Source organism: Chelonia mydas, chromosome 1, assembly GCF_015237465.2.
Source record: "Chelonia mydas isolate rCheMyd1 chromosome 1, rCheMyd1.pri.v2, whole genome shotgun sequence".
Classification (NCBI taxonomy): Eukaryota; Metazoa; Chordata; order Testudines; family Cheloniidae; genus Chelonia; species Chelonia mydas.
Genome location: NC_057849.1, coordinates 139,727,344 through 139,778,525, shown reverse-complemented (window position 1 = coordinate 139,778,525; position 51,182 = coordinate 139,727,344). Strand labels below are relative to the sequence as shown.

The 51,182-nt window shown below is 42.5% G+C and overlaps 1 long non-coding RNA gene across 1 annotated transcript; it reads left to right on the top strand.

Annotated features, from left to right (window-relative positions):
* The first annotated feature begins 29,605 nt into the window (after positions 1 to 29,605).
* LOC122464035 lies at positions 29,606 to 40,620 on the top strand. The gene is made up of 4 exons (XR_006287875.1): positions 29,606 to 29,615; positions 36,088 to 36,094; positions 39,852 to 39,855; positions 40,445 to 40,620. It is a non-coding gene; the product is annotated as an uncharacterized LOC122464035 (long non-coding RNA).
* The last annotated feature ends 10,562 nt before the right edge of the window (positions 40,621 to 51,182 follow it).

Here is a 51,182-nt window from a genome sequence, read left to right as displayed (position 1 = left end):
GGTGTGGCCTTAAGTTTCTTCACTTACCATCATTTTGCACATTTCTACAGTACTGAAAGAATCAGTTCTTCAGTGGCATGGGATTTTTTTTGTTCTTTGCAATCCAAAGCACCATTAAGAAAGATACTCTCAGAGCCTTTTCTGGAACTGATATGTCATTTGAGTTTTCTGTCGATTTGTATTCTTTCTTTCAATGAAAAATCTCTAGATTTATCTTTATACTGCAGGTGCCTAGTTGTGAGGAGTCATCATTTCTACTTTGCAGGTTTCATTGCTTTGTTGGATAGGATCCGTAAGCACACTACGTATTGCAGTCATCCATCACTACATTCCATAAAACCAACATCAATATAACTTTTGTCAAACTTTGTTTTTCATTTTTCTTACTGCCCAATTCTGCGTTGTCCGTGGCTTCAGCACAACTAGCAGTACTAGTATGAGGACACTTTAAAAAGTATCCATTTTCAATGTAATTTGCTCACTCTGTACAAATATATTCCACTTTCACCCGCCAAAGATGTCTGTCTTCAAAAAAGGATGTCATTTCTTATTTGCTGTTGCAAAGCAGTGAGATTTTTTTTCAGCTTGACACTTATGCAGTGTCAGTATTACTGTGTTGTTCATGCACCATGGAATATGTTGTGTAAACAGAAATCGATTTTGTTTTTAATCGTTAAGCAATGCAGACATGCAGTGAGTTTTTTTTTTTTTTTTTTGGGTAATATTTTGCAGACTGCCTGTGAGGACCCCAGTTTAAGAACCACTGCCCTGCTGGACAGAGGAATCCCTCTCTCATGGGAACCACCTCCCCTCTCCTGACACTATCATGGTTTTAAGGTTTCAAGTGAGAGAATTGGAAGCGAATGGCAAAGTTGTACCCCCCCCGTAAAGTAGGAACTTTACTGAAAAATGAATAACAAGAAGTCTGGTGGCACCTTAAAGACTAACCAATTTATTTGGACATAAGCTTTGTGGGTAACACCACCACTTCTTCAGATGCATGGAGTGGAAAATTACAGATGCAGGCATTATATAATGACGCATGAAGGGAAGGGAGTTACCTCCCAAGTGGAGAACCAGTGTTGACAGGGCCAATTCGATCAGGGTGGATGTAGTCCACTCCCAATAATATAGATGAGGAGGTATCCATTCCAGGAGAGGCAAAGCTGCTTTTGTAATGAGTCAGCCAGTCCCTATTCAGGCCCAAATTAAGGGTGTTAAATTTGCAAATGAATTTTAGTAGTATAGCTACTTTTGACATTCTACTAAAATTAATTTGCAAATTTAACACCCTTAATTTGGGCCTGAATAGGGACTGGGAGTGACTGGCTCATTCCAAAAGCAGCTTTGCCTCTCCTGGAATGGACAGCTCCTCATCTATATTATTGGGAGTGGACTACATCCACCCTGATTGAATTGGCCTTTATGTAATTTAAGGTTTTTGCCTAGAGGGATTCGCTGTGGTTTTTAAATCTGATTACCCTGTAAGGTATTTACCATCCTGATTTTACAGAGGTGATTCTTTTATCTTTTCTTTAATTAAAATTCTTCTTCTAAGAACCTGATTTTTTTTTTAATTGTTCCTAAGATCCAAGGGCTTGGGTTTGTGTTCACCTGTACCAATTGGTGAGGATTCTTATCGAGCCTTCCCCAGGAAAGGGGCTGTAGGGATTGGGGGGGATATTTTGGGGGAAGACGTCTCCATGTGGTCTCTTTCCCTGTTCTTTGTTTAAAATGCTTGGCGGTGGCAGCATACGGTTCAAGGACATGGCAAAGTTTGTACCTTGGGGAAGTTTTTAACCTAAGCTGGTAAGAATAAGCTTAGGGGGTCTTTCATGCAGGTCCCCACATCTGTACCCTAGAGTTCAGAGTGGAGAAGGAACCTTGACAAATGCCCACATCAGAATAGTGGATGTTTGAAGGAATACACACCATGAACAGTTTGTCAAAAGTCCCTAGCCTCAATATGTTAAAACAATTTGTCAAACAGTTATAAATAAGGAACAACTTCAGGAAAACCGTATTAGTATGCAGATGCTTCACAGACGGTAAAAAAGGACAAATCCACTGAATAAATTGTTTGCAATGAATAATTTAACCAATTCTAGGCAATATACTGCTGTGACCTTCTCTTATGAAGAGAGATAAACCTCTTTTATTTTGAACAAGAATAGCATATTTTTCGTGTCTGTAAAGTAATTTGACATACAATTTTTCTGTCTCTTTGCTGTGTGAATTTATGACTAAATTTCCTGACTTTTTTCCCCCCAGTCTTCCATATGGGTATGTAGATGTAATATCTAGCTTGTAATATCAATTTCTAATATTAACATAGGCTTTCAGACTCTTTGAAAATATTCTTTCCACTCTTTTTTTAAAACTGCTTTTTTCCTCACCTACTAAAATGAAGAACAATTTGAGATTGTCTAGTTCCATTTAGCATAGCAAATCGTTTTCATTTCTCATTATCGGTAGGCAGTTTAAGAAACCTTATTTTGCTATGCCTCTCTCCTCAGTATTAATTTATTTTTATATGGAAGAGGGGGAACACCAGAGCTATTTTCAGTCATAATGGATTGCTAAATCTACACTGCATCTGGAACATTGGATAGTCTCTAATTGCCATGTATTTTTTTTTTAAATTAAAGGAAGGAGATCGAATTGTTTTTTTGTGTTACAATCACAGTGAAATGCATCCACTTTCCCAGAAACGTTATGCTAATATTGGATTAATCCCTTCTAAAATTTAAGCAACATTAATCCCATTTTGTATTTATATGGCCCCTTAGAATCCTTCAAGATAAAAATATACTTCAGAAACTTCTACAGGTCCAGACATCACTTCAGACAGCCCCTGCAAGCCCAGTTGGGGCATAAGAGGAAAGATTTGCCAAAACAAAGTAAAATAAATTTATTGAAAAATAGCATATCCTACTGCAACTACAAGGAGAATTTAGGGTGGCAGAATGTAATTGCTCAAAGTGGGATTTCATGGGACATTTTTGAGTCCCCTTTCTTTAGAGTAAGGGGAAACATGCCAACAAAGGATCTCCAAAATGACTAGGAATGTCAGGACCTCCATTTTACAACTTAAGGTATGTCCTCACTTCAGAGTTAACTTGGGTGATCAGCATTGAAGTTGGCCTCGCTCTGGTGAGAATAATACCTGAAGACACCAAAACAATATCTGTTTGTTAGGTAACTGCACCTGTATCCTTTTTCTCTGTGGTCTACTTCAGGAGTTCCCAGTTAGATGCCAGGTCTCTAGCTCTCACCTGTGCCTGGTCAGGACCCTTGCCCTACTTCCTTCTGACAAGAGGGTTTTAAGGCTGTTTAGATCCCTGCCTTTCACTGTGATATCCCCAGCAAGCAGGCTGTCTAACAGCCAGTGCCTATGGATTGCTGTCTCTCCATGGACTATGAATAGTGTATTGCCAGCAGTTACCAATTACTATGTAGCTCCTTCTAAACAAGCACATTTTTCTTAAGGGAGAAGCATTGGAGAAAACACTAAACGTAGCAGGAGTCATCCTCCAATGGTATGGGGGCCGTAGTAGTGCAAAGTCTTTCCAAACCTTCCACTAGGTAGGGGCCCCCATTTGACAGAAGGTCCTTCTGTATACTGGATCAGAAATAATCATGGATCATAAGTCAGTTCAGGCTTATCCTTTAATACCAAAAGCCCTTTCGTTTTTTCCTTGTCTCTGAAAAATTCAGCCTGAACCAGTGTATATACAAACTACTCCAGCGGTTGGGCCTCTTTAGAGTTGTTTAAATTCAGTGGGTATGTCTACGCTGCAATAAAAGAATGGCAACACTGGTCAGGTCAGCTGACTTGGGCTGGCAGGGCTCAGGCTGAGGGGGCTATAAAGTTTCAGTGTAGATGTTCAGGCTCAGGCTGGAGCCTGGGCTTTGAGATCCCCTCCCACTGCCGGGTGGGGGGGTCTCAAAGTCCATACTCCAGCCTGAATGTCTACACTGAAATTTTATAGTCCCCTAGGCCTGAGTCAGGTGACCTGAGCTCTGAAAACCAATGCTACGGGTTTTTCATAGTAGCATGGACATATCCAGTGACTCACCTTAATCACCCCCTCTACCCTCCCCCCCATCTTCACACAGTTTTTTAGTTCCTGGAGAAACTGTGGTCACTTCCTTTTATGGAGTAGAAAACAATAAGCCATTCATAAATTTAATACAGTGGCCCACAAAGATATTGCATGAGGTTGCAAAATGTGTCTCAGTGGCTGCTATCCTCCCACTGCTCCTGCTCTTGCTGTTACCAAATGGAAGGCAGGAAGAACAGATTTACCGAAGAACTTTCAGTGGTACTACCTGAGGCCGTGGTCCTTCTGTACAGGAGTAGTTCACTTTGGGGACTATCTGATGAGATGCCAAGAACTACCCACTCACCTAGCCAGCACAATAACTCCATTGTGAAAAAATCAGGAAATGAACTCAGACCTCCTGAGTGCCGGTCATCCTTCCTTGGAGGCCTCCTATCCAAGTACTGACCAGTTCTGACTTTGCTTAGGTATAGTGCAGGGTTCTCAAACTCAACCTATGAAGAGTTCCAAATTATGTGGAAAGGGAAGGAGGTGGATAAATACTTCAAATGGGCTGAGTCCAGCTTGCAGGCTAAATGTTTGACACTTGTGATGTGGCATGATAACTAATGCATGCACACACCAAGGTACAGCATGGTTGTAGATTTTTAGATTACTCAGGAGCTGTTTCCAGCTATGGAACTGTAACCACAGTGTTAAGAAGTGGAATTTTTCGGAGGCTAGTATGTAAGCTCCTGGGCTAGAGATTACTTCATATGCTGAAGTGTATGAGATATGTTTAAAATGTTCTATGTGGAATTTGTCAGTCAGCCAACAAGCAAAGTGTCACTGTGTGGCCCTCTCTGAATTGTTTTATGCTTCCCTACCAGCATTCATTTACTCCAGTTGATTTTTCTATTTGTTCAATAAAGTCACTATACTTTCACAGAGGTTGCAAACTAATTCCCTTTGGGTTCCTGTGCCTTAATGAGAACTTCAAGTTCAATATCAGTGGCTTGCAGTAGTTTGCTCATCCTGTTAAATCTTTCTAACATCCAATTCCATATGTCAGCAAGTGGGAGTTATGAGGTTTCCATCAGATCCATATAGAAAGAATTAGTCATAGTCTCCAGATTAACTTTATCTAACTGATCTGGATTACTTGCAGGTAACTTGAGCGTTCTCTTGTATATGACTGTAGTCACCTTACAATACTGTGTTAATATAGTACAGCAGACATCCTGGAACTGAATAATTGTTTCTCACATTCAAGCATGCTGGAAGTATTTCAGAACTCTGTGTGTGCACATATAGAGCAATCAGCACTTCTTCAGGTGGGAATGAAAAATCATTATTAAGGCAAGCTATCCCTGTGTACATTTTTACAGGTCATTCATAGTATCACTGGGACAGACATGAGTTACTGGCCTTCAACTGGGTATTAAACCTCTTTAACAATAGAATATGATTTTGTTGGGGGGTTGTTACTTTTATTGTAATCTTTTATTTAGTATGAAATGGAGAACAGGACAACAGGATTGGGACTGAAAGAGTTAATCTTTTACTGTTCTGTATACAGGCTGGGCCAACTATTGATTTGTGCTGAGTGACTTGGTTTGAAGTGAAGTGATAAGTCATTCATTATTCCAGAGCCCAAATCAATTGTGAACCAAAGAAGGTGCCATTTAAGACTTAAAAGATGAAAAATTGCTGATAAATCTAATAAAACTGCACATGGATTGAGGAGTTGAAACCAGCTTACAGTTATGATTAAAATAGGTGAGGTAACTAAAGGCAGATTTCGTTGGCTCTTACTAACTGGGACAAACACTTAGGTTTAGATTATAGCCTCTGAGAAAAGAAAACCCTTGTCATAATGCCAAAGCAAGTCAGGGGATTTGGTTGCTTGTTTTATTTGGGGGGGCTTGCTGAAAGTTTCAGGCAGCATTCTGAGGGGCGTTAGTCCCTGTGCCAAAAAGCCCACAATCTATCTGTATTTATGCACCACCTAGCATAACTAGCCCTGACTGGTGCCTCCAAAGTGCTACCATAGTATTACTTCTGCTGCTAGTTATTGAATGAACACCGTGCTGACATTCCCCAGAGAATTGCTCCATATTTTATTTTCTCTTATTTTGCTGAATTCTAAAACATTCAGGCCAGGTGACTTTGGGGCTCTTTGGTTTTAAGACTGTTCTCAAGTTCATGGCAAACCTGGCACAGAAGGGGGAAACTTCTGAGGCTACAAGGAGAAAAGTGACGAGGCCCAGTCATACCATCCACTTCTATAAGTAGAGGAAACTAAGACTAAGCACACTGCAGGGCACAGAACGCTAGCTTTGAGGCAACATTCCCTTCATAACATGAAACTTTCCACACAGGGCTGGCTCTAGGTTTTTTGCCACCCCAAGCAAAAATTTTTTGGCTGCGCCCCCGCCCCCGCCACACACACACTTTTTTTTTGGCTTTTACACAAGTACCTGAATCGGGGTCCTGCTGAAGGAATTAACAGTATTGGGATTCACCCCGGCTTCCAGCAGCAGCCGCACCCGCTGCATGTCCCCCTGAGTGGTGGTGTTAGCTAGCAGGTCCCTTTTGCTGCCTGCAGCTACAGCCCTCCTGCATCCCTGAGGGTGCCAAGAGCTAGCTCGCCCCGAGCTCCCCAACTCCACCGCGTTAACTAGCGGCACTGCTGGTGCCACCCAGCATAATAGATTTGCACCGTCACCTTTTTCCTTAGTCCCGCCCCGCCCCGATCCTTCATGGGTACGTGCGTGCAGGGCTCCCCCCCACCCGCCAGCCATAGGTGACACTGCAGCCCCCAGCCACAGGAACGATCCCAGGAGTAACTGGGCTGTCGTCTCCCTTCTCTCTCCCACCCTACTTGCCTGCTGCACATGCGCTCCCCATGCAGAGAGAGGCCACAGGGCAGCCCTGCCATGGCGCTGGGAGGCAGCGGGGACGGCTGCAGCTGCCGGGATTGGAAAGCAATCCCTGCCCATCACCGGTGCCCTGCCGAGAGCTGTCCCCTCCCCTGCTAGCGCTGCGCACCCTCGTAGCTTTCCTCTGCCCTGATGCTTCACCCCTTGCACAGCCACACTTCTCTCCTCCCAGCTGCGGTGTGTCCCCCCCTGCCTCGCTCAGTCACCCCTGCACACGTGCATCCCCCCACACGACCCCCTCCACACTGAGCCTTGAGTGCTCACTCTCTTCCTACGAGGGGCGCCCAGTGGCTCTGCTCACTGCCAGCTAAGCGCTGTCTCCTCTACCTTGACCGTGACTTTGCTGCTTGACAGCGAATCTGGACCCAAGGTGCTCTCAGCTGGTCAAAATCTCTCTCCTGATCTCAATAGAGTGACCCACGTGGTGGATTTTTCCGGGGGTGGGGTGGGGGGAAGAATAGCCAGAATACTGCCCCTGGAAATGTGCTTGCTTTGCTGGTGCCTAGAGCCGGTTCTGCTTCCACAGGAGTGCTCTATAGGGAATGCTGTCTGTGCTTTGGGGTGTGGTAAAAGGGAATGGGGCTTGGAGGGTGACTGATCTCCACAACATTCCAATGCCTGGAAACGCATGAGATTTCCTAGCATAAGATAACACTGAAATCATTAGCATTGTCAATCAAAGAACCTGCATATGGTGAATACATTCACCATTTATGCAGAAGCTGATGGCACTAAGGTATTGGCAGCAGGGGTCAGTTGGGATTTCAAGCCGTGAGGATAGCTTGGCCCTTCAGAGTGTGACCCAAGACATTTGGAATCTTGGACGTCTACGGGTTTTGGGAGTGAAACCTGTTACCTGTTGCACTGCCCTTTCCCCACCATCAGAAAAATGAGGAAACTCAACAGCTTTTGTGTTCTAAGCAAGATGTTCCTGTCTAGGAAATGATATGGCCCATAGTTTATTTCTTAATTGTGTGTTACTGTGACACTCTGTACATCAGAATAGCACCCTGGAACCCGATATTCATCACTGCGATATCATTATGGTGCGTTTTGTACAACGTATGCTTTGTCAGTACCATTTAAGAAGTCTTGATCTGTTGAACTTTACTGTCCTGTTGAATTGTGTGTACTATCATTGTATGTGAAGTTATGAAGTATTGCTATGTGTTTGTTTCTGAAAACTGTGGTTAGTGGGAAATGCCCTCAGCTAGCCTTTCAGTCGCAACAAAGGAGCAACACACTGACCAGATTGATTTACATCTAGATTGGGCCAGCAATGCCTGTCTGGCCATCAAGATGAATCCACTCTCCCAGAGACTTCTCAGAGAGGACATGTACACAATGGGGACTACCTAACCCCCACATCATAGCAAGGACATTTCTAGCACCTGGAGAGAAAGTCTGAATAAGGGTTGATATCACCACTTGGCCTCTCTCCTTCCCCATCTCAACCCCTGGAAGATCATCTGGAAGACAAAGACTTTGAACTGGGGAGATTGGTCCCAGGCTGAAAGGAAATACAGCCTGTGTATTAAGAAGTGTGAGCTGCGTGTAATATCTGTTAGGGTGAGAAGAGCTGTTTGATTCAAATCTTGCTTAATCTGTTAAAGTTAGAATTTAGACTGTGATTCTATTTTTATTTCTTATGTAACCAACTTAGGTGTAGAGATCAAACACTTATAGTCACTTAAAATCTATCTTTCTGTAGTTAATAAATCTGTTTTATATTTTTACCTAAAACAGTGCGTTTTTGGTTGAAGTGCTTAGAGAATCTCAACTCAGGTTAACAAGGACTGCTGCATGTCCACTACCCTTTGTCGGAGTGGCGAACTAATTAACAAGCTTGCACTATTCAAGGGAGTCTTGAACAGTGTAAGACGGTATATTTCTGGGATGCAAGGCTGGGGTGATTTGCTGGTGCCTCTCTCTGTATAATTCAAGAGTAGTTTAGAGAGCATCCGTATAATTTAGTGGGGTGAGTCTCCACATGCTCATGGCTCAGCGATAACTGCGCATGGAGGGGTGTCATGGCATAGCATTGTGAGAGACAGCCCGGGCTGGAGAGTAAAGGGGGCAGAGTGGTCCCACAGTTCCAAGTATCTCAAGGATCCTGTCACAATTATGAAAGGGCATGCCAGTACAAACATAGCTTAAAGAAATCAGGAGGCCTGTAAAACTATTGTAATGGTAATTTATCATATACTTATTGTGAGTAGTTTACCTTAAGGAATTTTGCATTTTTTCTACTCAAATTATTTTCAGATTGTTTTGCATTATTCAACCATCTATGCAGATAGGTGAAAAATATTTGAATAATTTTTTGTTTTTTTTTCCAGTTGAATAACAGATTTATGGAAAAAGCTCCCTTTAGATTCAGAAAGAGCTGGTTGATGAAACTTGTCTTCAAAAGTTCATATTTGCTTTGTTGCATCATTTTTACAAGTGAGTTTATGCTCCTTTTGGGAAGAGCACAGTTTGTTTTTAACAGTTGTGGTGTTTCCTAAAGAGCTCTAGGGAACGTGCTTCCATGTTGAAATCACTTGAATAATTCAAACCTATGCAGAGTGCAATCCCTGCACACACAATAATGCCCACCTTTCTCTGGCTCTCGTGAACTACAAGAACATAGATAAGTAAATTCAATAAAATGAACCTCTCAGAATAGCCTCCTTCAGGTAATGGAATCACTACCTAATGTCCTGAGTGTGACACGTCCAATTTTTCAAGACTCTGGTGAATCATACCCTACATTACAGTGCAACAAGAATCTTTTATGAGCAAAACCCCATGCTATTTCCAAATTTGATGTGCACTTCTCTTGTGCCTAAACACTACCAGACAGCTGGTATATTTTTAGTAACATTTTTAAGAAGAGCAGGAGTTATAGGGAATAGCAACAATGCCAAGAGAGCTGAAGGGACTGTAAATCCAAGATTTACTTTTATAAATGTGGATAAGCTTATCTGCAGCTGCTTGGTTTTGCTCCTTCATGATAAAAAGACACAGAGATCAGTCATTTTGGCTTTAGTGTTGTAAGCTGGGATGGATGGGGGAAAAAGAGAGGGAAAGTGTTTGAAGTGCTGTATTCAAGAGGTAGATTGAAATTTGTGTACTGTATCTTATAACTTTTAAAAAAAGAGGAATTTTATATGTCCTGTAATATTATTATAATTGCTTTTTATTTTAGCATAAAGCTTTCAAGTGTTCTTCTGTGATTTTTTTTCCCCATTGCTGTCACATACCTGTAATGCTGGAGTTTGCTTTGACTCTTTACACCATTGCCATTGTTTCCACACTCCTGCAGCATTACTAAACTTGGAAGTGCAATTCACCTTATCATGTTTCTTGTGTTTCTGGGAGTTCACTTGGCAAGGAATGGATAAGCTAATGGTGCCTAAAGCATTCTAAAGTCATTTAAGAATTCTCCTTGTTTCAGGATAATAATTGGCCTTTAACCATTTACCAATATAAAAGTTTCAGAGTAGCAGCCGTGTTAGTCTGTATTCGCGAAAAGAAAAGGAGTGCTCAAATAAATTTGTTAGTCTCTAAGGTGCCAGAAGTACTCAATATAAAAGTGTATCCATTGTACAGTCCCGTTTTCTTTCATCAAAAACAAAACCCCCCGTTCCTTCAAAAACAAAATATATGTAATCTCCAAGACAACTGCTATGATGCTTCTTGGGGCACCCAGGGCTGAGAGTCGCCTTGTTATCACCTGCTTCCAGAGCGAGGGAGTCTTGCCTGCACTGAGCAGGTGTTAGCTCCCTAACAAAATCAGCCTGTCAGCCCCTTAAGCACTCTCTGCTGGGCTACACCAGCCCTATCTTTGCTTTGCAGGTTCACAATAGATGCACCCAAGTCCCTTCAAAGCAGTGGTGGGAAATCTGTGGCCTGCAGGCCACATGCGGCCCATCAAGGTAATCTGATTGCGGGCCATGAGACATTTTGCTGACGTTGACCATCCGGAGGCATGGCCCCGTGCAGCTCCCAGTGGCCGCGGTTCACCGTTCCCGGACAATGGGAGATGCAGGAAGCGGCGGGCCTCAGGGACAGGCTGGTTGCTGCTTCCCGCAGCTCCCGTTGGCCGGGAACGGCGAACCATGGCCACTGGGAGCTGCAGGCAGCCGTGCCTGTGGATGGTCAATGTAAACGCTGTCTCGCAGCCCATCAGCGGATTATCCTGATGGCCACGTGCAGCCCGCAGGCTGCCCACCACTGGCCCAAAGCATTCTAAAGTCATTTAATAATTCTCCTTATTTCAGTATAATAATGGGCCTTTAAACATTTACCAGTATAAAAGTGTCCACCCGTGGTATCCAGTCTCAGATTACCTACAGAAATCTGATTCTCTGATCCCGAAGGAGCATTGTACCACAGTGCCAGTTTTACCTGAGTTCACAGCTCCTGAGTTGCACACAGCAGAAGATCAATTATAAAACAAAAACATTTACTTAAAGAACAGAGATTCAAATAAAAATCAGTGTGAGATGAAAACAAGTGGTTACATATAAAACACCATTACATCCTTTCTAGAGGCTAAACTTCTGCTTGTTCTTTTACCTCTTCCTGTTAGTTTTCTCCCCAGCTCTTCATTAGCATTTGACTTCCAGTCGGAGTCTGTTAGCATTCTATTACCTGCAACACACAGTGGTGCCCCTTAGAAACAAGTGTCTCCCATCCCTGTTCTGGAGGAGTTTGTCTGAAGCTGCTCGATCTTTAAGTGACCTGTTTTTAATTACAGACATTGAGAACATAATTTTCAGCATCTATACTTAACTCCTCACATTTTCCACACACACATCTCGCAGTCGTTGATGCCTAGAGTGACACAGGCTTTCATTAGAGACCTTACATGACATTCTTTCAAGCCCAGAGATCTCTGTACCCCTATGTACCCATTGCCCTGTGGAAGTTGGCATCCGGAGGTTCTTGGATCACAACTGCCATGGTATGGGACTCCATGAATGCTAGCCAAAAGAATGAGATTAAACACTTGCCAAGCTGCAAAATCCTATGGCATGCTAATAGAATATATCAGTGTAACTTTACCATGTTATTACAGGTGTCTGCTTAATTCCGTGTTTGCTGTTCATTTTCTAACATACAAAAGCAGAGTACCTAGAGCCTGGTTCTCATTTACACTGCTAAAACAGTTTAAAGGGACCTTAAAGTGAACATACCTGTAAATAACACTCACTTTAAGGCCACTTTATACTGTCAGAATCGTGCCTTAGTGTAAATGAGAATAAATTCCTCTGTGTCTTGATATGTTTAAAGATCTGAAGACACCCGCCTCATTGAAACGTACAACATAGCAGGCATGTAATTACATACTTACTTAAAGATCAGTTTTTTTTCCTGGTCTAACTTGCACTAAGATGCAAATAAAGCTATTCTAATTACATGGTAAATAGTTTTGCCTACTCATATAGGGATGAATTAAGGCTAATTCAGTGGTCCTGAATGGAACCCTGCGTTTGTAGTCAGTCAGTGAATGATGAGATTACCAACAGAAGGTAACAGTACAGATTTAGTGCACTGGAGAGTACCCTAGGGTAGCCATTTTGCTTTCTGTCTTTGTCATCATCCATGCATGAGAGATCTATTTGTGAATTCCTAGAATCACTCTATACAAACATTTGATGGTTTACATATGTAGCTGTCTTTGCTGGGAGCCAGGCTGAGGCTGTCTTCTAGATTTGATAATTTTGGATTATTTATTCCTTTAGAGGAGCAACTGGAAGGTAATACACAGAAGTAAACAAAAATAGCAAATGGATGCTAGGTGCTCACGGCGGTGGTAACAGTTGCTCAATACAGTACAGCACCTAATAGATGTATTCTGATAATCGGTTGTGGGCCATTAACTTTCAGACATTTGGGTGCCTTCTCACCTGCCCCACTCTCCCTGGCAAAGTTCTGACCCGCTATATTTATACTGTAGTGATGACTAAGAGTCCCAGTCATGGACCAAGACCCGTTATGCTCGGTGCTGTACAAACATAGAAAAAAGATACAGTCACGGCTCCAAGTTGCTTAAAATCCAAGCAACAAATGCAAATGCATGAAGTTAGGCATCTAAATCTATACTAATGCATCCAAATAAAAGTAGCCTTACTGCGAAAAGGCATTGCCATCTGAAGATGGTAGTCTCAGTGGCTAGTAGCTTTTCCCCTTTCCACCACTCCTTTACCTCCTCCCAGCTTAATTGGCACTGATGGCAGACACTTGCTGGCCAACTTAGCCGCAGGGCCAAACCAGGAGGGGCATAGAAAATGAATTTTCACCCCTAGAAATGGTGTCCGCATGTGAGAGCGGAGGCACATTGAGAAGTTTGCACTGCCTCTGCCATACTGTACCTGTTCTGTGGAAAATAAATTATAAATGGGGTGTCCTGTCTCCTGGGCTGTTAGCTGAGCACCTTTCGTCAACTCTAAGGCCTATGTTTTCATATCTGGGTGGCCATGTCTGAAGACGTTGACCTCAAATGCTCAAAAATACCAACAGTTAATCTAAATTAGATCTTTATGAAGACTGGACTTATGCATGCTTTAATCTGGACACACTATTTAAATTGAGGTAAAATATAAAGATGTAAACATAAAGGAAAAATAGAAAAGAGAGAAACAGAAGAGGGGCAATGGACACAGAAATTATATTGTTACTCATGTGGCAGCGGAAGTGTGTACATAAACATTAGTGTTGTTCTAAATGTTCTGAAGCAGCTTCCTAAACCTCGGTCTCACATGATCCTCAAACCTACTATATGAATTTCTATTAATATAATTGGGTTGAATCCCTACATTTTGCCTAGTCTTATGTCAGTGATTCAGACCATTATTATAACAAAACTTTACTTCTATTAAAGTTGTGGTTTAAATAGAAGTCTAGCTTTAAAGCAGTCTTTGTTTTTTACACCCACACGAATAACTAAAAATATCCCTGAAAGTCTTCTGCAAGTGAGTTTCGCACATTGGCGCTTTCCCAGGCACATTTAGTTTGGCTTTCAGATTAGTGAATCAGGTTTTTTTTCTTCCATTCTTTGGTGTATTCAATTAATGACTATTGCTTTAATTTTTTGATTTCTGGAATGTGAAAAAGAGTCCTTTTAATCACACAATTTAATAAGCAGTGTAACTTGCCGTAACTTTATATTTTAGTGGCATTTTAACAATACAAACCTGAAACATAAGTTCTGTGGAACACATGAGGAATCAATAAAAAATGATAATACCTAAATTTTGAGCACAGTTATTTAAACACGTGTTAAATGGTCATGATGAGACAGAAATGTAAAATGAATTTTTGAAAAGTGTTCTTTACATAATTTTTTCCCAACTCATCCCTTTGTTCTTTCTCCCATGCTGCCCCATAGACGTGGGAGGAGTTCCCTGTAAATATCTGCAAAGCCATTACATTGTCTTTCGTCAAATCCCTCCTTCAAACTCAGCTCTGTTTTGATACCTGAAAAAAACACAATGCAATGATTAGGCAGCTGGTGGGCTGTGATCATTGCTTTTCAGGTTAATCAGTATCATTTTGTTATTTCCTTGTTCTTCCCCTGTCTGCAATATCCCCTTATTGCCTCTCATCTCTGGGCTTTTTTTGCACAGAGTTGCTAGTGTGGATGCAATGCTCAAATAAATTGGTTAGTCTCTAAGGTGCCACAAGTACTCCTTTTCTTTTTGCGAATACAGACTGTCAAGGTTCCTCCCCCATTCTGAACTCTAGGGTACAGATGTGGGGACCTGCATGAAAACCTCCTAAGCTTACTTTTACCAGCTTAGGTTAAAACTTCCCCAAGGTACAAATTAATTTTATCCTTTGTCCTTGGAATATCCACTGCCACCACCAAACTCTAACTGGGTTTACTGGGAAACGTAGTTTGGACACGTCTTACCCCCCAAAATCCTCCCAACCCTTGCACCCCACTTCCTGGGAAAGGTTTGGTAAAAATCCTCACCAATTTGCATAGGTGACCACAGACCCAAACCCTTGGATCTGAGAACAAGGAAAAAGCATTCAGTTTTCTTACAAGAAGACTTTTAATAGAAATAGAAGTAAATAGGAGTAAAGGAATCACCTCTGTAAAATCAGGATGGTAGATACCTTACAGGGTAATTAGATTCAAAACATAGAGAATCCCTCTAGGCAAAACCTTAAGTTACAAAAAAGACACACAGACAGAAATAGTCATTCTATTCAGCACAGGTCTTTTCCCAGCCATTTAAAGAAATCATAATCTAACACATACCTCGCTAGATTACTTACTAAAAGTTCTAAGACTCCATTCCTGTTATATCCCCGGCAAAAGCAGCATACCGACAGACACAGAGCCTTTGTTTCTCTCCCTCCTCCCAGCTTTTGAAAGTATCCTGTCTCCCCATTGGCCACCCCAGCCAGGTGCCAGCGAGGCCACCCCCGCCCCCCAACCCCCCACAGGCGAGAGGACCCACCCCCGGCCAGGAGGGACCCCAAAGGGGTTTACCCTTCCCTTCATACCCATGACACAGACTAACACGGCTGCTACTCTGAAAACTGGTATACAGGTGGTTATATCAGTATAACCTATTTCTATTAAGTAAATAATGGTGCTAATAATCACCAAATCTAAATGTTTCATTTCAATAATTTTGAAATGTGTTTTTATTCAAAAAGTTTCAACCTTTTTTCATTTAACTTTTTTTACTATGAAACTAAAATTTCAAAATTACATTTTGTTTTGAACCAGGAAATTAAACTTTTAATTGAGAAAATTATGAAATGCAACGTTTCAACAACTTCAAAACTTTCCCCCCACCTTGTGCTAGACTCTGTTCAAATATATAACAAAAAGATGGTGTCTGCCCCTCTCACAATTTAAGTGGCACAGTATGCATCAATGGAGCCCTACTCTACCATTTTTGCAAAGACTGCAAAGCATATCATAGCAATTTCTGTGATATGTTCTTGGTCGGTCTGTTTTGTAAGTGATATGGTACTTTTGGGTAGAAGATTTATCTTAATTCAGGTTTCAGAGTAGTAGCTGTGTTAGTCTGTATCCGCAAAAAGAACAGGAGTACTTGTGGTACCTTAGAGGCTAACAAATTTATTAGAGCATAAGCTTTCGTGGGCTACAGCCCACTTCATCAGATACATAGAATGGAACATATAGTAAGATATACATACAGATAAATTGGAAGTTACCATACAAACTGTGAGAGGCTAATTAGTTAAGATGAGCTATTATCAGCAGGAGGAAAAAAAACTTTTGTAGTGATAATCAAGATGGCCCATTTAGACAGTTGACAAGAAGGTGTGAGGATACTTAACTTAAGGAAATAGATTCAATATGTGTAATGACCCTGCCACTCCCAGTCCCTATTCAAACCCAAGTTAATGGTATCTAGTTTGCATATCAATTCAAGCTCAGCAGTTTCTCGTTGGAGTCTGTTTTTGAAGCTTTTGAAAAGCTACAAGGCTGCCATGATTATATGGGTATAAGGGAAGATATCATGCTCTTAATAATTCCTTTAATCCATTCGCGAATTGCAGTTGTATAAGACAGAGAAATGAAAATAGCCCTTAGTTAAAACCAGGCTTGCTTATACCTTTGTCAAATTAGAGGTATTTCTAAAACACTCTCCAGTCCCAGGAAGATCTCAAAGATACATGATGAAATTACAGTTATTCTTTCTGCTGTACTGTGGCTAGTATTGCTGCCATGAATAATAACAGCCACATCAGCCAGCACACCTAAATGAAAAGTGAAAGAGGTTATTTATTCATTGCAAAAATCCATTTTAATGTGAGAAGAGGGCATTTTGCATTTAGGCCTGTTCCATACTAACTTGGTTTCCTAAAGTTGTAGGAGGTCCGTGACTGGTGATGTCCTGGGTCACTGAAGCTTAAAATTGTTTCTCTTACCTCATTTTTCATACTTTGTTTTTGGCTTAACTATCATAGGAGCTATGGAGGATTTCCTGTATTGTAGTCTGTGTCGTATGGTGCTTAAAGGGAAGTGGTGATTCTTATACTTGTATGTACAGTGATCATCTTTTGCCAACAATTTATTACATTCTCTTATGAGATTCCACAGCTTTCTTCTTTGCTTAGAATAGGAAATAACTTTGGCATCTGAGATACTAGTAAAGCAACTATTGGCAAATACTTTAAAGGGAAACTACTGTAGATTTTTTTTTTAAACAAAGCTATCATTTTAATGTACTACCTTGAGTGGAGTGCGAGTGACTCTACATCAAAGGCTTATGTGGGGTATTGTAACTCTCCTTCTCTTTAAATATGCTCATTATTGCAGGGAACTTTTGAAAGTACCACTCAGTGCTTTTTCATGGCTGTCAGAACATTCAGTGGCATGCTGCTGTTTTTGGAGGTTACCTTGTCCTCATCAGTGGAGGGCACTTTAAAAACTGCTCCTCTGTTGTCTACTGTCAAGATGTTTCCCATAGTTCTGTGTGTAACATGTAATGTGTGGCAAGAACGAAGGGTAAATATGGTTGAGGTGAAGGTACATTTATTAAACTGTGAGTTTCTCCTCTTTCTTTTCTAAGTAGGCGGTCACCCCAATAAAAGAGAGGAAGGGCAGGTCCAGTGGTTAGGGCAATAGCCTGTGACTTGGGAGACCTAGGTGAAATCGCCTGTGCTGCCACACGCTCCCTGAGTGACCCTGGGTAATTCTGTCTCTGTTTCCCATCTGCAAAGTGTGGAGAGTAGCACTTCCTTACCTCACAGGGGTGTTGTGAGGAGAAATATATTAAATATTGTGAGGGACTCCGGTACCGCCCTCCGTGCCTTAGCTCGAGCCCTACCCAGTGAAGGATATATCTATCTGAGTTGTATATAGTAGGACACATGAGATGGTTTACTAGAGCAGCGATTCTCAAGTTGTGGGTGGGAACCCCAAAGTGGGTCGCAACCCTGTTTTAATGGGGTCGCTCGGGCTGGTGTTAGACTTGCTGGGACCAAGGCCGAAGCCCGAGCCCCACCGCCCGGGGCCAAAGTCGAAACCCAAGGGCTTCAGTCCTGGGTGGCAGGGCTCTGGTTACAGGCACCCTGCCTGGGTCTGAAGCTGTTGACCTTTGGCTTTGGCCTCCCAGTCTGTGGCGGCCAGACTCAAGCTTTGGTCCTCACTCCTGGGGTCATGTCATAATTTTTGTTGTCAGAAGTGTGCCGGGGCGCAATGAAGTTTGAGAATCTCTGTACTAGACTGTCAAGGAATAATCTGGAACTTTGAGACAAACTTAATTGAATACTTTTTATATCTTTTTAGGAGTCAGTGCTAGTTTGAAGGAAACTGGGAAAGCAAAGGGATGAGAGTTAAAAATAGAAGTGTCCCAAGATTCTTCCTTGAGCACTTCAGTAAAAAAATTGTAGTTGTTTAATGTGTGTGTTCTGTTTCCCTGTGTAATACAGAAATTGTCAACTTCTGTTAAAAATCTCGACCGAGCCAGCAAATGCCTGCATTATTCATATAGAACCAAACTTCCACTCGGTTTCAGTGAAGGAAGAGCAAACAGGAGGGAGGAAGTAGGAAAGGGGAGGTGAGTTATATAATCAGATTTTATAAACTGCTAATATCTGTTTGTGCTAAATGCTGCACAAGATATTGCATCCAAATATCTGTGATACGGCTAGCTACCTAGGTACTTGTGTGTAATCTGGTAAATCAAATAACCTCTTGTGTGAGGAAGCATGGAGGAGATTTTCAGTCCTGGTGCAGGAAGAAAAAGTCCTAGTGAAATAAATGTGGTCATTTCAATGTGAGGAGAGAGGAGGAAAAAAATTACAATCATAGGAAAGATTTGTGTCTGCTGTAAGGGATGGCAGGAAATCCCATCCATCCTGAGCACAGAAGAAGTGATTAAATGAAATCAAGCTTCAAATGCAGGATCTTTGCAAATGTATTTAATAATCTCCTCATTTTGATTACGAATGTAATTCTAAACAGAACTAGTGAAGAATTTCCCCCCACCTTATTCTTGCAATCAGGTTTTCTAAAGGAAACGGTATTTGTTTCATTAAATTACTTCAATTCACCACATGTAGGCGTATGATTGTTCAGTGGTCCTGATGCATTTATTTTTATTTTTATTGGTGGCACTTACTGGAGATGGGTGAATGAGTGAGAGTAAATTTTAAACCTATTTGAACTTTTGTGGCCTTATAATTTACTCAGGAAACTGAACTGTAAAAAGCTTCAGTGTGGTTCCTTGCAGCCAGAAGTCTTCACCGTAGCATGCTAAGTGTGTCAGAAGGAACCTGTCCCTGAGTTGCCCCCTGAATGAGAAGTGTGCATTATGCATTCAGGAAAATAAAGTCAGTAATCTGGCTAAGGAATTGGAAGAAAAATCTCTGAGCCTTATTTTGAAGCAGACATAGGATAATGAAAGATGCAAATATCTGAAAGAGGGGAAAGGGAAATAAGGGCAAACTTCATTGCAGAGGTTTACCATCCACTGTGGCTATCATGTGGATCTAAAGAGATGGGGGGAGCGGGCGGGGTTAAATATTATTTCCACCTCCCAAGATTTTACAAAATGTCTTTATAGGGAGGTGACAAACTCTTTGCAATCAAATAGGAATCAATCAGAATCTAAGCTCAAAATGTAAATGAACCTATTTTTGAGGTTCAAAATAGTTAGCTTGATGCTCTTTGATGGTTTATGTTCATTTTTGAGCACTTTTGCACCACTTATTTTTGGCCAGAAGCAGAAGTCACCAAACTAGCTGTTCTCACTGGTATTTCTGAAGTGGAGGGGATACGTGTGCTCTTGCGCATGTAAGGAATGGAACTGACAACATAAGCTAACTAGTCATGGAGATTTTTCAGATCAAACACATTGCCTTTGTTGGATGGTGCTTCTCTTGTCCTGGGTGGGTAGTTGGTACTTTTCTTGGTAGTAGCTGATTTTCACCCAATCTAACAGCTCCAGTGAAAAGACAACTGACAATGGCAGAGAAAAACACTGTGAAGACTCAGGCTGCACAGCTATGTGGGCACTGCTGCAGGAGAACTGATAGGAGGTGGGTACGTAACAAAGAGTCTAGGGCTTGGTGGAGGCATACGCAGCTGCGTGGGGCATCAGGTCAACCCACTTCTCAGTAATAGAGTGCCTGGAAGGGTTTGGCACAGGGCCTTGTAGACTCTAGAACTCATTCTTTGTCTGTAACCAGGAAATATTTGAATATCGTGTCCTTGTGAGCTTTCCAACATGAAGCCCAGTCCTCCTCTATGCTCCAGAAGGTAGGCTTATTTGGCTCACATTCTTGGGAGATATAAATCCGCCATCATAACTCTGCTCCACCTTCATTGCCAGCACCCCATGTAGCTGGAGAAGAAAGGGTGTGGCTGGAATGTGCGTGCACTCTGATTATCCCCAGAAGTCAGAATAGAAATGCAGGTGTATCTCAGAACATATTAGAAGTTACCTGATATTGTGTCAAGGGACTGGCCTGGTCCTGGGACACCCCAGGTTCAGGCATGGAGTAGAGAGTCATAAAGGTGGCTGAAAGTGTCCTTTGTACTTCTCCCTTATTTACCTGTACACACTATATCTCTGGCATGTCCCAGGATCTGGCCCTTAAACAAGGTCAAATCCTTGGGGTGCTTTTGCAGGGTGAACTTCTGATTTGCCAGTCACTAGTATTCAGGATGTTGCATCTTGGTGTGATGCAGAAATGTGCCAGCGACAATAAATGTTAATGGACAGTTCTCCCATTTGAAATACATGACTTTATACTTTTAGATGATCAAGAAATAATACTGTAATTTTGCACCAACATTACAGTAAAATGGAATAAATCCACTGACTTTATTAATAGTGAATCAAGAGAAATGAGTATTGTTGAATTAGTTGTAACTGACTTCAGCAGCAATATTTAAAAGTTTAACTGAGCTCAAGCATGAATTGTCAATGCCATTTTTGGGAGCACCTTTATAAAAGGCCGGAAGTTGTTCTTATGAACAGTTACATAATTCCCCATGGACAAGATTATATGCTTTTTCCCACTGACCCTCCTAGCTGGGGCAAATCACTGTTTCTAAAGGGTAACCAACTGCTGGCTGCTCTGTTGCCTGTAATACTGTATTTGTATTCAGTACAAGACCATATGTCTTTGAGATTTCCAAACAAGTACTTCTCAGTCTGACTACATTTCAGAGAGAGATTCCAAATGAAGGACAAGGAAAACAAATAGAGCAGGAAGCTTGGTGTGGCTTTCACTCTGGTAGCAAATGTAGCATTTTCTATACGCTCAGATTCATTACTCTGCTTTTGTGGTGTTGAATAATTAATATAGTAAAATGATGGATACAATGAGCAGTTTGGAAGGGACTGAGATATATCTAGGTTTAAAATAAGAGGTGCACTGAGGGATGTGAGAATGAAAGAATTTTATCTCACTTTCTTTCCTCCCTGGGCCAGATTCAACCCAACATCTGTGCTGACTTCTGCCAAACTGGCTTTGTAAGCAGGGCCGCTCCAGCTTTTTTGCCTCCCCAAGCGGCAAAGGAAAAAACAAACCAAGCCTGGTTGAGCTGCCGCCGAAGTGCCACTGAAGAGGATGACAGGGACTGCAGGGCCCACTGCTGAATTGCCGCCGAAGACTCAGACGTGCCGCCTCGATGATGGACGGAGCGCCGCCCCTTTCTATTGGCCGCCCCAGGCAACTGCTTCCTTCACTGGTGCCTGGAGCCTTCCCTGTTTGTAAGGGCCTCTTACAGCTGAAGGGCTAGCAAGTGGGAGGTCAGAGAGACAGGAAGGAGCCTCAGCTATCTCTTGTGACAAAAATGTGGAGGGTGATGACTGGGTTGGATGTGACTAGGGAAGCAGGGGATGTGATTCAGACCCTGCTTCAGCAATCCCGTCCTAATCAACAAAACACTTGAGCATGTGCTTAAATGCTTTCCTTAATTGAGGCCTCAGTGTGTGTTCTGAGGAATCCTGAGGAAGGAAGCGGTAACACTACCTGCCTTTCTTCTGGGTGAAATCTGGAATGCAGGTCCTTAGCAGGTACAAGTAGTAATACTAGTGTAGGGAGGTTTAAATTACACCTGTGACTTGCATATATCCCCCACCTTTTCCATATCATCCTGAGCTCTGCCCCCACGCACATATATATTTAGACAGGGTATTTTTCATAACGAGTCAAAATAGTGTCTCCAAGATAATTGGAAAAATACTGTTATCATTGCCGTCTAAATGGAATTAGATTTAATGGGAAATCTGGGTTATTGCCATGACAATAACAAGATTTGAAACTTTATTCTTTTGGGGGTAAATTCACAGCTGGTGTAAAATGAATTCTTAGTGCTTAGTGGAAATCAATTAAGTTGCACCTAAGTTGCAATTAAGTTGCACCTAAGTCTTAACTTTTATTGATTAGAAGTGGGTGAACTATTCAGAGTGAATAATTCATTTAATGTAGCCCAATTTTTGTTAGTGAATTATCTGTGAATATATTTTGACTTTCAAGACTTTATTATTTTTATTATTATTATTAATAAATGACAGTTTAGCTTATTGGTTTTACAAGTACTACTCACCAAAATTATTTCTTAAAAAATTCATTAGTTAAACTCTGTGATTGCTCACTAAATCAAATGGCATTGTTTCTGTTCAGCGTTTGGATGGACTCCCGAATGCACCATGAGCTTCAGGATGGTTGCAGCAATGCTTCCATCATGAATATTCACAGACAAGCATTTTTGCAGGAGTATTGTCAATATTTTCCATCCCATGAGATTTGGTCAACAAAATCTTTGCAAAATAAACCACTTTGGCATTTTGTTTAGTAGTTTTACTATTCAGGTAAGACATTTTAAACAGGAAGGTAGGGATAGGAGCCTGAATTATTTGTGTTGCTCTTAGCTAAGTACTTGGAAGCCTGTGTTTCTGGAACCGAAGGTAATGATTTCTGTGTCACACATACTTTAGCTGTCAGTTATGTATGTCTTTACATATATAGCTATAGATTATAAAGCTGTCATAGAAACACAACAATCCAGTGACAGCTAGATGTCTGGAAATAAGAGTTTGGAAGATGAAGCTTTGATAACAATGACAGAAAGATGTCAATAGAAAATTCTGAGTGGTCCCATAAGACTTGTCATGCATGTCATTTTAAAATTACAACTTAGGGAAGAAGGATAAGATAAGATAAGAAGGATGTATCTTCAGTGCACAGACCTAGATAAAGTTGTTAATTTTTTATTTATAAGTATGGATATAGAAGTTTTTAATCTGCTTTATAAAGAGAATTTTTCCATTTCTTGGAAAGTAAGATTTGTGGTTTTTGTTTGTTTGTTTTTTAAAAGCTGAGAATCTGATACAGAAGTCCTTGTGGTGTGAAATATTGGCAACAAACCCATTTGAACTGAGTATAGAGTTCAAGGTATGGTATGTCTCAGCCTGTGTGAAACCTAATCGTCGTTCTCTTTGGAATGAAATTTTAGCACTGGTGTTAGTGGGTGCAACTATTTAAAGACCATTAAAGTTAATGGGATTCTCGCCTGCTTACTCCAACACTGTTTGTCCCCCCCCCCCACTCCTTCTTTCCCTTCATTGGCCTGTTCTGCTCTACAAATATAGCCTTATCAGGAGGCCCACTTATTACATGATTGTCCCCTGACCTAGTTAAAATTGTTCCAGTTATAGCGTAGACAGTAATGGTGCTGCAACCAGTCCAGGGTTTCAGCTGTATTATAACTAGCCCCCTTAATTCTGCTGCATTGATAGGGGTAGATGGGTGCAGAGGATCCCTTACAAGTGATGGGTTAAACTCGGAAGACTCAGGGATTTGGTTAATGCACGAAAAGCTCAGGTGCTCAGCCGAAGCTTATCCAAATGATCCGAAACACGTAGCTCTACACGTTCAGGGTAGATATCTTCAAATGTAAAGCTCTTCTGCAAGCTTTATGGTACATTACCGTTCTCTCGAGCTCTACAAAGTTTGAATGTATGTATTTGTGACAGGAGCCAGAAAGGGTCAAGCAGCCAGGAAGCTAAATGACCCAAATTCAACCATTAAAGACATATTAGAGAAGTTCACAAATGGCAATTAGGGCCCTTCCTTATAAATCGCGAACAAAGCCATGTTAGATAGACTAGAGCTTTGATATGCAAGCCTGTATTGTTAGAGAATTAGAGGTAAATACTAATTGTATTCATATGTTCACTTATATCTTGTTAGATGTTAACAATGTAACCAGATGGTTCCTATCTGTTACTATAGTCTATTGATTCAGAGATCAAAAGGGAATATTAACTTTTAGATGAAACTTGAGTGTAATATCATTGTTTATTTCTCTTTGAAGTTTGTAGTAAACTGTTTATGAACTGCTTAATGGATAATTACTTTATGCTGATGAATGCAGCTAAGTACAGTACCTGTGTACACATAGGAAATAGGAGGTTTTACTTCAAAGCCACAATGCTTCACCCAAAGAATACCTGCTGTCCAGAGGCTATCCATAGCCTGCCAGAGAGCTATAAAAGAACACTAGGGCCCCAGTCTTGTATCTCACATCTGCTTAAGCTTGGTCAAAGTAAGTTTGAGTCTCAAGACTGAGGTCTCCAGCTCCAGTCTGGATTACCCTGTTACTTCTCATGGAAGAATTTGAACAAACTCTATGCCCTGGTCTACACTAGGAGTTGAGGTCAAATTTAGCAGCGTTAAATCAATTTAACCCTGCACCCATTCACACGACGAAGCTCTGTTTTTTTGACTTAAAGGGCTCTTTAGTCGATTTCCTTACTCCATCCCCAACAAGGTGATTAGCGCTGAAATCGGCCTTGCTGGGTCAAATCTGAGGTACTGTGGACACAATTCGACAGTATTGGCCTCCGTGAACTATCCCAGAGTGCTCCATTATGACCACTCTGGACAGCACACTCAACTCAGATGCACTGGCCAGGTAGACAGGAAAAGGCCCGCGAACTTTTGAATTTCAATTTCCTGTTCGGCCAGCGTGGCAAGCTGCAGGTGACCATGCAGAGCTCATCAGCAGAGGTGACCATGATGGAGTCCCAGAATCACAAAAGAGCTCCAGCATGGACCGAACGGGAGGTACGGGATCTGATCGCTATATGGGGAGAGGAATCTGTGCTATCAGAACTCTGTTCCAGTTTTCGAAATGCCAAAACATTTGTCAAAATCTCCCAGGGCATGAAGGACAGAGGCCATAACACGGACCCAAAGCAGTGCCGCGTGAAACTTCAGGAGCTGAGTCAAGCCTACCAGAAAACCAGAGAGGCGAACGGCCGCTCCGGGTCAGAGCCCAAAACATGCCGCTTCTATGATGCATGCCATTTTAGGGGGTTCAGCCACCACTACCCCAGCCATGTTGTTTGACTCCTTCAGTGGAGATGGCGGCAACACAGAAGCAGGTTTTGGGGATGAGGAAGATAGCTCACAGTAAGCAAGTGGAGAAACTGGTTTTCCCGAGAGCCAGGAACTGTTTCTCACCCTGGACCTGGAGCCAGTACCTCCCCGAACCCAGCCAAGGCTGCCTTCCAGACCCGCCAGGCAGAGAAGGGACCTCTGGTGAGTGTACCTTTTAAAAATACTATACATGGTTTAAAAGCAAGCATGTGAAAGGATTAATTTGCCCTGGCATTCGCGGCTCTTCTGGATGTACTCCCAAAGCCTTTGCAAAAGGTTCCTGGGGAGGGCAGCCTTATTCCATCCACCATGATAGGACACTTTACCACTCCAGGCCAGTAGCATGTATTCAGGAATCATTGCAGAACAAAGCTTTGCAGTGTATGTTTGCTGGCGTTCAAACAACATCCATTCTTTATCTCTCTGTGTTATCCTCAGGAGAGTGATATCATTCATGGTCACCTGGTTGAAATAGGGTGCTTTTCTTAAGGGGACATTCAGAGGTGCCTGTTCCTGCTGGGCTGTTTGCCTGTGGCTGAACAGAAATGTTCCTCGCTGTTAGTCACGGGGAGGGGGGAGGGGCTAGCTACGCGGTGGGGGGAGGCAAAATGTGACCTTGGAACGAAAGCACATGTGCTATGTATGTAATGTTAACAGCAAGGTTTACCGTGAAAGAGTGTACCCATTGTTCTATAAAATGTGTCTTTTTAAATACCACTGTCCTTTTTTTTTTCTTCACCAGCTGCATGTGTTTCAAAGATCACAGAATCTTCTCCTTCCCAGAGGCTAGTGAAGATTAGAAGGCGAAAAAAATGCACTCACGATGAAATGTTCTCTGAGCTCATGCTGTCCTCCCACACTGACAGAGCACAGACGAATGCATGGAGGCAGACAATCTCAGAGTGTAGGAAAGCACAAAATGACCGGGAGGAGAGTTGGTGGGCTGAAGAGAGTAAGTGGCAGGCTGAAGAGGGGGCTGAAGCTGAAAGGTGGCAGCAGTGTGATGAGAGGAGGCAGGATTCAATGCTGAAGCTGCTGGAGGATCAAACTAATATGCTCCAGCGTATGGTTGAGCTGCAGGAAAGGCAGCAGGAGCACAGACCGCCGCTGCAGCCCCTGTGTAACCAACTGCCCTCCTCCCCAAGTTCCATAGCCTCCTCACCCAGACGCCCACGAATGCGGTGAGGGGCTTCCGGCCACCCAGCCACTCCACCCCAGAGGATTGCCCAAGCAACAGAAGGCTGGCATTCAGTAAGTTTTAAACTTTTAAACTTTTAAAGTGCTGTGTGGCCTTGTCCTTCCCTCCTCCACCACCCCACCCGGTGCTTCTCTCCTCCACCACCCCTCCTGGACTACCTTGGTAGTTATCCCCCTATTTGTGTGACGAATTAATAAAGAATGCATGAATGTGAAGCAACAATGACTTTATTGCCTCTGCAAGCGGTGACTGAAGAGGGGAGGGGAGGGTGCTTAGCTTACAGGAAAGTAGAGTGAACCCGGGGTGGGGGTTTCCATCAAGGAGAAACAAACAGAACTTTCATACCGTAGCCTGGCCATTCCTGAAACTGGTTTTCAAAGCTTCTCTGATGCGTACCGCGCCCTCCTGTGCTCTTCTAACCGCCCTGGTGTCTGACTGTGCGTAACTAGCAGCCAGGCGATTTGCTTCAACCTCCTACCCCACCATAAACGTCTCCTCCTTACTCTCACAGATATTGTGGAGCGCACAGGAAGCAGTATAAAAGTGGGAATATTGGTTTTGCTGAGGTCTAACCGAGTCAGTAAACTGCGCAAGCGCGCTTTTAAACATCCAAATGCACATTCTACCACCATTCTGCACTTGCTCAGCCTGTAGTTGAACAGCTCCTGACTTCTGTCCAGGCTGCCTGTGTATGGCTTCATGAGCCATGTCATTAAGGGGTAGGTTAGGTCCCCAAGGATAACTATAGGCATTTCAACATCCCCAATGGTTATTTTCTGGTCTGGGAAGACAGTCCCTTGCTGTAGCTTTTGAAACAGACCAGAGTTCCTGAAGATGCGAGCGTCATGTACCTTTCCCGGCTATCCCATGTTGATGTTGGTGAAAGTCCCTTGTGATCCACCAGTGCTTGCAGCACTATTGAAAAGTACCCCTTGCGGTTTATGTACTCGCCGGCTTGGTGCTCCGGTGCCAAGATAGGGATATGGGTTCTGTTTATGGCCCCAGCACAGTTAGGGAATCCCATTGCAGCAAAGCCATCCACTATGACCTGCACATTTCCCAGGGTCACTACCCTGATATCAGCAGATCTTTGATTGCATTGGCTACTTGCATCACAGCAGCCCCCACTCCAAATTGATTCCCGACGGACTGGTAGCTTTCTGGCATTGCAAGCTTCCACAGGTCTATTGCCACTCGCTTCTTAACTGTGAGGGCTGCTCTCATCTTGGTATTATTGCCCCTCAGGGCAGGGGAAAGCAAGTCACAAAGTTCCATGAACGTGCTCTTACGCATGCTAAAGTTTCGCAGCCACTGGGAATTGTCCCTGACCTGCAACACTATGCGGTCCCACCAGTCTGTGCTTGTTTCCCGAGCCCAGAATCGGCGTTCCACTGCATGGATCTGCCCCATTAGCACCATGATGCCCACATTGCCAGGGCCCGTGCTTTGAGAGAAATCTGTGTCCATGTCCTCATCACTCTCGTCACCACGCTCACGTCGCCTACTCGCCCAGTTTCGTTTTGCCAGGTTCTAGTACTGCATATACTGCTGGATAATGCGTGTGGTGTTTAATGTGCTCCTAATTGCCAAAGTGATCTGAGCTGGCTCCATGCTTGCCGTGGTATGGCGTCTGCACAGAAAAAAGGCGTGGAACAATTGTCTGCCGTTGCCCTGATGGAGGGAGGGGCGACTGATGACATGGCTTACAGGGTTGGCTTACAGGGAATTAAAATCAACAAAGAGGGTGGCTTTGCAAGAAACTGAATGGCCCCCTCAAGGATAGAACTCAAAACCTCAAGGATAGAACTCAAAACTGGGTTTAGCAGGCCATTGATTTCACGGAGGGAGGGAGGAGAAAATCAATATAAAAAAAATCTGGTCTATTTCTTGTTTTGAGCTACTTCATCTATCTTTATACATCTTGTTGGCAGCAGACTGTGCAGTACAACCGCTAGCCATCGTCATCTCCTGGGTGCTCAGCAGAAGATGGGACAGTATGACTGCTGGCCATCGTCTTCTGCTGGCTGCAGATTAAAAGACTGCCGGCAGGACTGAATCGCCATGAGACGAAACTTAAAAGGGAAATGACCTGGCTGAGTCACTCCCCAGTTTGCCCAGGCGCCCCTGACCTCATCGAGGTCGGTTAAAAGAGCACCCTGGACTACGTCGACGGCGGCTACCGGTCATACTGCACTGTCTGCTGCCAAAAGGCAATAAACTGCTGCTGTGTAGCAATGCAGTACCTCGTCTGCCAGCACCCAGGAGACATATGGTGACGGTTAGCTGAGCGGGCTCCATGCTTGCCGTGGTATGGCGTCTGCACAGGTAACTCAAGAAAAAAGGCGCAAAACAATTGTCTGCCCTTGCTTTCATGGAAGGAGGGAGGGAAGGGGGGGCCTGATGATATGTACCCAGAACCATCCGCGACAATGTTTTAGCCCCATCAGGCACTGGGATTTCTACCCAGAATTCAAATGGGCCGCAGAGACTGTGGGAACTGTGGGATAGCTACCCACAGGGCAATGCTCCGGAAGTCGACGGTTGCCTCGGTACTGTGGACACACTCCACTTAGAGCATTTGTGTGGGGACACACACAATCGACTGTATAAAAACGCTTTTTACAAAACCGACTTCTATAAATTCGACCTAATTTCTTAGTGTAGACATAACCTATATGTGAACTGCCTATTTGGACTGTAACCCGATGAACTAATTCTGGAAACTCAGCAGCTCTCCGTTTGTACTATGTAAATGACCTAAGAACGTTATACATATTGGTATATGGGTATGTATAATCTTTTAAGCACAATACTCTTTTCTTTTTTTAATAAATCTTAGTTTGGTTAAGAAGAATTGTCTGTAAGCATATATGTGGGTAAGATTTGAAATATTCATTAACCTGGTGGGTAATGTGTTTGATCTCTTGGGATTGGTAGAACTTTATATATATAATGAACAAGACTTTCAGTAATAATCATCATATTTGACTTGGGTGTCTGGGTGGGAGCCCAAGGCTGGATTGCTTTAAGGGAGCTGAGTTTTTCTGGGTAACCAGTAAGGTATTTTTGAAGCTGTTTTGTTGCTGGTTTGGTGAATCTAATTATTAGAACCACCAGTTTTGGGGGATTGTCTGCCCCATTCTTTGTGGTTTGCTCTAATTAAGCAATCTCAGTGTGGCCCCTCCAGGCAACAATGATCACAGTATTATTTCCATTTTTACTTTAGTTTTCACCTGACATCACATATTTGACATTGATTGTCTCACAATCAAACCACAAAGGCTGCAGTTCAGACACATACAAGGTTTTATCATAAATGTTTATATGCTGGTCATGTACCTCCCAAGTATCATTCACCTGGTGTGATCCTTGTGTATTTGCCCCAGCCTTTGTTCAGGGAGGAAATAGGGGCTTCCCTGCAGTTTCTGCTTCCAGCTCCTAGGGGCTGCTGAACCAAATCCACCTCTCTTTCTTCTTCCATCTCACTACTGCTCCTGCTCATTCTCACTGTGTGACTTAGAGTATCACAGAGAGATTGGTAGTGGAGAGTTGAGGAAGAGCAGGAAAGAAGAAGAAGACCATCAGTTACCTCATCAGTGGCAGTTACCACCACATCTCCCACCTGAGAGAGAATGATGGGGGAATGGGTATGAGCGTTAGAGAGTGTTTCTCCACAGGTTATCAATATAGGAAGAGGAGAAACTGTTACAGACTGTGCCTTTGACACCAGATAATGTCCCACACAAGGAAATGCAACAGGCTATATTGAGGCATGGTGCATACAGAGTGATGCCTGGGTAAGGTGTAATCAAGGTTTGTTTGGTAGACCCTTCTGTGTTGCTTGATTGGCTGCCTCTATGTCCAGTACCAAACCGAGGACATTACACAGACAAGACAACGTTTCTATGTATGTGTATTCCCTCAGGTATAAAAGTAGGATATTTTGTCAGACTGATAGAAGAGTGGCGAGACAGGCTAAAGAACACAACTAATGGGGTTGCACTTGTTAGACACCTACGGGGTTACATTGCCCTCTAGCGACAGGCTGGCTACGTAGATAAGTTCAGTGCTAACGCACTTTTCAGGATGACAATACTACATTAATTAGACCTATAAACATTCCAAACAGAGGAGCTGGAGTGTTACAGAATAATAACAAGATGCAGGAATTTGATCCAGGAAGTCTTTAAGGTGTGGGTTTAACCCTGAAAACTGACTGAAAATGCTATCATGGGGTCTCATGTTGGCCTTTTAATGACTTCCAGATATAAAATAGAATTAAAAATATGTTTTTTTCTAACTGCCAACACCACAAATTGAATTTGGGGTCTGAGAAATCATGCTGAGTTTTTTCTTTGCAGATTTCACCACCATTAATAAATATTTATTATTGGAGATGATGCATGAGAAGGAAGGAACTCTGACTCTCAGAGCACAAGCTGAGTTTGCCATGCTGGGTGTTAGGTAATTAGCCTCCCTTTACTTGAAAACTGAGCACAATGGGTCAGGACCTCCTTGACAGACCAGAAGCATAGAATACCATGATGAGATTTGTATAGTAACATTTTAGGGGGAAACTACACTTGAAAGTTCCCTCTGAAGCTAAACTGTTTTTTCCACTATCAGTCTGATTATGTCAAAATTTGACACGTGTACAGTTTTTCCTTACTCTCCTTGAGTCTCTGAAGTTGGGCTCTTTTGTGGTATGTTCACTCCTGTCATTTTCTTCTGCTGACTGATGTTAAATGGACAACACACATGTCGGCTCGGTCAATAATAGAGCTGGCTGGAGAACGACAGCTCCATTTTGTGACAATTTTCAAGGTTTAGAAATTTTTCATTCTGTGTTTGGGGAGAAAAAGCAAAACATTTCACAAAACTGAATTGTGCTGAAATCCATTTTCAGATCAAAAGTCAGATTTTAGATCCCCCCCCTTCTCTTTTCTCTTGTTTCTTTGTATTTGCACCGATTGGTTGACTCTTGCAGTGAGCACTTCCTCACTGCATGTTGTGCAGAAACATCCAGCTTTCAGAAAACATACTTGAGTAGAAAACTTTTACATAATTGTTAAAAACCTTGGTTCCCCCTCCTTGCAGTATCATATGCAGAACAGGAATTCCTCCACTTACTCAGTTTGTTATTGAGTCAGAAAGGAATGATGATGACAAAAGCCTTAAGCAATAAACAAACAAGCAGTGATTGCTGCAATCCAGCAAAACAGGAAAGGAAAGGAAATAACAATATCAATATGCCAACAGTGCATCTTACCTCAGGCTGTGTCTGTCCTTTTCAGTTCCATTCATTGCAGAAAGGACTCGTATCTGCGAGCAAAGGTGACACTCAGTTGCTTCATATTTCAGTTATAAGAAGCCATTTGGTTTTATATTTTAATTATGAAGACCCATACAATTTTAAAGCCATTTATATTGCTTATGTATTTCTGCTCAGTCATGATCTTCTTAGCTTCACACTAGTATATGGTGACTGTTCTGCAAGTACAGATATATATGTGACATCTTTTTATTTGTGTGAGAAGCTATAAAGATAAGTACAAGTGTAACGCTGCTGGGGAAATTCCTCCAACCAGACTGCATTTTCACTAGATTCTGCTTTGTCTCAGAAATCCTCTGGGACATTCAAAGTATTCAGCATACGTCTAGAATTGCACTATTTCAGTTCTACCTAAAATATGGTTTAAAAAGCATGACGTCGTCAATTCAGACATTAGAAAAAAGCACCTAAAAGTCTCATTTTACCTGCCTTAAATGGGCATTATTGCCAAGTGATTGTCCTTGATCTCCTGACCATTAGCCCAGAAAAGTTATGGAGCCTAAAATAGTTTGTGGTAAATTGCTCCGTTAACATGGAATGAAAAATCAATTACAGATATGCAAAGATAGACATATTTTTGAAACAAACTGACAGCTTTGCAATGCTGTTGGGAGAGACAACAATAGTTGAGTGAGCATGGTGGCTGAAGTATCTTTTTCACCTGCAGAAATGCTCCCTCCTAGTCAGTGTCCCACATCTGTGTCTAAACTGTGGAAAGAGGTGCAATGTTAATGCCTGTGATGTATCTGTTCTCTGGGGGCCAAATCCTCACGTCCTTGCTTTGTTTTCACTGAGTCTTTACTCTAGCCTCACCAGTTTTGCCTTAGAGTGAGGACTGAATAAAAACAGACTAAGGTCCCCTGTATCGGTACCAGGATGAATGGAGAATATCAGGTCCCCTGATTTTTTCAACCCAGCACGTCTCAAAAACATTAAAATTCAGTTTTTTAAAAAACTACTTCTAGCTGCAAAATATCTGCATAGGGAAATTCTCTCACAGTCACAGTTGGAGAAGTTTATAGTAAACACAGGTCATGCTGGGATCTCTCACTTTGGCCCTAAAAGAGAGGGAGACACGTCAGGCAGTAGTAGATATAAAATCAATAACACCTGCAGTGTTTATAGCGAGATCACTTTCCATATGCTATTCTCTGTCTATGCAACAGCAGCAGCTATCATTCGGAAACTATGTCCATGGCCAGTCCTAGGGCTTGGGTTGAGGTTACCTACTCAATCAGTAAATGTGTCAAACTAGCAATATTTCACCTAACTGGGGAAGAATAAGGCATATGAATATTTTGGAGCCAATGTGACTAGAGTGAAGCTTGTACTGCTATCTATGTGGTAATTATCAAAATGGAACTTTTCAGAGTTTGACATTGTAAAGCAATAAAACAGGCTCCAGAGATAAAAACCCAGGCAGTACAATTTAAGATCATCCAGAGGATTTATTAGACCTCAGTGAATCTTAAAAGAAGGACTAACTTGAGAAACCTATTGGAAATGTCGTAATAAGGGAATGCAAATTGGCTTCTTGTTGGGTTGCTGAAGAGTTCAGTTGTTCAGGCCAGGTGTCTTCTCTGGACTTGAACAGAATTTTGTGAAACTTCCATTATAAAATACAACTCACCTGCGTTCATTAAAAACTCAAAGCAGCTGAGGTCTGTCAAAAATGTACTACTGGTAACAAAACTTTGCGGAGAACCATGGCCAAATTTATAGGTTCACATCAGTTCTGACACAAAACCAGGTGCAGCTTGACCATTTTGACTGTGTTTTTTCTTTGGGTTATTAGGTTCATTCCAAGCCAGTAAGAACCTGAAACTCAAAACAAAATTCAGAGGTGTGGATCCAATCAAATCAGACCCAAATAAAAGTTTCACGCAGGCCTCAGTGAGGGAAAATCATTGAATTTCATATAGTTTTACTGCATAATCCAGAATTTAGGAGAGAATTCGTATTGGTCATACGTGGGGGTATCTCCCAATTTATTTTGCTACATTGATATAAGAAGCTAAAATTTTTGAAAGATACTAGCTACCAAGTAAATGACTTATTCGAGAGCTGGAAAGAGACGGCAGACACTTTCTTGTGAATATTCTCTTGCATTTTTAACATAACATTTTTAACAATTTTGCCCCTTTTGTGTCCCACTTTACCAAACACTGGGTGGGGCAAGGAAACATGGACCATTTGCTTTGTTGGTGGCCTTTTGGTTGCCTTGTTCAGGCTTAATCTATCACTGAATATGAATATTCATGGCAGATGAATTTCAAAGTCACATGTATGAGTATTCACAAATTGAATTTAGAATTTTCACAAGGGAGTATTACATCCGAAGTGCTTGAGCACTCAGCCAGTCAAGGAAGAAGAAATAATCGTGTGACTCATCTGACCAATCATAGCTAACCTATATAGCGGAAAAACCAAATATTGAATACTTGCCAGAAAGCAGTTTTTGTGATTAATCCAGAGTTAATCTCCCCCCCCAGAATGTGTTAGATAACTTGAGTAATGAATAAATTTGAGGAAATTGTGATCTTCTCTTGAATATTTAATAGTTAGAAAAAGTAGCTAATTTATCTAATATTCTATTGTTTGTTGATTATTCATTCATTTCTAATAGATGGGAAAAGCCCTACTCCCCCACCATCTTCCCCTTCCCCCCCCCAATAAATCACTGTAGCACAACTGGTTGGGAATAGCTAAGTATGAAAAAATCACACTTAGTACAAGGCTGAACAAGCGTTTCTGTCTGATGTATGCATGAATAGTCCTATAGGAACCCACCCGACCTGATTTTCAGCGACTTTTACTTTCAGTTTTGTGTGGGTGTTTTAAAAATGGAGGGTTCAGTAGTATCTTATGGTGATCTCTTAGTCTTCCACAGTAATTGCTAATTCAGAGCTGCACATGCTCAGTAGTGCTGATTCTCCAGTTATATATACTTCACATTTTGTCTTGTACCATCTGTGTATGTGTTTACGGGTGTGTGTTTGTTGTCTTCCTACTCCTGTTTTGTTTCCTGCTCCCTGAACTCAGCATTCCTGTTCCTGTTTAAGGCTAGGTGTATGTGCATAGCATTGGGTGTGTGCCGTTGCTCAAGGTCCATTGCTACCTAACAACAGTCCGAACACCAGTCACGTCCATTTCTGACAGTTGCTGACCTACCCGGTTCATGGATATTACATGTTTTGATTGACCACCGGCCTGCATTTCTTGCTTCCTTTTTTGTATTTTTGAATTGCTGTTCTGCGGTGCATCAGAGTGTAACAGTTGTGTTGTGGTTTTTTTGTTTTTGCTCTGATTGTTTTGAAATTAGGTTGTGCTATGGAGTTGGACATTTTTGCATATTCTTTCCCCACACAAGAGCCTAGCCAAACATTCTTACTGGTTTATTTTCATGTGGTGTTCTGGCCTTTGCAGCGGAGGCTCACTCAGGGGGAGTGAGGAGAAGATGTAGGCTGCTGCTGCTGCTACTTGTCATGATAGTGGCATCACAGGAATATGGAGGTGGGGAGAGAAAACGAGGAGGTGGCACAGAGCAAGTGTTTCTAAGGGTCCCTATAGTTTTTGGCTTAGTCCACCCTACTCATTCAAACTCCTATCGATGTCTGTGGAAGTTTGGCTGAGTAATAACTCAGAGCGTGGTCCTGAAAACCCTTAGGTACATGGACTACCCTTGTGAATTAAGTTACTCACATGCATAATTCTTTGCAGGATGGAACCCTACACGAAAACTGAGTACAGATCTCAGCCCTGTGCATTTAATTCTCTTTTTTGCAGGGAACACCAAAAAATGTAGGCATGGCCAGCGCTGGGCATAAAAGTCTGCCTCGTGACTCTTTGAAAATGGCTTTGGCACTTAGAAGAAATGTAAAGGCACCAGCGTTAATGTTTAAAAGACAAGTGAGGGGACTAATTAACCTTGAAAATTTGGGTCTATACAAATAAATGCACAGTGAATATTTACAGTTAAGGTATTTGCTCTCTTAAATGGTAGCTTTAATTATATTTAAGACTATTTGTGATTTAGAGGGTGTTTTTCCATATTTTTTCCTAAATGTGGTTCAGCAGAAATTCTCTATCTGAGTCTTTGTGATGATGCTATAAAACCTGTACAGAATTAATATAAAATGAAAGCTCTTCAGCAACAGTCACAAGGTTTCCACAGCTCCAAAAGCAGAGTGTATCAGTTCCCGTATTCCCCAGTGATGGGGAGGACTTTCCCTGGTACGGTGAATGATATGGTCTTGTTTTCTGGCTTTACAAATTCTGAACAGTGCTGGGGGTGGATGGTGTGAGTAGTTCAGACTAGTAAGTACTGGTTTTTATTGTAACTGAACAAGAACAAAGCAGCACTATAGTGACACCAGAAATATAACCTGCACAGGCTTTTCTGTGACTCTTAAAGCCACATCCTCATAAGGAAGTTGGGGCAGAGAGTCTCCACACCAGTAACAGGCACTGGAACCAGTCTTCTTGCATCAGTGTTGATGCAGACTCAGCACCTCCAGGTGTGATTTGAGTTCACACCAGAGCAGCAATTTTGCTACATTCTTTGAAAGGATGCAACATGAATCCCCTTCATTCCCTGACTACATCAATCTTACGGCAACAGTCAGTATAGAAAAGAGACAGAGCTAAGGCCTGCCGAACTCCCTTTGGTGAGTCTAGCACTACTGACACTACTGAGTCAACACCTCCTTTGCACTGGGAGGTATGATAATTTACACCACCAGAGGAGCTGCCCTGTAGAGTACAAGGGCTTGGACTTTAGCTGTCCCTTTCTTAGGAGTATGAAAGGGGTAAGAGCTCCTGGCACTGTCTCCCCTGTTTGTGATCCCACTCAGGGTCTGCCATAATCTGCCTCTGAAAAGAATGAACCCAAAGGAGCTTGAGTATCTGTTACTGCTCTAGTAAAATATTTATACAATTTTTCCATTTCATTAAAAAAAAGAACCCACCACACAGTGCTCACCACGGTTTTATTGAGCATGTTGTCATGGCTGTATAAACACATTGTAATCTAACGCTATACATGAAGTCTCCCATTCTTAGAAAACATAAGGATATTCTGTTTTCCATCGTTACATTACCATTATAAGTTAACACATGAGTTAACGCTGTACCTTGGTAGCCACTGCACATTAAAGATCTCTATTGGTGTATATGGATAATAGTTGTTTTCATGCTAGGAAAATAAGTTAGGAAAATAAGAAAGATCATTCTTATTGTGGTTTTTTGCACCAAAAAACTGTAATATGAAGAATTAATTTACAGCCACTTGAACAGTAATATGGGGAACTAAATTACAACTGCTGCATATTAATTTGCCATTCTTTATGCGCTCCGAACAGTACAACTATTACCCGAAATACAGAGTTCCACACAAATGGGTAATGTGAGCCCTATGAAATGCTATTATATTCTGCAATATTATTGCGAAGTTAAGCAGGTTTTAATTATTTGGTTCTAATTAAATGTATTGAGAGTATTGATATTTTTTTTAATGTAGGGTATATATTATAATGTTGGTGTCATTAAACCTATTGAACACAAGTTCAGCTGTTAAATAAAATAAAATCTAAATTAGCAATCGCAGAACTTTAACATGTTTATAATTTAACTCCCTTATAATGCACTCGGAGGCCTGCAGGGTTCATTCACCTCTAATGCTAGGGCATTTAACTGAGCTATAGAAATGGCATGACAGGCACAAGCAGGTATTCTGCGAAAGTATATGTAACTCTGTTCTAGGTGTTAGCCAAGTGCCATCCTTAATGGGGCTCCTCTGGGTCCCAGAAATTAAGACCAGTGGTGAAGCAATGGGGGCTTGTTGTTGGGCTGTGTCACAGAAGACTGGAGTAGAGGAGAAAAGGGCCTCCACAGCATGAGAATGAGATTAGTAAGAGACTAGCAGCTCCACAACATGAGAGTGAGATTAGTAAGAGACAGGCAGAGAAAGCAGCTAACAGTCAAAAGATGCAACAGACTTGGTGCACACAACCGTGACACTGGAAGCAAGCATGGCTGTCCATCTGAAGCTTCTTTTAATAAGCCTAAGATTTAAATCACAAGTGTACTATGTCAAATAATAATAGCTAGTGGAACCAAATCCAAAGGACAGTGCTCTATGGGATATTAAACTATATTTTATACACATTTTCACAGGCTTCATCTGGCAAAAGACTTAAGAACTTGTGTCCTCTGTGTCTGAAGAATTGGGGAATTCCAGGTAAGCAGCAGCACCCAACAGGTTTCTTTCACAACTTCCTCCTCCCTGACCCACAGGGAAAATTGGCATTGCTTGAGGCTGAGGTTGAATTTATTTGCAGCTTCCTCCTTTGTGCTGTAAATACTCTGGAAGGTTAGTTACTGCATGTTCTTTAGGCAGATGCAGTAGAGGGAACCCTGGAAGTGTAGAAAATATTTTTACAAGGGCCCAGGAGAACTGGTGGAGATGGGAGTTAGAGAGGAATCAACACAGATGCCTCTTGTATTCTGAAGGTATCCCTTTGTCAGTGTCCTAGCTTCTTCTGCTGAGAGAGGCAAATCACCTGCCCCATGAAAAAATACATAGAAACGTCATTAGATTGAACTTGTGGGGTTGGCTCTTCCCTGCATGGGTTATTCCCATGTAGAAGTGCCTGACGGCCTCAGGAAGATTTTGATATATTGTAATAACACTAACTTAATTGTCCTTAAAATCTTGAAAATCTCCATTAGGATGTTAAAAGTAAGTGAAATGTTGATGGCCAGATTTATAATGGAGCCTGGGGAGCTGGTGTTCGAGATTGCTTGCTCTCCATGCAAAAGATATTATATTTATTTTACTTAGCTGCTTAGTACACAAATATTTGCAATGTTTGCATTGAAACAAGAGTGGGGGAAAAAAAAAGAAAAGGTATTACATATGTGTTCATTATCCGAAAGCTAACGCTGTGAATGCAGCTGTGTCCATCCTCAAATCATTTATTAGTGCCTCATGAAAAGGTATTGTATGCCATTTAGCTTAATTTCAGCTGCTATGTTCTGTGCTGCCTGCATTGTTCCAGCTCATCATATGTTTAGCTGACTCATGGCACATGTGGACATGGTGGTATTTAACATAATACATTTTCTCCTCTCTCCAAAATCTACAATGTAAAGTACTGTTCATAATTAGCATTTTAGCACTATTAAATCCAGCATGATGTGTATTCATGGAAACAACAATCAGTTTTATTTTTCAGATTTGACTAAACAAAATAAAATATCAGCAGCCAATAACGGGTATTACATGATGTGACCTAGTGTCTTTTAACATCCATTGATATGTAAGTGTGGCTGTTATGTACACTGTTAGCTGCCAATGAACTCAGTCTTAGCTCTTTCTATGGTATGTAATTATACTGGGTTAGATGCACCCTGAGTTTATGCTTGGTTCTTTGGTCATATGCCGAGAAGCAGGAGCACTTGGAGAATGTTTTGATATTTGAAAATGGTCATAACCTGTTTTATGTCAAGGGACCTAAAGGAGGCAGAATAGCCTGAAAGTGGGCAATGCTGGCTGGGTAGGGGGCATGGCTAGGGTGGTTGGCATGTGAATTAATTCAGTTATTTTGCTACAACCTATGACAGCTGGGCTTTCTAAAGCTGCCCTTCTTTGGCATAGTCCTCAAAGGATGACAGGGCTGGAAACACCATCTGTGCTCCCTTGGAGGCAAGGAAATGAGGGGACTGCTGGCAGCAAATGTAGGTGTTTTGAACGGTGAAAGAATATTCTGGAAAAGTGTCCCAGAAAATATTATGAAAGGAAGAAAGGGGGCAGAGAGATGAAACAGAAAGACAAATAAAGTGAAAGGGAGATGATGGAGGGGAAACAAAAGTCTTGGAGGGAAGAGAACAAAAGAGTATGGGCCTGACTCTGCACCCACTGAAGTCAGTAGCAAAGCTCTACTTGATTTCAGTGGTGTAGGAACAAGTCCTAAACGAGAGAGACAGTGGAAGATGAGGGAGAGGAAGAAGAAAGTAGAAATGATGGTTCATGTGGAGCAGAAGCGGTTGTGAAGGTGGAAGTCTGACATGTACCTCCTCCTTTAGTTCCTCCTTTGTTTGCTCATGACTTAATCAAATAAATTCCTGTTGGGCTGAAATGTTCCATGCTTGTCTCAAGATATTATTCCAGAAGGAATTGGAAGATTTAGGCCTGGTCTACACTACGAGTTTAGGTCGAATTTAGCAGCGTTATCTTGATTTAACCCTGCACCCGTCCACACGACGAAGCCCTTTTTTCTGACTTAAAGGGCTCTTAAAATCGATTTCTTTACTCCATCCCCGACGAGGGGATTAGCACTGAAATTGGCCTTGCCGGGTCGAATTTGGGGTACTGTGGACGCAATTCGACGGTATTGGCCTCCTGGAGCTATCCCAGAGTGCTCAGTTGTGACCGCTCTGGACAGCGCTCTCAACTCAGATGCACTGGCCAGGTAGACAGGAAAAGGTCCGTGAACTTTTGAATCTCATTTCCTGTTTGGCCAGTGTGGTGAGCTCACCTGCACAGGTCACCATGCAGAGCTCATCATCACAGGTGACCATGAAGTCCCAGAATTGCCGAAGAGCTCCAGCATGGACCAAACGGGAGGTACGGGATCTGATTGCTGTATGGGGAGATGAATCCGTGCTGGCAGAACTCCGTTTGAAAAGACGAAATGCCAAAATATTTGAAAAAATCTCCAATGGCATGAAGGACAGAGGCTATAACAGGGACCCGCAGCAGTGCCACGTGAAAATTAAGGAGCTCAGGCAAGCCTACCAAAAAACCAGGGAGGCAAATGGCCGCTCTGGTTCAGAGCCCCAGACATGCCACTTCTATGATGGGCTGCATGCGATTCTAGGGGGTGCAGCCACCACTACCCCAACCCTGTGCTTTGACTCCGTCCAAGGAGTGGGAGGCAACACGGAAGCGGGTTTTGGGGGGGAGGAAAGTGAGGAGGAGGAGGAGGTTGTAGATAACTCATATCAAGGAAGTGGAGAAACCAGTTTCCCCAACAGCCAGGATCTGTTTATCACCCTGGACCTGGACTCAGTACCCCCCGAACCCACCCAAGGCGGGCTCCCGGACCCTGAAGGCAGAGAAGGGACCTCTGGTGAGTGTACCTTTGTAAATATTATACATGGTTTATAAGCAAGCGTGTTTAATGATTAATTTGCCCTGGCATTCGCGGCCAGTACAACTACTAGAAAAGTCTGTTAACGTGTCTGGGGGTGGAGCGGAAATCCTCCAGGGACATCTCCATAAAGCTCGCCTGGATGTACTTCCAAAGCCTTTGCAAAAGGTTTCTGGGGAGGGCTGCAGCCTTATTCCCTCCTCCATGGTAGGTCACTTTATCACACCAGGCCAGTAGCACATAGTCGGGAATCATTGCAGCACAAAGCATTGCAGCGTATGGTCCCAGTGTTTGCTGGCATTCAAATAACATCAGTTCTTTATCTCTCTGTGTTACCCTCAGAAGAGTGATACCATTCATGGTCACCTGGTTGAAATAGGATGGTTTTAGTAAGTGGACATTGGGAGGTGCCCCCGTTCCTGCTGGGCTGTTTGCCTGTAGCTGAACAGAAATCTTCCCAGCTGTTAGCCACGTGGTGGGGGGAGGGGTGAAGCCATCATCCCAGAGAAGTGTGTGTGTGGGGGGGGTGGGTGGGTTAGTTGGGTTTCTGCTGCATGTGAACCCAGCCCCTCCTTTTAAATTGCCAACCCATTTTTAATGGCCAACCCAACGGCTACTTCGTATGGGAAATGAGGGCGCTGCTGTTTGAAACCATTCCCACATGTCATGAAGGTTAAAAAAGCCAAAAGACTGTGGCTTACCATGGCTGCCTACAAGCTGAATTCTGTTGCCCGGCCCTGCGTGAGTGATCTCTCACACCAAACCGGCAGACCCTCAATAAGAGGCAAAATGCAACCTTGTAATGAAAGCACATGTGCTACGTAACGTTAACAGCAAGGTTTACTGTGAAAGAGTGTACCCATTGTTCTCTAAAATGTCTTTTTAACTACCACTCTCCTTTTTTTTTTCCTCACCAGCTGCACATGTTTCTCCTTCCCAGAGGCTAGCGAAGATTAGAAGGCAAAAAAACCGCACTTGGGAGGAAATGTTCTCAGACCTCATGCTGTCCTCCCACACTGACAGAGCACAGCAAAATTGTGGAGGCAGACAATCTCAGAGTGCAGGAAAACACAATATGACCATGTGGAGAGGTGGCGGGCTGAAGATGGTAGGTGGCATCAGCTCACTGAAAGAAGGCAGGAGTCAATGCTCAGGCTGCTGGAGGATCAAACTAATATGCTCCAGCGTATGGTTGAGCTGCAGGAAAGGCAGCAGGAGCACAGACCGCTGCTACAGCCCCTGTGTAACCAACCGCCCTCCTCCCCAAGTTCCATAGCCTCCTCACCCAGATGCCTCCTCACCCAGGCCACCCAGACACTCCATCCCAGAGGATTGCCCAAGCAACAGAAGGCTGGCATTCAATAAGTTTTAAACTTTTAAAGTTTTAAAGTGCTGTGTGGCCTTGTCCTTCCCTCCTCCACCACCCCACCCGGTGCTTCCCTCCTCCACCACCCCTCCTGGGGCTACCTTGGCAGTTATCCCCCTATCTGTGTGACGAATAAATAAAGAATGCATGAATGTGAAGCAACAATGACTTTATTGCCTCTGCAAGCGGTGACTGAAGAGGGGAGGGGAGGGTGCTTAGCTTACAGGAAAGTAGAGTGAACCCGGGGTGGGGGTTTCCATTAAGGAGAAACAAACAGAACTTTCATACCGTAGCCTGGCCATTCCTGAAACTGATTTTCAAAGCTTCTCTGATGCGCAGTGTGCCCTTCTGTACTCTTCTAACCGCCCTGGTGTCTGGTTGCGCGTAATTAGCGGCCAGGCGATTTTCCTCAACCTCCCACCCCTCCATAAACGTCTCCTCCTTACTCTCACAGATATTGTGGAGCGCACAGCAAGCAGTAATAACAATGGGAATATTGGTTTCACTAAGGTCTAACTGAGTCAGTAAACTGCGCCAGCGCGCTTTTAAACGTCCAAATGCACATTCTACCACCATTCTGCACTTGCTCAGCCTATAGTTGAACAGCTCCTGACTACTGTCCAGGGTGCCTGTGTATGGCTTCATGAGCCATGCCATTAAGGGGTAGGCTGGGTCCCCAAGGATAACTATAGGCATTTCAACATCCCCAACGGTTATTTTCTGGTCTGGAAAGAAAGTCCCTTGCTGCAGCTGTTGAAACAGACCAGAGTTCCTGAAGATGCGAGTGTCATGTACTTTCCCGGCCATCCCATGTTGATGTTGGTGAAACGTCCTTTGTGATCCACCAGTGCTTGCAGCACAATTGAAAAGTACCCCTTTCGGTTTATGTACTCGCTGCCTTGGTGCTCTGGTGCCAAGATAGACAGAACCGATATCCCTATCGCCCCACCACAGTTAGGGAATCCCATTGCAGCAAAGCCATCCACTATGACCTGCACATTTCCCAGAGTCACTACCCTTGATAGCCACTCAGTGATAGCTTTGGCTACTTGCATCACAACAGCCCCCACAGTAGATTTGCCCACTCCAAATTGATTCCCGACTGTCCGGTAGCTGTCTGGCATTGCAAACTTCCAGAGGGCTATCGCCACTCGCTTGTGAACTTTGAGGGCTGCTCTCATCTTGGTATTCTTGCGCTTCAGGGCAGGCGAAAGCAAGTCACAAAGTTCCATGAAAGTGCCCTTACGCATGCGAAAGTTTCACAGCCACTGGGAATTGTCCCAGACCCACAACACTATGCGGTCCCACCATTCTGTGCTTGTTTCCCGGGCCCAGAATCAGCGTTCCATGCCCTGAACCTGCCCAATTGACAGCATGATGTGCACATTGCAGGAGCCTGTACTTCGTGAGAAGTCTGTGTCCATGTCCTCATCACTCTCGTCACCGCACTGCAGTCACCTCCTCCTCGCCTGGTTTCGCTTTTCTTACAGGTTATGGTTCTGCATATCCTGCTGGATAATGTGCGTGGTGTTTATAGTGCTCATAATTGCAGCAGTGATCTGAGAGGGCTCCATGTTCCCAGTGCTATGGCGTCTGTGCTGAAAAAAGTCACAAAACGATTGTCTGCTGTTGCTCTGACAGAGGGAGGGGTGACTGACAACATGGCTTACAGTGTTGGCTTACAGGGAATTAAAATCAACAAAGGGGGTGGCTTTGCATCAAGGAGAAACAGAATGGCCCCCTCAAGGATAGAACTCAAAACCCTGGGTTTAGCAGGCTGTTGATTTCACGGAGGGAGGGAGGAGGGGGGGAGAAAAAGAATACAAAACAAATCTGGTCTATTTCTTGTTTTGATCCACTTCATCTATCTTTACACATCTTGCTGGCAGCAGACGGTGCAGTACGACTGCTAGCCATCGTAATCTCCTGGGTGCTCGGTAGAGGATGGTGCGGTATGACTGCTGGCCATCGTCGTCTACTGGCTGCTCATTAGAAGACGGTGCAGTATGACTGCCGGCAGGACTGAATCACCAGGAAACGAAACTTAAAAGGGAAATGACCTGGCTGAGTCACTCCCATGTTTGCCCAGGCGCCCCTGATGTCATCGAGGTCGGTTGAAAGAGCACCCTGGAATACATCGACGACGGCCACCAGTCATACTGCACTGTCTGCTGCCAAAAGGCAATGAACTGCTGCTGTGTAGCAATGCAGTACCGCATCTGCCAGCACCCAGGAGACATACGGTGATGGTTAGCTGAGCGGGCTCTATGCTTGCCGTGGTATGGTGTCCGCACGGGTAAACCAGGAAAAAAGGCGCGAAACGATTGTCTGCTGTTGCTTTCAGAGAATGAGGGAGGGAAGGGGGAGCCTGACGATATGTACCCAGAACCACCCGCAACAATGTTTTTGCCCCATCAGGCATTGGAATTTCTACCCAGAATTCAAATGGGCGGCAGAGACTGCGGGAACTGTGGGATAGCTACCCACAGTGCAAAACTCCGGAAGTCGACGGTTGCCTCGGTACTGTGGACGCACTCCACCGACGACATGCACTTAGAGTATTTGTGTGGGGACACACACGATCGACTGTATAAAAACGCTTTCTACAAAACTGACTTCTAGAAATTTGACCTAATTTCGTAGTGTAGACATAGCCTTAGAAATTCCACAGTAGCAGTTACCCTCATAATTCAGGGTTGGGGAAAGGATGAATAGGCTTTGCAGAGCTTTGTCTTGTCTGGGACAAGCCTTAAGATGATTTTAAGGATCTTTACAACATTATGATGAATTTGCTTTTGGCCTATTCATTATAACAGGCTAGCTAAATATCTGCAGCCAGATAAATATATTGAGATGATTCATTTCATTTAGAAGACTAACTTGGAGCAAGAACACAGTACCAAAGGCAGCATTGGAGTTACCAAACCAGTTAATGTGGAATTAAAACCCTATAGTGATTCAAACATAAAATCTGAAAATCATTTACAGCAGGCTAAAAAAAAATTGGGGAGGGGGAATCAATTTCACTCAGAAATGGAACAAGAAATTAAAATTGGTGTGTCTGCCTGAAAGAGTTGCACACACTGGTGTGTGTGTGTGTGTGTTGCAGGGACCACACACAGAACGTGTTTAATCTGCATTGTACAGTTCCAAATCAAAAAGTGCCAGAGGTCAGAAGATCTTTAGGGTATACATTTCCTACACATACATGCTTGTGCATGCATACACACATAGGATTTGATTTTACTTCTGCGTCCAGACATTTCACTTGTTGCTAGTGGAATGTTTAAATGTTTGTTGATAACTGGTCTCTAGTGGTCAATTGCTTTCTCTAGTTAATGTGGGTGTGCATGGGGGAGGCTCTCAGGGATGTGGGTGAGGAGGGAGTCAACAGCAGAACTATTCCACATATCTCAGAAATCTGTGTGTAGATGGTGGGGGAAAATGAGAGTATGATCAATGGAGCCACATTGCCACTGCAGATATACAGGCCTCACCCTCCATATTACATAACATAAGAATGGCTATACTGGGTCAGACCAAAGGTCCATCTAGCCCACTATCCCATCTTCTGACAGTGGCCAATGCCAGGTGCCTCAAAGGGAATGAACAGAACTGGTAATCATCAAGTCATCCATCCCTGACACCCATTCCCAGCTTCTGGTAAATAGAGGCTAGGGACACCATCCCTGCCCATCCTGGCTAATAGCCATTGATGGATCTATCCACCATGAACTTACCTAGTTTTTTTGGACCCTGTTATAATCCTGGCCTTCACAACATCCTCTGGCAACGAGTTCCACCGGTTGACTCTGGGTTGTGTGAAGAAATTCTTCCTTTTGTTTGTTTTAAACCTGCTGCCCATATTCCTCTTCCAGTAGCGTTTGTGGAACCCCCTTCCCTCCTACAAAAGAGCCTTTGGCCTCGGGCATACAGAGTCTGCTACCCGTTTGTTGGCATTGTCTCAGATCCTGACCCCACCTGGTGCATAGCAGAAGATGACCAGTTTCTCTGACCCAGAGCTCTCTGAGTTTGCTCTCAAGTTTTTCTGGAATCCAAAATGTAAGTGTTGCCTTTTCACTTTTAAAAGCTGCCAAATGATTAAACTATCATCATGCTGAAAAACTGGAGAAATTATCCCCTCTATGCTACAGAAGTCTAGGGTGTCGGAATAAAACATCTCATATAAAACAAGAATGAAAAGGCTAAAATATAAAATGTAGTCCCTCAGCTATGAGAGTGCATTCATTTTGGGTATTAATTTTCCAGAATTATTTGAGTTGATGGTTGCACTGTCATTTGCAAAATAGCTTTGCTATTACAGTAATTCTGGTGGAAAGAGACATTAGTCTGTCTCATAATCTGCACACTGTGTGTCTGAGCACTACAGAGCATGTAGCTGAATAGGAAAAGCATTAAGTTTTCCTTCTATTTGTAACTCAAACAGAAATTAAACTCTGAGGCAACAATTTTTCATTAATGTAAGAACTTCGTGCCACAATGATTGGTTGTCTTTGGTTCTTAGATACTGAGCTGAAACTACTTATAAAGTCTGAGTTTCCTGCTCACATCTCTCTCTCTCTCTCTCTCTCTTTCCCTCCTGCCCCCGAAATGAGAGTTTCTAAGTGACCAAAAAATAAAGGGCAACTGTCTTATACCATTCATCCTTACATTTCCAAACTATCTGGATTTTTCCTATGGATGGTGGAAAAAACGTAATGGCTGAGAATTCTTTGGAACTAGTAAAATTATAATCCATTCTCCTTCATTTCCTCAGTTATGAGCTCATTTATCATTTGTATTTGATAGTATCCATGTCATTATGCTCCTCTGGTTTGTCTTGCCTTTATGACCTTAATTAATGGCTTATAGTTCTAATTTATAGTCTTCAGGAGATCTAATGATGGGTATTCTGCTGGGTTTATTTTATGTCTACTTCCTTTTTCTCTGTATCACATCTTATCAATAGTTTATATGCAGATGATACACATCTCAACATACTAAATATTATATTTTCTGAAGTTGTTCCTCTCCATATCTCTTGCTGTATGAGTGACATCCCCAACTGTTTATATCTAACATTTTATTATTAAGCATGGTTTATAAAGATATCCATTATTTTTGACCCATTACTTGACTCAGACCTAGAGTTAATTTTTTCTCCCATGTCAGCTGTTCATGTGATACATAGCTGGGTGTAATCCTGAACTCTAAGTGATCATTACATCTCCAGACGGACTCCAGAGTTAAGACCTGAGTATATCATTTATTAAATATCTTTAAAATGTATTCCTATTTTGCCTATTTGATGACTGCCACAACCAAAACCTTGATGCAAGCCCTGGTTCTTTCCATAATGTATTATTCTAACAGCCTCCTGACTAATAGGATCTATCCTGTTCATATTAGAACATAGTCATGCAACTTGTTGTTCTTTCATTGCTAGCACATTCGATTTCTTAAATACATTCACTGGCTTCCTGTTTTCTATTTGTTTAATCTGACTTGTAATCTTGGCATTGAAGACCTATCTGCTTAACATGTTTCCCACATATCCAGTGTACAGTGACTCATAACTTGCACTTAATTTCTGGCTTGCCTCTAGCAGCTACACTTTTTACCATCTGCCAACTCTAAATATTGGGCGTTTGCCTATGTTGTTTTGTTGTGACGGAATTGTCTACCTTGCAAGATTCACACTAGAGTCTGGTTCCAAAATTCGCAATGCATTCTTTTTCTAGGGCCATATTCTGTCTTCATGTATAGTCATTCAAAATGACAATAAATACTCATTGGGCCAGGGAAAGAGATTGAAATTGGCTGTATATCCTGGTAGTAGGACACTCACCTCGGTGGTGGGAGACCTGAGTTCACATCTCTGATCCAATTACTTTATTAGTTATAAAAAGTAGAACAGGTTTAATAGGAGAGATGATGAGTGACCCACCTCAGAGTCGCCCAATGGTTAGGGAATGCTTGTGCCATCTGGGAAACCCAAGTTCAGATTTCTTCTGCACATCAGGCAGGAAGGGAGAAATGAATCTAGCTCTTCCATACCCTCAGTAAGTGCTCAGACCACTAGCTGAAGGTACTAGGGAGGCCTCTGCCAAGCGTTTCAGGTAGTACACAACATGTTTCATTCAACCTGATATTTTTCTATATGGATTAAATGAACCAATTTTTTAAAACTTTTTTTTTTTTAGCTACCAGTGAACAGAAAAATCATTTATTCACCCAGCTCTTTCTATAAGGCTGTTTCCTCGTTCTAATTTCTAACCCTATTGCAGCAAAGATTGAAAGGCTGTTGCACTCAACTTGTTGTCATTCAAATCTGAAGTCTCAGAAGTAGTCCTGTAAAGTCTCCTGACTGTTAATCATTCCAGATTCTGTCCAGTACTTTTCAGAACATTCTGAAACCTTACTTTATTTTCTTCCTGGGATTGTAAATGTGGCTTGTACAAAGCCGTGGAATTCACAGCTCCGTAGAATTGAAGTGTTAATTGTCTGGGGATTCGTCGTTAGTGAGGCAAACTACGTGCCCTTATTATAAGCCATTGAGGTATCAAAGGTTTTGTTGAATTTCATCCTTACAAAACATCATCTATCAAAATGAAGTCACTTAATCTCCAGTGCTTTTAGAGCAAATGACTTTAGATTGATGCCTGGAAAATGAATGTGCAAACTGAAACAAGAATATTTATCTTCAGCTTCTGCATCTCCTTTTAATACATATCTCTGGAGGCATCCTTCCTCAAGCAGTTGGAGAAAAAAACTGTTTCTCTCTTTCTTCTTGTCCATAAGATCTACAGTTTTGAACACTGCTGTGTTCCTGAAGCAATGTTGCAGGTGATTTTTGTATGCAATATGGTACTGGTTCCTGGTAACTGGAAACTACTGTTCCATTGGAAATAACAGCAACCAGATAACTCCAGAGACATTGCAATTACATGGCTATGCAATCTGCTGATTGACAGGCAAATAATGATTGCTAAAGGGCAGTTTAGTGTTCAAAGAGAATTGTGTTTACTTAGATAATGACTATTTTCAGAAGCAGGAGCAATCAAAAAGCCTTTCAGTTTGAAAATTTATTATGAGAGAGATTCTTTACTATTTTTCCATTGTACATTTTGCTAAACAGTTGGTGCTTTTAATAAACAGTATCTTCTGTTTTGCTATCTTGCTTTCATGCCTGGATATTTAATAATAGCAGTGCATTATAGATTAAAATCCTCACTTGTTCTGGTACCGATTGTATTTTACAGGCGGGGGAAATCCCAATGACATGATTGCAAAGAGCATGTTTTTCAATATTATACTCAGAGCAAAATATTGAAAAATAACTTGCCTTCGCTTTAACCTGCGTAATTTTAACCGGTTCTTGAAAAGATCTTTACTATTAATTCACATGTTTTTGCTTATGCTCCTTCCATAGTTAAGTGGTTTATCAGCTTCAGTGAGATGATCTAACTAATCCAGTACCTGCTGCTTCATTGGGTGCCAGCTGCAGTCTCCTGCCATTAGGAAAGATGAAATAATAGCTGTTTTCTTCTGATTATAAGCACCATGGCTTTTCTCCCCCCCTTACCCTATCCTCAGGACAACATTCATCAGGCATCTGCTTTACGATATCAGTTCTCCAAAATGCACTCACTCAGTGATCACCTCTGAGTCTTAACATCCCATCAAGCCTGTCTGCCTTAACTGACTAATCCACTGGGCAATAGAATTTGAAAACTCTGTACTATTCACCAGATGTTACCAGGCTTTCATTGCTTATTCACATTTATTGCTAAATATTGATTTTGAAATGTGGAATGCAACAAACTTCAAAAAGATTTACAAAATTATAGTTCTTGGGGTTTTTTTTCTCACTTTTGAGCTATAGGGAAATGAAGGGCAGCTGAAGATGCTCCAATACATGGCTTAGAGAGCAGTCTAGAGAAGAACCAGTATCCTGGGTCAGGGTATTGGAAATTTGACATTACTAGTTACATTGATCATTATTCTGCTCTGGGACTTTGCCACACAACCAGGTCATAAGAAAGTCTAGTTAGAGATACAGTACTAAAGGGAGTGATTGATCTGCCCGATATAGACAGAAGCAAAGAAAGCATAATGTAAGAAAATAAATAGGAGGGCGTATGGAAAATTAGAGATTTTTAACTTTTAGTAAAGTATTATTCAAAAATGTCATTCTCGGTTCAAGATGTTGTAAGGGCATCAGCAAGCAACAATAATGAATGGCAAACAAAGCTTGTAAATTGTGTGTAAAGGGGTATGAATCTGCTTCTCAGACACTATGCAGAGTTTCATTTCACTGTATGCAAAAGTGAGGTTTTAGAACCAAAAATGGAAAAACCTTGAATGGCACCATTTGTCAAGCTCACAAAACAAGGTGGGGCTTTGATGGGGTTTGTTAAAATGTAATCAAGAACAAGTGGCTGCTGGGAGTTGTCAACTTTCTCCTGGGCAGACCAAGGACCTAAATCCTACTAGATACTGATCACCCTCAATTACTGCTGAAGGAACAGAGTGGAAAGTGCTCAGCCTCTTCCAGGACAGGCTGCCCACTTTGCAGGATTGGCCAGAGGGATATCTTGGGACTGGGATGATATGAGATTGATTGTTTCGCTTGTGAAATGGAATTGAGATATGATCCTGTTGCGATGGATGATGTCAATGCAAGGGTTGCCAACCCTCCAGAATTGTCCTGGAATCTCCAGGAATTAAAGATTAATCCTTAATTAAAAATTATGTCATGTGAT